The 72,089-nt window shown below is 36.8% G+C and overlaps 1 long non-coding RNA gene across 1 annotated transcript; it reads left to right on the top strand.

Annotated features, from left to right (window-relative positions):
• The first annotated feature begins 31,677 nt into the window (after window positions 1-31,677).
• Window positions 31,678-60,863, top strand: LOC124378925. Its single transcript, XR_006924325.1, has 4 exons — window positions 31,678-31,815; window positions 32,067-32,254; window positions 32,452-32,516; window positions 57,207-60,863. It is a non-coding gene; the product is annotated as an uncharacterized LOC124378925 (long non-coding RNA).
• The last annotated feature ends 11,226 nt before the right edge of the window (window positions 60,864-72,089 follow it).

Below are 72,089 nucleotides of genomic sequence, written 5' to 3'. Positions count from 1 at the left end.
GCCACTGAAGGTTCCACGGCTGGGGGTCAGGCCAACCCCAGCTCCTCCATCCCTTGAATCTCCAGCTTGAGCACCCTTTTGCGGGAAGCTTGCTTTTGAAGGGGCTAGACCAGTAGCGAGACATTTCCTTCATGCAAGCTGGCACGGCAGGCAGGAGCTGTCTAGTGGCGGGTTGAGCAGGCGGCAGCTAGTCCTAGCTTCACCGCGGCTCGTTTGCATACCTCGTGCAGGTTACCTTCGGCCTGTGAGGTTGCATCGCCCGCGCTCTGGGGTCTCGACTGTTGGGCCGGGAAGGGACCACTGTCGTCCTCATCCTCATCCAAGTCGAGGAGGTCTGAGTTCGCGTCTGCGTCCTCGTCGCACGGTCGCTCCTCATCCTCCGCGAGGAGGTTATCAAACAGAGGCGGCATGACCGGCGATTCGGCCTCCATCAGGTCCGCCCAGCTCGTGGAAGCTGATGTTCGACGACCGTAGACCTCGCGGCGGCGCCGGACAGGCACGGGTCCTTTTGGTTAGCCACCGCTACTCTCAGCTGTCTCTCCAGATGTTTCACCGGCAGCGACGCGCAGTGAGCGCATGCTTAAGGGTCCGCGAGCGACGTTTGAGCGTGCTTCGGGCCCATGCACGTGATGCACATCGGGTGAGGGTCCCTGCCCGAGATGGTCGCTCCACATGATGATGGACACGGGCGGGATACAACCTCCCTGATCTTCCACTCATTCCCTTTGGTGGGGGGGATGATCGTAGACATGGCTGAGTACGGGGTTAATAATAGACTCGTCACAACACGTTAGTCCGCCGATGTTCGCAGGGTAGTTAGCCCTCTGAAGGCTTCGCCTTGACGCGCTAAGCCTGCAATAGATTGACGCTACTACGTCCCTACCGTGTAATTTAATACACAGCAGGTTGGGATAGGAATAGCTCGCCTCGACGCGGACCCTATTCCGTGATGTCGCTCAGCACGATTCCGTACGACTGACCTCGCGTTCGGTAGCTGAATCCAATGACGGCCCGCACGATGAACAGTTAAGCGAAACCAGCCGAGAACTGGAAGTGCTGAGAGAGCTAAGTGTAGTCCTCACGGAAGAAAGCGCGAATGATGTTAGAAGGGGTCGACCTGAGGGATAAAGGTGGGGCGGAGCCTGATCTCAGGTCGACCTGTCTGTCAAGACAGACGTGGTGTCATTAGAGCTTCCGTGCTTGGTGACACTGAACATTTTCCCTTAAGCCTCGAACTCGAGGAAAAACTAGAGAGGAAGCCCTTACGGATCTTAGAAGCTCATTCATTACAGCACATACACGGCTTGGCCAAACATGTGGTGTTGCTATGTGTTTGATGAATAATGACTTTCTACAACTGATATATTCACTCATTACAGTTTTTCTTCAAATTATGATTACGAATATGAAAATGCATTTTTTCTAATAACTATCATATTTTTACTAAAAGTGCTATTTTTGTCCTTTCACATCATAAAGAAAATGCACCAAAATGCATCATCAAGAAAATGCATTTATTTCTAATAACTATCATATTTTTACTAAAAGTGCTATTTATGTCATATCTCATCATAAACGTAAAACATTGTGGTCAAGTGCATGCGATATGTGTAAATATAACATGGTTCGAAAACTGGTTTCCTTTCGTCCTGCGAGGCTGAGACTTGCGGAAACGCATTTTCAGCTCATTCATTACAGCACATACGTTTGATGAATTATGACTTTCTACAACTGATATATTCACTCATTACAGTTTTTCTTCAAATTATGATTACTATTTTGAAAATGCATTTTTTCTAATAACTATCATATTTTTACTAAAAGTGCTATTTTTGTCCTTTCACATCATAAAGAAAATGCACCAAAATGCATCATCAAGAAAATGCATTTATTTCTAATAACTATCATATTTTTACTAAAAGTGCTATTTTTGTCCTTTCACATCATAAAGAAAATGCACCAAAATGCATCATCAAGAAAATGCATTTATTTCTAATAACTATCATATTTTTACTAAAAGTGCTATTTATGTCATATCTCATCATAAACGTAAAACATTGTGGTCAAGTGCATGCGATATGTGTAAATATAACATCTTATAAACCTTTAACCTGCAGTAGTTGCCCAATCATCCGGCACCTCTTCACCACCACCACCAAGCCCCAGTCTGACCTCTTCCCTGACCTCTTTCACACTACACTCTTCCTCCTTCAGTTTCCACCATCTTATTCTTCTTTCAATCCTTACTTTCCTCCTCTTCTTCGTCGCCTCCAAAACCATCCTACAGACCACCATCCGATGCTGTCTAGCTACACTGTCCCCCGCCAACACCTTACAGTCTCCAATCTCCTTCAGGTTGCATCTCCTGCATAGCACATAGTCCACCTGTGTGCAACTTTCTCCACTCTTATACGTCACCCTATGATCCTCGTTCTTCTTAAAATACGTGTTCACCACTGCCATCCTTTTAGCAAAATCTACCACCATCTGCCCTTCCACATTCCTCTCCTTAAAACCATACCTTCCCATCACCTCTGTTCCCTTCACCTACATGCCCATCATAGTCTGCCCCAATCACCAATCGTTCTTTCCTAGGTACACCATCTACCACTTCATCTAATTCACTCCAGAATCATTCCTTCTCCCTCACCTTGTCACCAAAACATGTGCTGTCCCTCTAATAAACTAATTTTAATCTTGTCCATCCTCGTCACTCCCAACGAAAACCTTAACATCTTCAGCTCTGCTACCTTCAGCTCCACCTCCTGTCTTTTACTCAATGCCACTGTCTCTAATCCATACAACATCGCAGGTCTCACCACAGTCCTATAAACTTTCCTTTCATTCTTGCAGATACCCTACTATCACAAATTACTCCTGTCACTCTTCTCCACCCACTCCATCAACATCCTCAAAGCAAATAAGGCATCTGTGGTGCTCTTCCTCGGCATGAAACCACAGATGGTCACATCTTCTCTCAGCCTGGCTTCCACTACTCTTTCCCATAACTTTATGGTGTGACTGATCAACTTAATTGATGACTTTCTACAACTGATATATTCACTCATTACAGTTTTCTTCAAATTATGATTATGAATATGAAAATGTATATTTTCTTAATACCTATCGTATTTTTACGAAAAAGTGCTATTTTTTGTCTAAACATGATTTATTAAGTCGCATCTCATCATAAACATCTAAAGCATTGTGGTAAAGTCCATGCGCTAAGTGTAAATATAACGTGGTTCTAAAAACCGTTTTCCTTTCGTCCTGCGAGGCTGAGACTAGCGGTATCGCTTTTGCAACTCTTAGGAAGCTCATTCATTACAGCACATATACGGATTGGCCAACCAAGCGGCGTTGATGTTTTTAATGAATTCTGACTTTCTGACTTTCTGACTTATTGTTCACTTTTCACAGTTTTTCTTCAAATTATGATTATGAATATAAAATTCAAATTTATATTGATATAATTTATAAAATTATATCGTCGATTTACATTTGTTTCATGAACATGTTCATATTTTCACAACTATATCTTGTAAAAATAAAACGTAATTTATCTCAAAAGAAATTTGGTGCTACCATCATCATTCACATTTTGCAATTTTAACTGGTTTTGATTACTTTTTTTTTTGCAAATGAATATGAAAATTCAAATTTTCATAACTATCAGTTATTTACGAAAAAAAGGCAATTTTTGTCAATACATTATTTTCTATGTCCTATCTGATCATAAACATTGCGGTGAATAGCATGCGCTAAGTGTAAATATAACATGGTTCTAAAAACCGTTTTCCTTTCGTCCTGCGAGGCTGAGACTAGCGGTATCGCTTTTGCAACTCTTAGGAAGCTCATTCATTACAGCACATATACAGATTGGCCAACCAATTGGCGTTAATGTTTTTGATGAATTATGACATTCCACAATTGTATTGTTCACTTTTTACAGTTTTTCTTCAAATTATGATTATGAATATGAATATTAATATTTTCGTAATAACTACATTATTTTTACGAAAAGTGCTATTTTGTCAAAACATGATTTATTAAGTCCTATCTCATCATAAACATGTAAAACTTTATGGTGAAGAGCATGCGCTACGTGTAAATATAACATGGTTCGAAAAACAGATTTCCTGTCGTCCTGCGCATCTGAGACTTGCGGAAACGCATTTTCAGCTCTTAGGAAGCTCATTCATTACAGCACATACGTTTGATGAATTATGACATTCCACAATTGTATTGTTCACTTTTTACAGTTTTTCTTCAAATTATGATTATGAATATGAATATTAATATTTTCGTAATAACTACATTATTTTTACGAAAAGTGCTATTTTGTCAAAACATGATTTATTAAGCCCTATCTCATCATAAACATGTAAAACTTTATGGTGAAGAGCATGCGCTACGTGTAAATATAACATGGTTCGAAAAACAGATTTCCTGTCGTCCTGCGAATCTGAGACTTGCGGAAACGCATTTTCAGCTCTTAGGAAGCTCATTCATTACAGCACATACGTTTGATGAATTATGACTTGCTACAACTGATATATTCACTCATTACAGTTTTTCTTTAAATTATGATTATGAATATCTTCTTCTCCTTCTCCTTTCGGCTGCTCCCTTTAGGTGTCGCCACAGCGGATCATCCGTCTCCATACCACGCTGTCCTCTACATCTGCCTCTTTCACACCAACTACATGCATGTCTTCCATCACCACATCCAAGAACCTCCTCCTTGGCCTTCCACTTTTCCTCCAACCTGGTGGCTCCATCTTCAGCATTCTTCTACCAATATAATTCATGTCCCTTCTCTGCACATGTCCAAACCATCTCAATCTCGCCTCCCTCACCTTGTCACCAAAACATCCTACATGTGCTGTCCCTCTAATAAACTAATTTTTAATCTTGCCCATCCTCGTCACTCCCAACGAAAACCTTAACATCTTCAGCTCTGCTACCTTCAGCTCCACCTCCTGTCACCTCCTCGCATATCTCCACCGCTCCATTCTCTTCTTAACCTGCTCTCTACTCTCACCACAAATCACAATATCATCTGCAAACATCATAGTCCAAAGAGACTCCTGTCTAAACTCGTCCATCAACCTGTCCATCACCACTGCAAACAGGAAAGGGCTCAGGGCCGATCCTTGATGCAGTCCAACCTTCACCCTGAACCAGTCTGTCGTACCTACTGCACACTTCACTGCCGTCGCACTGTCCTCATACATGTAACTTAATTCCCCTGTAGTTACTGCAGGTCTGCACATCTCCCTTATGCTTAAAGATCGGTACCAGCACACTCTTTCTCCATTCCTCAGGTATCCTCTCCCCTTCCAGAATTCTGTTAAACAATCTGGTTAAAAACTCCACTGCCATCGCTCCTAAACAACTCCACGCTTCTACCGGTATGTCATCTGGTCCAACCGACTTTCCATTCTTCATCGCTGCTCTCACTTCCTCCTTACTAATCCTATCTACATCCTGCTTCACCAACTACACATCCTCCAACCTTCTCTCTCTGTGATTTTCCTCATTCATCGGCTGCTCAAAAAACTCCCTCCACCTTCTCAACACACTCTCCTCACTAGTCAACACATTTCCCTCTCCATTCCTTTATTGCTCTAACTTGCAGTACATCCTTCCCAGCTCGGTCCCTCTGCCTGGCCAAGTCGGTATAAATCCTTTTCTCCTTCCTTAGTGTCCAACCTCTTATACAGCTCATCATATGCCTTTTCCTTGGCTTTCGCTACATCCCTTTTTACCTGCTGCCGCATCTCCTTGTACTCCTGCCTGCTTTTCTCATCACTCTGTCGATCCCACTTCTGTTTTGCCAACCCTTTTCCCCTAATGCTCTCCTGCACTTCCTCATTCCACCACCACGTCTCCTTGTCTTGTTTCCATTTCCAGATGTCACACCAAGTACTTTTCTAGCTGCCTCGCTCATCACTCCTGCAGTAGTTGCCCAATCATCCGGCACCTCTTCACCACCACCACCAATTCCCAGTCTGACCTCTTCCCTGAACCTCACACTACACTCTTCCTCCTTCAGTTTCCACCATCTTATTCTTCTTTCAATCCTTACTTTCCTCCTCTTCTTCGTCGCCTCCAAAACCATCCTACAGACCACCATCCGATGCTGTCTAGCTACACTGTCCCCCGCCAACACCTTACAGTCTCCAATCTCCTTCAGGTTGCATCTCCTGCATAGCACATAGTCCACCTGTGTGCAACTTCCTCCACTCTTATACGTCACCCTATGATCCTCGTTCTTCTTAAAATACGTGTTCACCACTGCCATCCTTTTAGCAAAATCTACCACCATCTGCCCTTCCACATTCCTCTCCTTAAAACCATACCTTCCCATCACCTCTGTTCCCTTCACCTACATGCCCATCATAGGCTGCCCCAATCACCAATCGTTCTTTCCTAGGTACACCATCTACCACTTCATCTAATTCACTCCAGAATCATTCCTTCTCCCTCACCTTGTCACCAAAACACCCTACATGTGCTGTCCCTCTAATAAACTAATTTTTAATCTTGTCCATCCTCGTCACTCCCAACGAAAACCTTAACATCTTCAGCTCTGCTACCTTCAGCTCCACCTCCTGTCTTTTACTCAATGCCACTGTCTCTAATCCATACAACATCGCAGGTCTCACCACAGTCCTATAAACTTTCCCTTTCATTCTTGCAGATACCCTACTATCACAAATCACTCCTGTCACTCTTCTCCACCCACTCCATTAACATCCTCAAAGCAAATAAGGAATCTGTGGTGCTCTTCCTCGGCATGAAACCACAGATGGTCACCTCTTCTCTCAGCCTGGCTTCCACTACTCTTGCCCATAACTTTATGGTGTGACTGATCAACTTAATTGATGACTTTCTACAACTGATATATTCACCCATTACAGTTTTTCTTCAAATTATGATTATGAATATGAAAATTTATATTTTCTTAATACCTATCGTATTTTTACGAAAAAGTGCTATTTTTTGTCAAAACATGATTTATTAAGTCGCATCTCATCATAAACATCTAAAGCATTGTGGTAAAGTCCATGCGCTAAGTGTAAATATAACGTGGTTCTAACAACCGTTTTCCTTTCGTCCTGCGAGGCTGAGACTAGCGGTATCGCTTTTGCAACTCTTAGGAAGCTCATTCATTACAGCACATATACGGATTGGCCAACCAAGTGGCGTTGATGTTTTTTAATGAATTATGACTTTCTACAATTGTATTGTTCACTTTTTACAGTTTTTCTTCAAATGATGATTATGAATATAAAAATTCAAATTTATATTGATATAATTTATAAAATTATATCGTCGATTTACATTTGTTTCATGAACATGTTCATATTTTCACAACTATATCTTGTAAAAATAAAACGTAATTTATCTCAAAAGAAATTTGTTGCTACCATCATCATTCACATTTTGCAATTTTAACTGGTTTTGATTACTTTTTTTACTTTTTTTGCAAATTATGAATATGAAAATTCAAATTTTCATAACTATCAGTTATTTACGAAAAAAAGGCTAATTGTTGTCAATACATTATTTTCTATGTCCTATCTGATCATAAACATTGTGGTGAAGTGCATGCGCTAAGTGTAAATATAACATGGTTTGGAAAACAGTTTTCCTGTCGTCCTGCGAGTCTGAGACTTGCGGAAACGCATTTTGAGCTCTAAGGAAGCTTATTCTTTACAGCACATACACGACCAGCCAAACAAGTGGTTTTCATGTGGTTTTGATGAATTATCACATCTCCATGTGATTTATTCACTTAACACTTTTTCTTCAAATTAGGAATATGAAAATACGAAAAAGTACTATTTTTGTCAAAACATGATTTATTAAGTCCTATCTCATCATAAACAGGTAAAGCATTGTGGTGAAGTGCATGCGATATGTGTAAATATAACGTGGTTTTGAAAAACTGGTTTTCTTTCGTCCTGCGAGGCTGAGACTTGCGGAAACTCATTTTCACGCATTTTCAGCTCATTCATTACAGCACATACACGGCTTGGCAAAGCATGTGGTGTTGTGTTTAATTAATTATGACGTTCTACAACTGATATATTAACATTACATTTTTTAACACTTTTTCATCAAATTATGATTACGAATATGAAAATGCATTTTTCTATTAACTATCATATTTTTACTAAAAAGTGCTATTTTTGTCCAAACATGGTTTATGTCCTATCTCATCATAAACATGTAAAACATTGTGGTCAAGTGCATGCGATATGTGTAAATATAACATGGTTCGAAAAACTGGTTTCCTTTCGTCCTGCGAGGCTGAGACTTGCGGAAACGCATTTTCTGCTCTTACGAAGCTTATTCATTACAACACATTACACGGCTTGGCCAAACATGTGGTGTTGCTATGTGTTTGATGAATAATTACTTTCTACAACTGATATATTCACCTATTACAGTTTTTAACACTTTTTCATCAAATTATGATTACTATTATGAAAATGCATTTTTTTCTAATAACTATCATATTTTTACTAAAAGTGCTATTTTTGTCCTTTCACATCATAAAGAAAATGCAACAAAATGCATCATCAAGAAAATGCATTTATTTCTAATAACTATCATTTTTTTTTACTAAAAAGTGCTATTTATGTCATATCTCATCATAAACGTAAAACATTGTGGTCAAGTGCATGCGATATGTGTAAATATAACATGGTTCGAAAAACTGGTTTCCTTTCGTCCTGCGAGGCTGAGACTTGCGGAAACGCATTTTCAGCTTTTAGGAAGCTCATTCTTTACAGCACATACACGGCTTGGCCAAACATGTGGTGTTGATATGTGTTTGATGAATTATGACTTTCTACAACTGACATATTCACGAATTACAGTTTTTAACACTTTTACATCAAATTATGATTTTAAATATGAAAATTCATATTTTTATAATAACTATCATGTTTTTAGGAAAAAAATGCTATTTTTGTCAAAACTTGATTTATTATGTCATCATAAACATGTAAAACATTATGGTGAAGTGCATGCGTAAGGTGTAAATATAACGTGGTTCGAAAAACCGTTTTCCTGTCGTCCTGTGAATCTGAGACTTTCGGAAACGCATTTTCAGCTCTTATGAAGCTTATTCTTTACAGCACATATTCGGATTGGCCAACCAAGTGGCGTTGATGTTTTTTAATGAATTCTGACTTTCTACAATTGTATTGTTCACTTTTTACAGTTTTTCTTCAAATTATGATTATGAATATGAAAATTAATATTTTCGTAATAAATACATTATTTTTACGAAAAAGTGCTATTTTTGTCAAAACATGATTTATTAAGTCCTATCTCATCATAAACATGTAAAACTTTGTGGTGAAGAGCATGCGCTAAGTGTAAATATAACATGGTTCTAAAAAACGATTTTCCTTTCGTCCTGCGAGGCTGAGACTTGCGGAATCGCTTTTTCAACTCTTAGGAAGCTCTTTCATTACAGCACATATACGGATTGGCCAACCAAGTGGCGTTAATGTTTTTGATGAATTATGACATTCCACAATTGTATTGTTCACTTTTTACAGTTTTTCTTCAAATTATGATTATGAATAAGAAAAGTAATATTTTCGTAATAACTACATTATTTTTACGAAAAAGTGCTATTTTTGTCAAAACATGATTTATTAAGTCCTATCTCATCATAAACATGTAAAACATTGTGGTAAAGAGCATGCGCTAAGTGTAAATATAACATGGTTCGAAAAACTGCGACTCTGAGACTTGCGGAAACGCATTTTCAGCTCTCAGGAAGCTCATTCATTACAGCACATACGTTTGATGAATTATGACTTGCTACAACTGATATATTCACTCATTACAGTTTTTCTTTAAATTACGATTATGAATATCTTCTTCTTCTTCTCCTTTCGGCTGCTCCCTTTAGGTGTCGCCACAGCGGATCATCCGTCTCCATACCACCCTGTCCTCTACATCTGCCTCTTTCACACCAACTACATGCATGTCTTCCCACACCACATCCATGAACCTCCTCCTTGGCCTTCCGCTTTTCCTCCAACCTGGTGGCTCCATCTTCAGCATTCTTCTACCAATATAATTCATGTCCCTTCTCTGCACATGTCCAAACCATCTCAATCTCGCCTCCCTCACCTTGTCACCAAAACATCCTACATGTGCTGTCCCTCTAATAAACTAATTTTAAATCTTGCCCATCCTCGTCACTCCCAACGAAAACCTTAACATCTTCAGCTCTGCTACCTTCAGCTCCACCTCCTGTCTTTTACTCAATGCCACTGTCTCTAATCCATACAACATCGCAGGTCTCACCACAGTCCTATAAACTATCCCTTTCATTCTTGCAGATACCCTACTATCACAAATCACTCCTGTCACTCTTCTCCACCCACTCCACCCTGCCTGCACTCTTTTCTTTACTTCTCTAACACACTCTCCATTACTTTGCACTGTTGACCCCAGGTACCTGAACTCCTCCACCTTCTCCACCTCTTCTCCCTGCAAACGCACCACTCTACTGCCCTCCTTCTCATTCACACATGTACTTTGTCTGACTTTCATTCCCCTTCTCTCCAGCGCATATCTCCACCGCTCCAGGCTCTTCTTAACCTGCTCTCTACTCTCACCACAAATCACAATATCATCTGCAAACATCATAGTCCAGGGAGACTCCTGTCTGACCTCGTCCATCAACCTGTCCAACACCACTGCAAACAGGAAAGGGCTCAGGGCCGATCCTTGATGCAGTCCAACCTTCACCCTGAACCAGTCTGTTGTACCTACTGCACACTTCACTGCCGTCACACTGTCCTCATACATGTCCGGCACCACCCTCACATACTTCTCTGACACACCTGACTTCCTCATACAATTCCACACCTCCTCTCTTGGCACTCACAAATACACAATGCAATTCCTTCTGTCCTTCTCTATACTTCTCTATCAACATCCTCAAAGCAAATAAGGCATCTGTGGTGCTCTTCCTTGGCATGAAACCACAGATGGTCACCACTTATCTCAGCCTGGCTTCCACTACTTTTTCCCATAACTTTATGGTGTGACTGATCAACTTAATTCCCTGTAGTTACTGCAGGTCTGCACATCTCCCTTATGCTTAAAGATCGGTACCAGCACACTCCTTCTCCATTCCTCAGGCATCTTCTCCCCTTCCAGAATTCTGTTAAACAATCTGGTTAAAAACTCCACTGCCATCGCTCCTAAACATCTCCACGCTTCTACCGGTATGTCATCTGGTCCAACCGACTTTCCATTCTTTATCCTTTTAATCACTGCTCTTACTTCCTCCTTACTATTACTATCCACATCCTCCAACCTTCTCTCTCTGTTATTTTCCTCATTCATCAGCTGCTCAAAATACTCCCTCCACCTTCTCAACACACTCTCCTCACTAGTCAACACATTTCCCTCTCCATCCTTTATTGCTCTAACTTGCAGTACATCCTTCACAGCTCGGTCCCTCTGCCTGGCCAATCAGTAAAAATCATTTTCTCGTTCCTTAGCATCCCTTTTTACCTGCTGCCGCATCTCCTTGTACTCCTGCCTACTTTTCTCATCACTCTGTAGATCCCATTCTGTTTTGCCAACCTCTTTCCCCTAATGCTCTCCTGCACTTCCTCATTCTACCACCACGGCTCCTTGTCTTGCTTTCTATTTCCAGATGTCGCACCAAGTACTTTTCTAGCTGCCTCCCTCATCACTCCTGCAGTAGTTGCCCAATTCAATTCAATTCAATTCAATTCAATTCAATTCAATTCAATTCAATTCATTTTTATTTGTATAGCGCTTTTAACAATGAACATTGTCTCAAAGCAGCTTTACACAGATAATGTGGTGATTAAATGTAAATATGTTCTTTGTAAGTATGTTTGTCCCTGATGAGCAACTGTGGCAAGGAAAAACTCCCCGAGATGGCATAAGGAAGAAAACTTGAGAGGAACTGTCAATTTGAAGCATATATACAAAGTTGCGGGGTACAGTGATGATGATCAGAAGCAAACTGCACTCCTGAGTCAGTGCAGCAGACCGCCAAAACCAACTACAGTCCAATCCGTCCTCAAAAGCACCCGTTCTACTCCGGAATTATATGGAACCACCCAAGGTGTTGATGAGAGACCGTCCCAAGCTGCACAGAAGTGTGAAGATCCACGGAGGGGAGAGGGGCAGGAACAGTGGTCACTGGAGCCTCAGGAGCATGTTTAACTCGACCGAGAGAGAGAGAGAGAGAGAGAGAGAGAGAGAGAGAGAGAGAGAGAGAGAGAGGGAGAAAGAGAGGGTGACGGGAAGAGAAGGATATGGATTATTAAGTGTAACTATTGGTGTATGAAAGTTAATGTCACTGTGCAGTTTGGACTCCGGCAAGACTCACTATGGCAGCATAACTAAAAGGGAGAACCAGAAGGTAACACAGACATTAGGGATCCTTGGGATAAGAGACGACCCACCACACCACCGTCAACAAACCTGAGTGAACGTGTGAATGTGAGGGGACGACAGCATACAAATATACCAGTTCACCAAACACTCTATATCCATGCTCCCTCCGGATCTGTGCCTTTACCTAAGAAAAAAATCTACTGATAAAAGGCTTGACTAAATAAATAAGTTTTCAACCTCGACTTGAACACTGAGACTGTGTCCGAGTCCCGAACACTGATTGGAAGGCTGTTCCATAACTGTGGGGCTTTATAAGAGAAAGATCTGCCCCCTGCTGTAGTCTTCATTATTTGAGGAACCAACAGATAACCAGCACCTTTTGATCTAAGTAGGCATGGAGGATCATACTGGTACAGAAGTTTACTCAGATACTGCGGTACGAGACCGTTAAGTGCTTTATACGTCAGTAGTAATATTTTATAATCAATGCGAGATTTGATTGGGAGCCAGTGTAGACTAATTAAAACAGGGGTGATGTGGTCGTATTTCCTAGATCTAGTGAGGACCCTTGCTGCTGCATTCTGGACTAACTGAAGTTTATTTATGCACTTACTCGCACACCCAGACAGTAAAGCGTTACAGTAGTCTAATCTAGAAGTAACAAAAGCATGAACTAGTTGTTCTGCATCCTGCAACGACATCATATTTCTACTTTTAGCAATAATCCAATCATCCGGCACCTCTTCACCACCACCAAGCCCCAGTCTGACCTCTTCCCTGAACCTCACACTACACTCTTCCTCCTTCAGTTTCCACCATCTTATTCTTCTTTCAATCCTTACTTTCCTCCTCTTCTTTGTCACCTTCAAAACCATCCTACAGACCACCACCCGATGCTGTCTAGCTACACTGTCCCCCGCCAACACCTTACAGTCTCCAATCTCCTTCAGGTTGCATCTCCTGCATAGCACATAGTCCACCTGTGTGCACCTTCCTCCACTCTTATACGTCACCCTATGATCCTCCTTCTTTTTAAAATAAGTGTTCACCACTGCCATTTCCATCCTTTTAGCAAAATCTACCACCATCTGCCCTTCCACATTCCTCTCCTTAACACCATACCTACCCATCACCTCCTTATCACCTCTGTTCCCTTCACCTACATGCCCATTAAAGTCTGCCCCAATCACCAATCGGTCTTTCCTAGCTACACCATCTACCACTTCATCTAATTCACTCCAGAATCTTTCCTTCTCCTCCATCTCACAGCCATCTTGTGGAGCATAGGCACTGATGACATTTATTATCATCCCTTCAACTTCCACCTTCACGATCATCACCCTATCAGAAACTCTCTTCACCTCCACTACACTCTTACTGTACTCTTTCCTTCAGAATCACCCCTACACCATTTCTCTTCCCATCAACACCATGATAAAACAGTTTAAACCCACCTCCAATGTTCCTGGCCTTACTCCCTTTCCACTTGGTCTCCTGAACACACAGCATATCTACCTTTCTCCTCTCCATCATATCAGCTACCTCTCTCCCTTTACCCGTCATAGTACCAACATTTAAAGTACCAACCCGAACCTCTACTCTCCTACACTGCTCCTTTTCCTGCCGTCTCTGTAGACGTCTTCCTCCTCTCCTTCTCCTCCTTCGGCCAACAGTAGCCCAATTTCCAACAGTACCCTGTCGGCTAACGATACCTGTGAGCTCGTTGTTAACCCGGGCCTCGACCGATCCGGTATGAAATTCTCATTTGTGATCCGCATATTTGATTTGGCACGTTTTACGCTGGATGCCCTTCCCAACGCAACCCTCCCCATTTACACAGGGTTGGGACCGGCACTAAGAGTGCACTGGCTTGTGCCCCCCTAATGGCTGGGTTCAATTATGATTATGAATATGAAAATGTATATTTTTGTAATAACTCATATTTTTACGAAAAAGTGCTATTTTTGTCAAAACATGATTTATTAAGTCATATCTCATCATAAACAGGTAATCCATTGTTGTAACGTCCACAAATTAAAATTTTCATAATAACTACGAAAAAATGTACGAAAAAAAGGATTTTTTTGTCAAAACATGATTTTCTATGTCCTATCTGATCATACACATTGTGGTGAAGTGCATGCGATATGTGTAAATATAAAATCGAATTCGAAAAACTGGTTCCTTTCGTCCTGCGAGGCTGAGACTTGCGGATTCGCATTTTCATCTCTTACGAAGCTCATTCATTAGAACACATACACGGCTTGGCCAAACATGTGGTGTTGATATGTGTTTGATGAATTAAGACTTTTTTCTACAACTGACTTTTTTCTACAACTTTTTTCCACAACTGATTTCTACAACTGATATATTCTGATGTAATAACTATCTGATATAATAACTATCATATTTTAACTAAAAAGTGCTATTTTTGTCCTATCTCATCATAAAGAAAATGCAACAAAATGCATCATAAAGAAAATGAATTTTTTTCTAATAACTATCATATTTTTACTAAAAAGTGCTATTTATGTTGTATCGCATCATAAACATGTAAAACATTGTGGTGAAGTGCATGCACTAAGTGTAAATATAACGTGGTTCTAAAAACCGTTTTCCTTTCGTCCTGCAAAGCTGAGACTTGCGGAATCGCTTTTTCAACTCTTAGGAAGCTCATATACCAACCAAGTGGCGTTAATGTTTTTCAATGAACTATGACTTTCTACAATTGTATTGTTCACTTTTTACACTTTTTCTTCAAATTATGATTATGAATATAAAAATTTAAATTTTTATTGATATACTTTATAAAATTATATTTTATTATATATATATATATATATATATATATATATATATATAATATATTGTCGTTTTTGTTGCACCATGAATATGTCCATATTTTCACAACTATATCTTGTATAAATATAGCGTAATTTATCTCGAAACAAATTTGTTGTTACCATCATCATTCACATTTTACAATTTTAACTGGTTTTTAATGAAATTATGCTCAAAAATACATATTTTTATTATTATTATATTTTTATGAAAAAACTTTTTTGTTCCATTGTTTTCCATGTGAAACATTGTGGTGAATTGCATGCGCGAAGTTTATATATAACGTGGTTCTAAGAACTGTTTTCCTTTCGTCCTGCGATTCTGAGACTTGCGGAATAGCATTTTCAGCTCTTAGGAAGCTCATTCCTTACAGCACATATACGGATTGGCCAACCAAGTGGCGTTAATACGTTTTTGATGACTTATGACTTTCTACAATTGTATTGTTCACTTTTTACACTTTTTCTTCAAATTATGATTATGGACATGAAAATTCAAATTTATATTGATATAATTTATAAAATTATATCATGTCAGTATTTTCGTTTTTGTTGCACCATTTTACATTTTTTTCATGAATATGTACATATTTTCACAACTATATCTTGTATAAATAAAACGTAATTTATCTCGAAACAAATTTGTTGTAATCATCATCATTCACATTTTACAATTTTAACTGGTTTTTAATGAAATTATGCTCAAAAATACATATATTTTTTATGAAAAAACGTTTTTGTTCCATTGTTCCACTTTTCATGTAATGCATTTTGCTTATGAGCCTGAAAATTCATACTATCCTACTTTTTCCGGAAAAAAGTAAACTTTTAGTCAAACAATGACCTCAATTTGTATTTTTTTTTCCTTCACGTAGTTACTTTTGTAATGGTTATTCATGAAATTATGCTAACCGATATACAAATTAATATGTTCACAATAACGAATTTTTGTATAAACAAGTCAATGTCAAAACATGATTTATGAACAGTCATGTTTTTGACAAAACTTGATTGTTTACTGTCATGTTTTTTCCCTTAGTCCACTTTTTAACGGTTTCTAATGAGATTATGCTTATGAATATGAAAATTAATATTTCCCCAATAGATGAAGAAAAGATGAAGATTTATGAAATGTGATATTTCTGTCAAAACATTGGGATTTAACATTTGTAGTTTTTTTTCACATATTGCGTTTTGTTAAGGTTATTCATTGAATTATAATACTTAATATAAAAAAAAAAAATCATATTTTCATATATGTTTATATTTTTATAATTAAAAAGTCATGTTTTTCACAAAACTTGATTTTTAATGTTCAGTTTTTTTCAACTTATTCCACTTTTTAACGTTTTTTAATGAAATTATGCTTATGAATATGAGAAATCATATTTTCCCAAAACATGAATAAAAGATGAAATAATTATGAATTAGAAAATGTAAACGTTATCAGATTTTCATGAAAAAAGTTAATTTTGCAAAACATGATATTTCAAGTCAGATATTTCTTTCACATACTGCACCCTTTTACGTTTTTTCATGAAATTATGATTCTGAATATGAAAACATATTTTCACTATTTATGAAATTATGCTTAATAATTCATATTAACTATTATATTTTTACGAAAACCTTTCTTGTCAAAACCTGATTTTTGTCAGCTTTTTTGATCCCTTATTCTTTTTTTTTATAGATTTTTAATAACATTTTGCTTAGGTGTATAAACATTTAGATTTTCATAGTAACTGTTCTACTTTTTCTGAGACAAAAACGTTATTTGTCATGTCATGTTGACTTTAACATTTTTTTTTCTGAAATGTTGCTTCAGAATGAAATTCTTAATGAAATTATGCTTAAAAACGTATATTTTCATATTAACTTTATTTTTATGAAAAAAAATAAATTTTTAAAAACAAATTTGGCGTCTTTTTTGTTCCCTTATTCCTTGCCAAATGTGCATAAAAACTTGTACTATCATACTTTTTCTGGAAAAAACATCAACAGCAACCTGACCCTCAATGCCACAAAGACTAAACAGCTCAATGTGGACTTTCGGAAATCCAACAGGAAAGGAGACATCTACCAGTCAACATCAATGGAATTGAGGTAGAGCGAGTCTCCAGCTTCAAGATCCTGAGAGTTCACATCTCTGAGGATCTGTCAGCAGCAGAAAACTTCAGCCCTGGTTAAAAAAGCACAACAACGCCTGTACTTCTTGAGAAGTCTCAATAAAGCTCATCTGTCCCCAGGGATTTTAACGTGTTTCTACCGATGCATCATTGAGAGCATCCTGGCCAACTGGTACAGAGGCTCCACTGTGTGTGAACATAAAGCCCTACAAAGGGTGCTCAAAACCGCCCAACGTGTCACTGGCACCCAACTATTTGCCATTGAACACCTTCACCACATGTCTGCACAGAGCTCACAACATTATCAAGGACTCACAAACTGTTAAACATCCTTCCATCAAGAAGGAGATACAGGAACTTACGCACCAGAACCAGCAGGTCAGGGAAAGATTTTTTTTCCATCCACCATCACACTACTGAACGCTACACTACACCGCTAGATCACCACAAAACAAACGCAAAACAAAACACTGTATATAACCTCTGTACTATACATGTACATATTACACAGTATATATATATATATATATATATATATATATATATATATATATATATATATATATATATATATATATATATATATATTCTCCAGTCTTAAACAATGAAGTGGCTAATATATGGATTTTTCCTGGGTTTTTCCCGGTTTCACAAGCTTAAAGCCAAAAAACTGAGCCCAATAACATTAGATCAATAAAACAGCCGAACGAGTTCAGGTAAACCAATGAAATTCTTTATATTAAATCGCGCTCCCACTGAATCGGGTCGCACCACATCATAAATATGGATGAGGTTTCTCTGACGTTTGACCTGCCACTCTCAACAGGAAATGCGAATTATTCCTCGCGCTGAAAACAACCGGGCATGAAAAAAACGCACTTCACCTGTGTCCTGAGCCGCACGTCATCGGGAGAAAAGCTTCACCGATAGTGATTTTTATTGACATTGAACAATGACTTTCTTGTTAGGCTACTTTTTAGATACAAGCCGTGTAACAGACACTGTCTTTCGTTAAAGCCTGTGTAAAGTTAATTAGTTTTAATGTGAACAATGTAAACCAGCAGCTTATCTATGTTCAAAATAAAAATCTTCGTGAAATTCAGTGGGTGCGGCTTATATTTGGGTGCGCTTAACAGCCGGGAAATTACAGTGTAATTTATATATATATATATATATATATATATATATATATATATATATATAAATATAGAATGTAAAAGTAGAATGTAAGTAGTGTAAGTAGTATGTAAAAGAATGTAAAAGTATATAGAATGTAAAAGTTAATATTTGGTACAGTAGCCTTTGGTTGCAATTACAGAGGTCAAACGTTTCCTGTAGTGTTTCACCAGGTTTTTGGCCCACTCCTCCACACAGATCTTCTCTAGAGCAGTAAGGTTTCTGACCTGTCGCTGAGAAACACGGAGTTTGAGCTCTCTCCAAAGATTCTCTATTGGGTTTAGGTCTGGAGACTGGCTAGGCCATGCCAGAACCTTGATATGCTTCTTACAGAGCCACTCCTTGGTTATCCTGTCTGTGTGCTTTGGGTCATTGTCATGTTGGAAGACCCAGCCTCGACCCATCTTCAATGCTCTAACTGAGGGAAGGACGTTGTTCCCCAAAAATTTCGCAATACGTCATCCTCTCCTTAATACAGTGCAGTCGCCCTGTCCCATGTGCAGAAAAACACCCCCAAAGCATGATGCTACCACCCGCATGCTTCACAGTAGGGCTGGTGTTCTTGGGATGGTACTTATCATTCTTCTTCCTCCAAACACGTTCAGTGTAATTATGACCCAAAAGTAAAATTTTGGTCTCATCTGACCACATGACTTTCTCCCATGACTCCTCTGGATCATCCAAATGGTCAAATGGCTTCCGTGCCATGCATGATTTCAAACCATTATGTCTTAATGTATTACCAACAGTAACCTTGGAAACGGTGTTCCCAGCTCTTTTCAGGTCATTGACCAGCTCCTCCCGTGTAGTTCTGAGCTGATTTCTCACCTTCCTTAGGATCATTGAGAGCCCACGAGGTAAGATCTTGCATGGAGCCACAGTCCGAGGGAGATGGACAGTCATGTTTAGCTTTTTCCATTTTCTAATGATTGCTCCAATAGTGGACCTTTTAACAACAAGCTGCTTGGCAATTTCCCCGAATCCCTTTCCAGCCTTGTGGAAGCGTACAATTTTGTGTCTAGTGTCTTTGGACAGCTCTTTGGTCTTGGCCATGTTAGTCATTGGATTCTTACTGATTGTATGGTGTGGACAGGTGTCTTTATGTGGCTAACAACCTCAAACAGGTGCATCTAATTTAGGATAATAAATGTGGTGGAGGTGGACATTTTAAAGGCAGACTAACAGGTCTTTGAGGGTCAGAATTCTAGCTGATAGACAGGTGTTCAAATACTTATTTGCAGCTGTATCATACAAATAAATAGTTTAAAAATCACATATTGTGATTTCTGGATTATTTTTTTTTGATTATGTCTCTCACAGTGGACATGCACCTACGATGACAATTTCAGACCCCTCCATGATTTCTAAGCGGGAGAAATTGCAAAAAAGCAGGGTGTTCAAATACTTATTTTCCTCACTGTATATATAAATTCTTTAGTTTTGCTATTGGCTAGGATCCGTGTTACTACTGGTAACATGAGATGATGCCTAGACCCTTCAGTGGTTGCACAGCCAGTCCAACTACTTCAAGATTGCATCCATATGTGCCAGGTGTTCTTTGTCTCCCAGCAATCTCAAAAGCATGGAGAAGATTCCAGGAAACAGGCAGTTACTCTAGGAAAGCTGGACAGGGCCGTAGAAGGTTCTTAACTCATTAGCAGGACTGGTATCTGCTCCTTTGTGCAAGGAGGAACAGGATGAGCACTGCCAGAACTGTTCTGGCGTGTACTGGTGTGACTGTTTGTTCACAGATGATCAGAAACCGACTTCATGAGGGTCACCTGAGTACCCAACAGCTTTGTGCTTAATGTCAGGCACTGTAGCCTGTAGGAATTTGCCAAACAGCACCAGAATTGGCAGGTTCACCACTGTGCACTCTGTGCTTTTCACAGATGAGAACAGGTTAACCAATATGTAAAAGGGCACATATGTAAAAGGGTCTGGAGGAACTGTGGAGAACTTTGTTGCCTGAAACATTTTTCAGCATGACTTGTTTGGTTAGTGATGGTTTGGGAAAGCATATCAGTGTAGGGATGCACAGCCCTCTACAGGCTAGACCAGGGGTGGGCAAACTTTTTGACTCACGGGCCACAATGGGTTCTAAAATTTGAAAGAGGGTCCAGGCCAGGATATATATTTTATTTATATATTTATAAAACCGCGGCTCGAGTACATTCATCAGCTGACGAAATCCTTTACACTCGATGCATGGTTGCATATATTTTGCTATAAACATCCCCAATGCTTTAGTTATGGCTTTGCCCTGTCCGACTTATCGCTGAGAGGTTGCTTAAATGCTGCGGACAGTAGAAGTTGTTTCCTAACCGGCTCTCTCATGTTTGTGCTGTTTGTGCTTATCGACACATCGGCGTGATGTCTTCTCAAATAAACTGTCATATTAGAAGTGTTGTCATTAGCATATTGAATGCATTTTGCACAATCCTTGCACACAGTCGCAGTTCTATCTACTGTTTTTATTTCCGTTGTCATCGTAAGTAACATTAAAAATGTTCCCACACACCGATTTTGAACGACGCGGGCGCATCCGCCAACTCCGGGCAGCCTTCATTATCTCCCCCACTTGCCATGTACAGTATATATAAAATTACATGAGATTTGGCCTGTAACATGTAGCAAAGCATGAATATGCATGGCTCATTGTACAAATTGTTTTCGAAAATGCATTAATTAAAGCAGAAAAACACAAATTCAGTTTCATCAAGTGCCAAAACATCAACAACTTATTGATTCTTTTTTTTTTTGCCAGTGCATCAATAAACACAGCATAAAAACTCAAGTTCAGTTTCAGTGGGAACAGTGTTGTTGAACTCCTTGTATTGTTAGTTCATCAAAGTCTGGAGAAAGTTTTGTTGTGGCAATTCTCAGGATAGATCTGAGGTGTTGGTCAGTTAACCTGGATCTGTAAGGGGCTTTAAACGGACCTCAGTGAAAAAATATTATTAAACACTTGGCGCTCACTATCCACTTTTCTTTTCTTTGATGAGATCATTTTTGCAGAAGGGCTCATAAGAGAAGAAGAGAGTAATACACGCGAACAAGGTCAATGTAGCTGATGTGCGCTATCTTTTGGGGAAACGTGGGCATTACAGGGGAAAGGTAAATTAAACAAGGTTTAACTTGTTACCTATTTTAATATAATTTGGTCACGTTCGGCGGGCCGGATAAAAAACCCAACGTGTGTGGCCCGCGGGCCGTAGTTTGCCCATGTCTGGGCAAGACAATGGCACCATGACTGCATTAAGTATTGTGATGAATTCCATTTTCCGATAGTCTCACCCTACGCTGGTGTAGTGGATCCTGGGTTCTTCTCGTGTGGCGAGAGTATGCAGGCAGTTCCTGGAAGATGAAGGACTTGATACCATTGACTGGCCCCCATGCTCACCTGAACTTAATCAAACACCTTTTGGACATCATGTTTTGGTCCGCCCACAGGTTGCATCTCTCCAGGAGCTCACCGATGCCCTGGTCCAGATCTGGGAGCAGATGCCATAGGACACCATCCGCTGTCTCATTAGGAGCATGCATTCAGTCATGTGGAGGCTATACAAACTACTAAGTACCATTTTGAGTTGCTGCAGTGAACTAGCTTGCTGTATCATTTATTCACGATGTTTTTTTTTGGGGTATTTTTTTCCATCAAATGATGTGATATACGTCCATACAAATAAAGCTAGCTGGCATGTTTTTTTTTTCCATATTGAGATACGATGTTTTCAAAGTGTTTTCTCTCTCTCTCTCTCTCACTCTCTCTCTCTCTCTCTCTCTCTCTCTCTCTCTCTCTCTATATATATATATATATATATATATATATATATATATATATATATATATATATATACACACACACACACACACACACACACACGTGTTGGTATGAGAGCGAGAGAAAGAATCTAGTATACCCCTGTTTGCAATCTGCTGATATTTTAAGCAGTTTAGATTGTTTAGATTTAATTCATTGTAAGCGTTCCTTTTCCCCCTCAGGAAAAATGAAGCTGAGAACTCCAGAGGTATCTAATCATTTGAGTACATTAAATTTAATTCCAAAAAAAAGTATTATACTGTGTGTGTAATGTGTATGTTTGTATCTACATTTCTATTTATTGATTTGATTGCAGAGGCCAAATCAAGAAGAGCTGTGAAAAGGTGCCCAAATGAAGTGAATGCTGTCATGATACATTTCAAAACCCACATTGCAAAGGGACACCTCGCAACAAAGGCAGAGTGTGAGCAGTGCAAAACTGCAGAGGACCCTGTTCTAGGAGAAAGAACAGTAAAAAAATATAAGGCATTTTGTTAGGAACCCTGAGGTTTGCAGTTTAAAAATAATTATTAGTTTAGGATCCGTTTTGCCTTGCCCTTGCATACAGCTTTCTAGGAAGTTTTTCCTATCCGGCTCGAAGGGACGAATGTTAGGAAATTTTCCTCTCTAGCTCGAGAGACCATATAATGATTTTCACTATCAGGTGTGCGCTGACCAGGGGATTGTACTCGCGTGTCAGTAAAAACACGGTACAGGATTCAGAACACTCAACTTTACTGGGTGTAGAATAGATCGTATATGAGGTGAGTCTTGCTGTCTTCTGCTAGCTGCTGTTCGGTAGGTTGCGTGTTGCAGAATGCATGCTGAAAGGCCACTGCTAAATGGTCAGTGCTGAGTGACAGGTTACACGCTGTCGAATGGCCACTGGTCAAAGACGACTGCTTTGTTGTTGTTGTTGTTGTGGTGTTTTATGGCAGTTTGGCAGACCAACGAAAACGTGCATTACCGCCACCTACATCTGCTCCAGGAAACGTCCTTAACACTTTCTCGATCAACCAAAGGGCTCGTAGTAACTGGGGATCAACAGTCATAACAACAGACCCAACTGCAAGGGTTTTAGTCTCTGCATGCCATTTATGTCGTAGTTGGAGATTGGGTAAGTAGTGTCTCACGAAGCTTGACCAGAAATGATCAGTGAGAACTTGACTTTGTCTCCATCTACGTCGTCCTAGGGATTCATCAGCAGGGTATATTACTTGTGGCTAAGGAACTGCCTGGCCGACCCATGAGCAGGAGATTTGGGGTAACTGGGTCTAAATCTGCTACATTGGAGGAGACATCCTAGAGGTTTGCTATTAAGGATTCCCTCTATCTCGATAAGTACTGTTTGAAGAACTTCTTCTGTTACTGTTTGTGCACCTACTACTGTACAGAGGACATTTTTAAGAGATCGGATCTCTCTTTCCCAGCTGCCACCAAAGTGAGCATAAGTTGGGCATAACAGAGTTCTTAGAGGCACAGAGTTGTGGCATATTAGCTTTCCTCAAAGGGGGAGTTGCGTAGTGATTCACTCCATCTACCATCACCCTAGTTTTGTTTAAGTTTTAAATTTACTATTGTTAATATAAAGTTTAATTGTTTATAGATCTTAGCAAATAAATATTTATGTAGACAGAATAAAAATTTGCCTTTATTTAATCTGGTACTGTGTTACATCTTTAATGCAAACATTCTAATACATCTTATTCCATAAAAGTCAGGCTTATTGTTTTTGTATTTTATTTAGTTTGTTTTGTTGGTCCGTCAACCTGTCCATCACCACTGCAAACAGGAAAGGGCTCAGGGCCAATCCTTGATGCAGTCCAACCTTCACCCTGAACCAGTCTGTCCCTGAACAGTGGTGTGTATTTAGGTAGCATGAACAAAGAGAGGAGATCAAATTGACCCAAGTGGGAAAGTGGAATGGCCATGTATGCCCCAGGTATGTTTGTGTACACCTGGTCCAGTGTTTTGTTCCCTCTGGTAGAGCCGGAGTCATTGCGGTGAAATTTTGAAAAAACAGATCTCAGGTTGGAGTGGTTGAAATCTCCAGCAAAAACGATTGTGGCTGATGTCTAATAAAGCTTGTCGGCTGTATGAGATGTGTGCAAGCCTGTTCTGAGTGAATAAACTTGCTGTTGATGGAGAAATTGCTACTAAATCGCAAAATCTGGAGAGACGCTGGGCCTCGCGTTTTGCACGCGCCGCCATTTTGGTCGCCGATCCGGCAATAAAGAGGAATGATGTATCTTGTTATTAAAATTCCTAATTTGAAGATATTTAAAAAAAAAAATGTGTTTTAGGTAGATCAAACTTTTATTTAGTAATGAAACTATGCTTCATTTTCAGGAATTAAAACAAATCTCCCACCTTACACAAACCTTTTGTTGCCCAAATTTTTAATCTATCATCGTTTGTCCCAGGTGTAAAGTTAGTATTACCCCAAATAGTGGTAAATTGTGATAGTTGAGGAAACCTCCCCAAGATGTTTCAGGAATTCATACTATACCACAATAGTATTTTTAACAAATAGACTGGAAGTAGCTTTTTTCAATTTAGCTAAGGGTGCCGAGTACAAATATAGATTCAAGGGCAGTTGTCCGGATGTACAGGCCTTAATCCGTAGCCAAGGGATATAATTTTTATATTTTGATATATTGATATATTTTCATATTTCTGTTTCAAATCATGATTTGGCATGTAACAAATGTAGCTTTTCCGTTTATGTATTACACTTTGTAGCTTTTTTTTTTTATTAAATTTTGCTTATGAAATTAAAATTCATATATTCGTAACGTTTTTATGAAAGACTTATTTTTAATGAAATAATGCTTATGAGAATGAAAATTCAAAATTTCATAATAACTGTCATGTCATGTTTTATTGACTTTTTACACATTTTAATATTTTTATAAATATATTAATTTAAATTTTCATATTTTTATTATGTTATGAAAATAGTCATTTTTGTCAAAACCTGTTTTATAGAATTATTTTTGTTAACCTATTGCACCATTTTACACTTTTTTTTAATGAAATTTTGATTCTTATGAAAGACATTTTTTTCTTGAGTATGAAAATTCATATTTTAATAATAACTGTGATAGTAACTTTTTGTAAAACAAAGCAATGTTTTTGTAAAAAGATTTCCAATTTCCTTTTGTTTTTTTTCATTCACTTATTGCTTTTTTTAATGGTTATTAATGAAATTATGACAATTGATATAGAAATTCATATTTTGATAATTATCATTTTTGTTTAAAAAGTTTCAAACCATGATTTATGAAAAGTAATGGTTTTAACAAAACTTAATTTTTAATGGCATTTTTTCCATGACTTTTTAATGGTTTTTCATAAAATTATGCTTATGCAAATAAAAATTCATATATTTTTATATTTAAAAAACGTATATTTTTGTCAAAACTTTATCATCTCATGTTTCTAAAATGTTGCTTCTGAATATGACAATTTATATATATTCTGAACTTTTGATTCTGAACATGAAAACCTATATATATATATATATATATATATATATATATATATATATATATATATATATATATATATATATATAAAATGATTATTATTATAAACGTGTGAAATTCTTGTTAAAACCTGATTTGTTTTTTAAAGGTTTTTAATAACATTTTGCTTATAAATATTCCTTTTTTTCCCAATAACTATGCTACTTTTTCTGAGAAAAAAGACCTATTGTTTAAAACATTATTTCTCGTGTAAATTTTTCTTTTTTTTATTCACTTTGTAACAATTATTATAAATATAAAAATTAATATTTTCCCAATAGATGAAAAAGAGAAAATTATGAAAACAGTCATTTTTCTGTCAAAACATGATTTGGCATGTACCATTTTTAGTTTTTTTATTCAAGCATTGTACTTTGTAATTTTTTACATGAAACTTTGCTTATGAAAAAAAAAAATATTTTTATATGTTTATGAACAAACTCATATTGTTGTCAAACCTTTTATTTGCCATGTCACTTGTTTGTCACCTGAAGTTTTGCACTTTTTAAAGGTTTATCCTGAAATATACCTTTGAAATACAAAAAAATTATATTTTCATAACAATAATCATTTTTTTTCAAAACGTGATATACCATGCTTATGAGTATAAATTTATATTTTCATAAAAACTATCCTACGTTTTATGAGAATAAAGCCATCTGTTTTTCAAGACATGATGTCAATTTTTCTTTTTTTCCCTTGTTGTTCATCAATCAACCTGACTTTTACTGTCATGTTTTTTTTCCTTATTCCACATTTTAATGGTTTTTTAAGAAATTATCCTCATGAATATGAAAAATCATATTTTATAGATTTTGTTTTTTTGTGTAATTATTGTACTATGTAATTGTTTTTCATAAAATTTTGCTAATGGAATTAAAATTTTAAATAAATGTTTTTATCTAGAAAACTAATATTTTTGTCAAAACGTTATCATGTCATGTAATTTTTTTTTCTGAAATGTTGCTTCTGAATATGAAAATCATATTTTCATAACAATGGACATTTTTGTCAAAACGTGATATTTCATGTCAGTATTTTGGATAATTTATTGTACCATTTAGCATTTTTTTTTCATGAAATTATACCTCTGAATATAAACATTCATCTTTTCACAATAACTCTAACATAAAAAAAACTAAATTTTTTGCTCATAACAAATATAAACAAATTTTAACAGTTCTTTAATGAAATTAAGCTTAAAAATGCATATTTTCATATTAACTATATTTTTATGAAAAAAAAACATTTTCACATTTTCATTCAAAACATTATTTTTGAAAAATCATGTTTTTGACAAAACTTGATTTTTTTAATGTCATGTTATTTCCTCTCATTCCATTTTTCAACGGTTTCTAATTGAATTATGCTTATGAATATGAAAATTCATATTTCCTAACAGATTAAAAAGCTGTATAAAATTATGAAAAAGCTCATATTTCTGTCAAAACATTAGATGGCATGTAAAAAATTTTTTTGTTTATGCATTGTATATTGTAACAATTTTTATTGAATTTTTTTAATGAAAATGCAAATTCATATATTTATAATAACTTTTTTTAAATCTTTTTTTTTTCAAAACTTTATTTGTCATGTCATGTGTTTCACTGACTTCTAGCACTTAATTTTTTTTACCTGAAATATACCTTCGGAATATGAAAATGTATATTTTCATAACAATAATCATTTTTGTCAAAATGTGATGTCAGTATTTTCGTTCACTTACTGCACTCATTAGCGGTTTTTTTATGACATTATGATTCTGAATATGAAAATTTATATTTTCACCATAACTATCATACCTTTTCTGAAAAACGCAATTTTTTTCAAAACAAATCATCATTCACGTTCTGCCACTGTTAACGTTTTTTATGAAATTATGCTGAAAAAAATCGTTTTTTTAAAAAATAGTAAAATTCTTGTCAAATCTTGATTTGTCCTCACCTTTTTCATTACTGAATTCCTTTTTTAAACATTTTTTTTATTAAAATTTTGCTTATGAGTATGAAAATGTATATTTTCATAATAACTATCCTACTTTTTATGAGAATAAAGCCATCTATTTTTCAAAACATGATTTCTCATGTCAATTTTTCATAATTACTTGGATTTTCGAATGGGAAAAAAATCCATGTTTTTGACAAAACTTGATTTTCACTGTCATGTTTTTTCTCCTATTCCACTTTTTAACGGTTTTTATTGAAATTATGCTTATGAATATGAGAATTCATATTTTCCCAAGAACTAAATATGTAAAAAGTATGAAAAACTCATATTTCTGTAAAAACACGATTTAGCAGGTGACATATTTTAGTTTTTTGAGTTACTTTGTAACGGATATTATTAATATAAAAAAAAATAATAAATAAATGAATAATTTATAAAAATGTATATTTATATTTTTATATATTTCTATTAGCAATACATGTGAGTTTTTCCAAAGCCAAACAATGAGACTGTTCTTGTAACCATTGTTTAAAATTAGGGCCTTCTGTATTTTTTAAATGACGACCTAATACAAGTTTTGATGTACTCAACCTTATATCAAAATCATCTTATCAAAGCTAGTAAAGGTGCACATTGCAGGGAAAATAATTAGTATAAAGAGTTAAGGACACTTGGGAACATTTTGTTTCAACACCAGGGATAAAAAATCTAAAGCTTTTTCCCAAAAACATTCAACTTGGTGGCATTTCCATAAACAGTAATATAAAGTTCCATTCTCTACATTACATTTTATACATTGATTGGGAATGTTGGGATTAAATTTGTGTAGCAATTTAAAAGTGATGTATACTCTCATAATCCATTCATATTGCAGAAGCTTGAATCTCGTATTAATTGTCTGTTTGGGCCTTTAGACAGATAGGCCTTTCATTGCACTTAGTGGAGATTAGTCTATAAAGCATAGACATTTGCCTACCCCCATTGAAGTGGTCTAAAGTAACTTTTTCTAAAGGGGATGGATGGATGGATGGATGGATGGATGGATGGATCTTTATTGTCATTGCATTGTACAGGTACACAGCAATAAAATGCAGTTTGGCATCTACCAGGAGTGCAAAATTTAGCAATCATGCAAAAGTGCAGATATATATGTTGCATATTTACAGCAAGTGATATTTGTAAGCATATGTACAGTAAAAAATATAAAGGCTATAACAGTGCAGAGATGCTTGGACATTATTAAGAAGTACAGAAATGGTTCTAAGGCTATGGCATTGAAGAGCAAATGTGCAGAAGTGAAAGGTTACAGGATTATGGCATTCATGTGAAATAGTAACGTGCGCGTGTGTGCGTGTGTGTGCGCGCGCGCGTTGGTACGACCGGATTATAAGGACAAAACACCTGACTGCATACCGACAATATGAGGGCACACCGTAACTTTGAGGGCAGTGCTGATGTCTTCATTATTCGAGCAGTGTAGAGCAAATCTCGATAGTGTCCCGAAAATCCTCCCGCTTTTTATCGAAAAGTCCTAATAATTCCGTTGTGACCTTTTTTTGTGTATCCAGGGTGTGCTCAGTGTGTTTAATCTCCCACTATCAGCACTTTTGCGCTACTGCGCCCTCATACACATTTCTGACGGTCCCTGTCCATTTCATTGGTCGAGCCTCGGACTCCTCGTCAGCGATTGGCTGGCTTTTATGTCTGTCAAACTCAGCGCGCGCTATTGAGCTCACCTGCCGACGAGAAGTGCTGCCAATTATCTTAATTAGCCGAATTATCTTCATTTCAGCGGAGTTTTGAAGTGTTCACAACAGAAGTTCATTAACTCAAGCTGAAGGTAAGTTTATTTGTTTATTTGTTATATTGTGTATATATATTTTTATGGCGCTGTGTGTCCAGACTCAGATGGAGCTTTAAATCAGTTAAACTCCCGTGCCTGACGGCTAATCGGGCTAATGAGATGTTAGTTGAGCCGGCATCTGCCATTTCATTTAGTTTTAAGTGCTATGTGCGAGTAAAGTAAGATTATTTGTTTTATTTAGATGTTTTTTTGTATAAATAAAATTCACGAGTGGTCCATAGACATGTAATGTCTTTACATAAAGTCTTATTTTAATGTACTGTTTTTTTTAATTCATAAATAATTCGAATGCATACTGTATTCTAATTTACTATTTTATCATGATGGCTTGTGAGAGTTGAGAGGATGGATTTACAGCATTAATTAATTAATTATAATTACACTAAAATCAGTGACATTTATATTAACAACTACCATTTATGTGCAAAATTATGTATTTAGACACATACTTTCCTACAGTTTGACCATAATGTACAGATACATAATTTATAAAGTCCACATGCTCATTGTATCTGGAATTTTTTTTTTTTTTTAGAAAAGAGCATAAACTGAGCAGGGTGTAAAAATACATATTGTCAGGCAAAGACAAAGCCTTCAGTAAAGGGATGAGAAATCAACACATTTAAAGTTAAGTTGTGCATCACAAATAGCACTTTGGTTTGTACTGCTGCATTCCTCTCACTGTCAAACACATTTTGTTGGACTGTCCTGCTTATAATGACCACAGAAGGTTGTTTTATGAAGTCAATTCATTTAATGAGCTGTTTACCAAAGTTTCATCAGAAAACGTTTTAGAATTTTTATCATGTATTAATGTAAACATATTTTTATTTAAACTGTCTTGTGCTGTATTTGTGATTTTATGGTATTTTGTTCTTATAAACCGTTCTTGCCATGAAGATGGCATGGCATTAAATAAAAGTATATGATATGATACAAATAGCACTTTGACCTTTACAAACTGTATCTTACCCTGGGGTAAACAACATATTCACATACAAGTTGAAGAGTTGAACAATTTACAAATATCAAAATATTTTCTCAAATTTAACGTATACCGTATTTTTCGGACTATAAGCTGCTACTTTTTTCCCCACGTTTTGAACCCCGCGGCTTAAACAACGAAGCGGCTTATTTTTTCCCGGTTTCACAAACATCAAGCCAAAAACTGAGCCCCATAACATTGGACCAATGAAATTTCCGAACTCCGCACCTCACCTGTGTTCTGAGCTGCACGGCATCGGCAGAAATTGTTTTTTTTTTTAAACGCATGACGATGCCAATAGATAAACTCTTGAGAGAAATAGTCGTGAAAGGAAGGAGGAAGACAGTGAACAATGACTTTCTTGGTAGGCTACTGTTTAGATACAAGCCATTGTAACGCGTTGAGTCTGGGTCATGGGATTGCTCGCTAACTCCAGTTGCAACAGAAATCATATAAGCACAGACAGGTTTCCAAAACTTGTGCTTTTATATTTTTTTTGGCAACAGCGTTACGGTTTAGTCAAAGAAACTATGAAATGAGCATCAGAAAATAATATGGACATATTCCTCGGTTTTGCACACATGCAGTAATACTGGAAAAATGCGGCGGCAGGCTCTTAAAGGAGCCACAACATATTTCACCCGTGTAACAGACACTGTCGTTTAAGGCTGTGTAAAGTTCATTAATTTCAGTGTGGACACTTATGGCTTATAGACAGGTGCGGCTTATTTATGGTTAAAATAAAAAACGTTGTCAAATTCAGTGGGTACGGCTTATATATGGGTGCGCTTTATAGTCCGGAAATCACGGTAGTTTACTGAAAACACTGTAGTATTTCAATTCTTGTTTTTTCTGTTACTGCACCTCATTTTATCATCCACAATTTCACATAATTTAACTTTGAATAAATAAGTTGGTTAATTTGTATAACCAATAGGTGGACTTTTTTTCCCTGGTAGGGAGAGGTATGTTTGCACTTGAACATATTAAAACTTCCATCTTTGTTGTTGAATACCATGGGATTCTCTCCCAAAGTAAACATGTTGAAGATATTCAAAACAACTACTTGTTTGACTTTACATGGAATGGAACACGTTACTGGTAAGTTGCTGGTTCGTTCCTAAATAGTATTTTATTTATTTTTCTCAACTTGAGTGGTTCATCCCACATGGATTTACTTAACAAAACTAATTGGTTATTTGGAAGAGAAATAATTTGTCACATCTATTTGACAGTATATTAAATAAGGCATGGTTCAGCCCCAGAACATATGATTCAGTTAGTAGCTTATGTTTCAGTCAGGAATGTTTTAAGGTTTTTTTGTTTTGTTTTCTGCACAATGTTTTCTACAGCATAGATGCTTAAAAAGAGGATGGTGGCTTGGACGACTGGTGAATGACAATCACAGAAATCCAGACTGCAGAGTGAAGACAATAATTGTTGAAGGAAGGCCACACCTCTGCCTTTTTATCATGAGGGATATTCAGATGAGGAGATTACATACAGCTATGGGGATTCCTCTTGGCCATGGCGTTTAATGGTGAGTATGTGCTCTTTAAAAAGGTTTTTTGTTACAAAATGTCAACCATGTTATAGATTTGATGATGCAAAGTGACAGTAAGATTTGGTTTAACACTGGTGATAAGACTGGTTGTTATTGTATATTCCATCATTGTTGCACCCCCCCTCTCTCTTGCGCTCTCTCTCTCTCTCTCTCTCTCTCTCTCTCATTTTTAGGAATTATAGGAAGAGACCTCGGTGGCTGTGCCTGAATGCAGTGTGAATACTTCACATCAGAGGAAGTAAGTGAACATTTTTCTTTCCTGACACTGTTCTATGTAGAGGGTTGAGATAGTTGGAAGTTAGTGCCTTGGTCAGATATCAGTTCTGAGGGGGTATCTCTACGTGCTATAAATCTCCTCATGAGGAAGGAATCGGTATCTATAGCTGTGAGAAGCTCAATGTGTACACATCGAGTTGTAAGACACTTAAAGATTATTTCCCATCTTTTCTCTAAACGTAGCATAGATTTAAAGATTATACTAAGGCAAACAATATGGCCAATGCAAAAGGTACATTCCCCAGTTCACAGAGTACAGTCACCCCCTCTAAAATGACACCCACATCCTCTGGGGGGATCAGTAAGCTCATCACCTTCATGTCGAACAACATAGATGCCAAAGAGCATCTCTTACATGGCTGTGTGTCTGCTTACATCATCTGCCTATAAAAAAAAAAAAATAATCAGTGCTTTTAAACCCTGATGTTAATTACATCCCACCTCATCCCTTAATTAAATCCCTTTTCATAACATGTTATAAACATAATGTACAACAGCTAACAGTTAAATTATCACAAAATATAACCAGATCTTTGAAATGCCTCTCTTATACATATTTAAAACTGATGTGACCCACAAGGAACACCCTTAAATTATCACAGAGACTATTCCCTTACTGAAGCTAAAAGGTATAACAACATACCATGTATTCCTTCACCAGCTTCTCCGGATCTTCATTCAAGTACACACAAAGTCCCTTTAGGATGCATGCACGTCCAATATCAATGCTATTGTTTTGCAAATCAGAGAATAAACACGTGAATTTCTACATGGAAGTGCAAAATTAAATAATAAAATTATATAACTAGTTATAATATAACAGGAAGAAATATGGCCTATCAAGGATACAATTTCTGGAAAAAGAACCATGCCGCTTGTTTCTTCCCTATAGAAATTGAATTAAGATTTCACAATATGTTTAGACATACATGTTTTTTGGACCCCCTTTTAAAATATTCTCATTTATTATTTCTTCTTAAAATGTTTTGGACAACAATTAAATGAACCCAAATATGTTTAATAGTTTGAGAGAGTCCACAAGACCTAAGATTCAATATCTATTACACTAGTATATGAAACATTAAGATCTGGCTTGTGCTAGATGCTAAGACTTGATAGCACAAGCTGGCTTGCTAATCCAGCTAATCTGACTACTGCCCTGTTATTGGCAAAACAACGGAGAGCTTCATTTAAACAAATATGTGGAAATTGAACAGGGATGGTTAATTAAATGAGTGTATTTGTTTAACGAGTAAACGCATTATGTTATAAAATTGAACTGCTCAAGCCATTACCTGTAGTAAAGTCCACCATGCTAATCGTGAACTGTACAGTAATTAACTAGCTTCCTCTTAACCTAAATGAACGTTTCATCTTGTCGATTGACAACGAAAAACGTTGCATTCGGTGGATCATCAACAAAAAAAGACTAACACGTATAGTTAAAAGTGATTTAGTTTACATTTTAATTCATTTTAAAAGTGTATAACAAGATTTGCTCTTACCTTTTCACAAGAGCGCGAAAAACAGGTGAAATCCTGAAGCCAGGCGTTGCTTAAATCTCGTGATATCGGCGGTGAAGTTCCCGGAAGCGTGTGAGAGTTTGATTGTGTTAGGTTATTTTGACATGAGTGAATCTATTAAAAGCTAAGTAATTGACCTTATAGAAAATCCTACATGATTTATTCGCGTATATTTAATAAACATAACATTATATTGTACGGAATGTATGTTACATTTAAGTAAATTAAACATGCAGCAGAATTAATTTTTTTGAGTGTAGCTTACTATCATAGTCTTGAATGAGTAATTTGGTGGCTTGATGATGAGGGTCTAGGACAATGGGGTAAACTGTTTGGAGTTCTAGGCCTTCAGCACGACGTAGGCGTCCTCCTACCCGTATAAGCTGACTGGCTTTATCGAATTCTGGGGCTAAAGTGAGTAATCTACTTGTAGGGGATACGGGCTTACCAGAGCTTAGTTGCTCGTATTCTTCTGGGAAACTATCTTGTTGAATATTGCGGAAGAGATGTTCTGCTGTCACATAGTCCTTAGCTGTAGGTATACTAGATTGATCTAAGTCACTTGGATGTAGTTGAACTATGGCTTCAACAAGGTCTTTCCAAGAGTGGTACACTCAAAAACCAATATGTTGGACTTACTTAACTTTCTTTTGTCAACAGGTTCCACATAACTGTTAGGTTGCATTTAATTAACAATATTAATTTCAGTAAACTTAAGTTAATTACTTAAAGTTAATGTAATGTTGTTTAGTTAAATCAACTTAACATTCTTAATTTAGTTTTAATATATTAAGTTAATTAAGTTCAATTATTCTTAAATTTATATTGTTGCCTTCAACCAAAACAAATAATCCAGTTTTATTGATTAGTTTATTTAATAAATCTACAGGTATTTACTTTTTTTTTTTTCAACAAGAATGTGTAGAGTACAAAATGTATTTTTTACTTATTACAAAAATACTAATAAAGCATATAAGCATTTACAAAATAATAATACAAAACAAATAATACAAAAGCCTTATTTTTTAATATTTCCTTTTTCTTTGAAACTGAAAAAAAGCTAACAATGCATCAGTTATTCAATGCAAGACCAACATGAAGGAATGAACATGATCAGTACTGAAACAAATGTACCGCTACAGCAAACAGCACAACTTTATGGAGAAAACATACAGTATGTTCTGCCTTAGTTTATTTTTTAGGACCTGGACCTTGTTTGAATGCTTGTTTGCATTTAGTTCCATAAATAACTTTTGAAATAATTCAAAGTGTGGGTAAGCCAAGTTCAATGCAAAAATTAGACCAAGTATCACAGAACATGCATTTGCCACATTGTTCAGGTTTTCAAATATTTGGATGCCTTTAATGATGATTCCAACATCTTCATATCGGTCTGTAGCATCTGCACCTTCATGTACGAGGTCATAGATTCCCAGAGTGGTGTTGTGCATCGAGGTTGCAAAGACACCATGTTTAACATCCTAAAAATATTAAGTATAAACAGAGAATTACCAACAGATCAAGGGTGAGAGGAGGGGTTTGTTGCACAGACCCATACAATACGTTTTAGAAAAATGTAAATGACTTACCATATACTCCTTCACAAGGTTTGATGGTCTTCATTCAGGTAGACAGTAAGGGCTTTCAGGATGCATTCATGTTTTTTTTTTTTTCTCGAGGGAGACAATCTGAACAATGAAAAATGTGCATAAGTTAGCGCTTTACTGTACATCTAAAACTTTAAGGAGCATCATACAGATTATCCCACTGTGATGTTTTTACAAAAGTCAAGTTTGTCAATCCTAGCGACCAGTACAAGACATCCAAAAAATGGTCCTAAATCAGGAGAATTTTTCAATTTCTGCCATGGAAAAGATGCACAATAATCTTTGAGGTCAGAGTTGTTCCAATTGTTGCAGGTGCAAAAACACAACTCTGGTGCATACTGTTTCATTAAAACAGCCTGGTTCCAAATGGAAAAGTCCCAGATTCGGTAACACCCTGAAATTGAGTTACGGCACAGAGGTTTTCCAAGACGGGTTCTACTTGGAATAGGCCTCGTCCATCAAAGAAGTCGAGTCCTTGCACTGTGCGTCAGGTGCAGCAAAATGTCACAGTACATGTTGGAATCCACGTTTCTCGCAATGAACCACAGCTCATGATGCTGCTACCACCACCATGCTTGACTGTACGCAAATGTGTGACTGGACACAATTTTCTCCACACGCTGGACTCTGAGCCAGACAAGTTTATCTTAGTCTCATCACAGGACATGGTTCCAGAAATTCATGCTCTTGGACAGGTCGTCTTCAGCAAACTGTTTGTAGGTTTTCTTATGAGCAGCTTTAGAAGAGGCTCCTTCTGGGACGATGGCCTGCAAACCGACGTTGCAGTGTGCAGCGTCTGGTCTGAGCACTGACAAGTGAAGCTTCCACTTTTGAAACCTCTAAAGCAATGCTGCAGCCATTCTGCACCTGACGCACAGTGCGAGGACGTGACGACTTTGATGGAACCTTACGAGGCCTATTTCAAGTAGAACCCCTCTTGGAAAACCTCTGTACTGTAACTTAATTTCAGGGTGTTAACGAATCTTCAGCCTCGGCAACTTTGTGGAGAGCAACAATTCTAGATCTTAAATCCTCAGAGTTTTCTTTATCATGAGGTGCCATGTGGAACATCCAGTAGTCAGTGTAAGAGAATTGCACTCATTTGTATACACACACACACACACACACACACACACACACACACACACACATATATATATATATATATATATATATATATATATATATATATATATATAAAATCAAACCGTGAACTTTGTTTAAATTGATTCCCATCAAATGGTGCCGATCAAAAACAGAGCAGAAAAGTTCGCGTTGAAGCTGCTTTCATCTGCGCATGTGCGCAGAAAGACCATTAGGCGCCGCCCAAGTGGCAGCCTGTTGCAGCAGCTCCCGTAAAGTTTGTGCTTTTTTTATTTATTTTATAGTGTTCCGGCACTTTGTGTTTTTTTCTTTTTAAGTGTATGCGCGTAATTTTGGAAACTGCACAATGGACATAAACAAAGCCACCGAGTTTGCTCTACTTTTCCTGCTTCTTTGGACTTTGTTCACAGTCGCGTCTGGAAACTCTGTTCATAGCCACGGTCCTATTGTTTACACCAGTGATCAGCTGTTAGCATTCCGCAACATGCCGATGCTACTAGGAGAAAAACCGGATATTCCCCGCGAGCTAAGAAGGAGAAGACGGGGGAACCGTGCTGGAGCTGTGTGTCGGAATAAAAGGAGACGTTACAGACCAACTCTCCCGTCCATCGTTATGGGAAATGTAAGATCTTTACCCAACAAGATGGACGAGCTAGCGGCTCTTACCCGGCATCAGAGGGAATTCCGGGAGTGTAGCATCATGCTGTTCACGGAGTCATGGCTAACCAAGCTAACACCGGACACGACCGTGGCTCTGGATGGATTTGATTTACTGCACGCAGACAGAACGATGGAGAGCGGTAAGAGAAAGGGAGGAGGACTGGCAGTGTTTGTGAATAATAGATGGTGTAAATCTGGACACATCACTATTAAAGAACAGATCTGCTGTAAGGACATTGAGCTGTTAGCCGCTAGCATGAGGCCGTACTATCTGCCGAGGGAATTCTCGCATGTTATTGCGATAGCTGCGTATATTCCCCCCTCTGCTGACGGTGAATCGGCATGCAAAGTCCTGCATTCTGTTGTTAACAGACTGTTAACACAGAGCCCAAATGCCCTTCTCATTATCTCTGGAGATTTTAATCATGCCCCTCCATCCTCCACTCTCACCCAGTATGTTTCATGCCACACCAGAGACAATAAAACACTGGACTTATTTTATGCAAACTCAAAGGAGGCCTATGCTTCATCACCTCTCCCCCCCTTGGGAAGATCGGATCACAACCTGGTTCATCTCCTACCTGTGTACAAACCTTGTATGCAGGCAACCAGCTACCTCCCGCACAGTGACGACATGGTCTGATGAGACCGATGAGGCTCTGAAAGACTGTTTTGAAACAACTATGTGGGAGGAATTGTGCAGTCCACATGGGGAGGATATTGACAGTCTAACAGATTGTATTACGGACTACATTAACTTCTGTGTGGAGAATACTGTACCCACCAGGACTGTACGGTGTTTTCCCAACAACAAACCATGGATAAACCCTGATATAAAGACTCTCCTTAAAGAGAAGAAGAGGGTGTTTAAATCAGGAAACAAGGAAGAGCTGAAAACTGTCCAGAGAGAACTGAGGAAGAAGATCAGGGAAGGAAAAGCATGCTACAGGAGGAAGATGGAGGATCAGCTGCAGCAGAACAATGTCAGCGGTGTATGGAAGGGGCTCAAAACCATCACTGGTCACAAGGAGCCAAGCTCTCAGGCTGTGGGTGACCAGAAGTGGGTGAATGATCTCAATCTATTCTTTAACAGATTTGATCAGCTACCCTCTCCTGCCCCCATCCAGTCCCCCCTGCTGCAATCCCCCCTCTCTGCTTCCACAGCAAGCAGCTCCAGCCCCACCTCTCTCTGCACTGCTATCAGCTCACAGACAATACACAACACACCTAACTTCCCACCCCTGCCGATTCCTCCAGTCAACACTCCAGCCAATACACACTGCCCCTTACAGAAGCCCAGGTGAGAATGGAGCTCAGGAAGATCAAAGCGAGGAAGGCTGCAGGCCCAGACGGCATCAGCTCCAGGCTACTTAAGACCTGTGCTGACCAGCTGTGCGGCATACTGCTGTACATGTTTGACCTGAGCCTGAAGCTGGGAAAGGTGCCACAGATATGGAAAACATCCTGCGTGGTGCCTGTACCAAAGACGCCACCAAAAGACTTCGGAGACTATCGACCAGTAGCGCTGACCTCGCATCTGATGAAGACATTGGAGAGGCTAGTGCTCACTCATCTCCGACCTCTGGTGAGCCCATCAATGGATCCACTTCAGTTTGCCTACCAACCTGGCATTGGAGTGGAAGACGCAGTCATCTTCCTCCTAAATCGGGCTATTTCACACCTGGAAAAGGCTGGGAGCACTGTGAGAGTCATGTTTTTTGACTTCTCTAGTGCTTTCAACACCATCCAACCTGCGCTCCTGAGGGATAAGATGGTGTACATGGGAGTAGACCATCATCTGTCTGCCTGGACACTGGACTATCTCACAGACCGACCACAGTATGTGAGGACTCGTGACTGTGAGTCTGACATGATTGTCTGCAATACTGGAGCCCCGCAGGAACGGTTCTTGCCCGTTTCTCTTCACCATCTACACTGCAGACTTCATGTTCAGCTCAGAAACCTGTCACTTACAGAAGTTCTCTGATGACTCTGCCATCGTCGGTCTGATCACGAATGATGATGACAGAGAGTACAGAGGACTTATAAAGAACTTTGTGGACTGGTGCCAACGGAGCTGCCTCCAGATAAATGCGGGGAAAACGAAAGAACTGGTGGTGGATTTCCGTAGGAACAAACAAATTCTATCACCAGTGAACATTCAGGGAAAGGACATTGTGAGAGTGGACTCTTACAAATACCTGGGTGTTCACCTAAACAACAAACTGGACTGGACAGACAACACTGAGGCAATCTACAAGAAAGGGCAGAGCAGACTCTTTCTGCTGAGGAGACTAACGTCTTTTGGAGTACAGGGAGAGCTACTGAAGACCTTTTTTGACTCTGTGGTGGCCTCAGCCATATTCTATGGAGTCAAGTCAAGTCAAGTTTATTTGTATAGCGCTTTTCACAACAGACATTGTCTCAAAGCAGCTTTACACAAATCAACAGTGGAGTGGTCTGCTGGGGCAGCAGCATATCTACTGCAGACAGGAAGAGACTAGACAAGCTGATCAGGAAGGCCAGCTCTGTCCTGGGGATTCCCCTGGACACTGTACAGGAGGTGGGAGAAAGGAGGATGGTAACAAAACTATCATCATTGCTGGAGAACGCCTCCCACCCCCTGTATGAAACCGTTACATCGCTGAGCAGCTCTTTTAGTAACAGACTAATACATCCCAAGTGTCTGAAGGAGCGATACAGAAGGTCTTTTCTCCCTGCTGCTATTAGACTATACAACCAAAGCTGTTCCCAGTAAAACCAGTCACCAACATACAACACTGCTATTACTTTTTAAGATGTGCAATAACTTTATCTGTGTGAAATATTATTAAACAAATCAGGTACAATATTATGTGCAATTTACGTGCAATACTACCTCAAAACGACTTAAAAAGCGTACTTTTGTTTTTTTTCTCCTATTCGTATTATTACATTGTACTGTATATATACTGGTATTGTAGTATATGTATATTATTTTTAGATATTTGCATTTATTTTTATTTCTTTGTTATTATTATTATTATTATTATTATTATTTATTTTTATTTCTGTTTTTTATTTTTTTGTATATTCTTCTTTTTTATATATATTTGCATCTATTTTTATTTCTTTGTCTTGCTGCTGTAACATAGAAATTTCCCCACTGTGGGACGAATAAAGGTTTATCTTATCTTATCTTACTCCACCTGTTGACCAAAGCGCGGTACTGCAGAAGCAACACAACTGTTTCATACGTTTTACTTAAATTAGTTGTGTTAAACTAAAATTTTACTATTTTAAATTTTGTCAACACGACTTTTTTAATTTCAATACACAAACGTAAGTACATTATTTAATTTCAACATAGTTATATTCTTTGGACCAACAGCAGCCACATTTCATTTTTTTGAGTGTACTCACTAGGGTCTAAGGGCTTTGATGTTTGTGTGACACCACAGAATATACTAGTTTTTCTTTCCACTTTATCTTCAGGGGTCTTAAGAGATGGCAGGGTTGGCCACTCTGATTCTGCTTTAAGTAAAAAGGGTGGACCTAAACTCCACCTGTTTGGTGTAACAAGTTCTACTAAGCTACGCCCCTTTGTTAGATCATTGGCTGGGTTTCTGGCTGTATCTACATATCGCCAATCATGTGACTCAGTTAGGTCTTGGATTTCTGCTATTTTAGTGCCTACAAAGACTTTAAAACTGCAAGATTTAGATCTTAGCCATGAAAGAACTGTAGTTGAATCAGACCATAAGATCACTCGGCTGATCTTAAAAGTGAGTTCATTTTCGAGCAGCTTCAATAGTTGGGCATCAAGAAGGGCTGCACATAGCTCTAGTCTAGGAATGGTTTGTTTACGTTTAGGGGCAATTTTGGATCTGCCAATCAGGAAAGCAAGCTGTATTCTACCTTCTTGATCTTCAGTTCTTAAGTATGCTACGGCACCATATGCTTGCTCTGAAGCGTCACAGAAGATATGGATTTGTTTTGTGGTATTGGACTTATCCATATCTGGCATAACATAACATTGGGGAAGTGTGACCTGAAAAAGAATGGGTAGTTTATTCTCCCATTCACACCAGGCTTTCACCAAATCTGTGGGTAACATGGGATCATTCCACAACAGCTTCATCTGCGGTCATTAAGCTTTTAAGACAATTGTCTACGTAAAAATTCCTTTCTACTGTCGATCTGAGAATATTGTTAGGTTGTGTGTTATTGAGAACATGGCGTTGCAAGGCATAGATGGCACAACAGGGGCTACAAGTTGTGCCAAAGGGTAGTACTTGCTACAAAGCGAAGGAGTGATTTGTCTTCAGGCAGTAAGCGGACCTGATGAAACATACCCTTAATATCTCCACTTATTGCTACAGAATGTTCCCTAAAGTGCAACAGCACTCCTAAGAGGGAAGTGCTAAGTGTAGGTCCAGCAAGGAGGTAATTATTCAGATTCTGGCCTACGTATTCGAAAGAACATTTGAACACTACTCTATTCTTCCCATTATGTTGTACCATATGATGTGGAATGAACCATGAGTCTTCTTCGGTGTTTACAGAGTCAGTGGTGAGTTTGACTACATAGCTGCACTTCTCAAGTTTCTTAATCTCTTTGTTATATGCTACTGCCCTTTCAGGATCCTTTGCCAACCGCCGCTCTATACTTAAGTTGGGCATAACGGAGTCCTTAGTGGTACAGAGTTGTGGCATATTAGCTTTCCTTAAAAGGGGGGTTGCATAACGATTCACTCCCTCTACCATTACTCTAATTGCTCTGGTTTGTAATAAACCTATTGCCACCTGATCCTGCTTTGATCGCGTGACTAATTTCTCATTCCTGTGTGGAATGGTATCGCTTTGCCAGAGTCTTTCTACGTTTCGGGAAAGTTCTTCCATTTGGGAAGTGAAAGAGATATGTAAGCATTGTTGAGGCTGTATCTGCTGCTGCAGAAGGCGCGTTGGACCTTGTCCAGCCTAATCTAGTTCTAATAGCTGCTGGGCCTCCTGGGGGCCCTAGGCATACAGGCTCAACGGGGATGGTCTGCTCCTATCAAAAGGAGGGGTTGTACTTTATCTATGGGCTGTAAAGGAATGTCCTTTAGATGTTGGTATCCCTGCTGGAGTGTTGCAATGGGATACGAGTGTTCAGTTAACCTAAGTGCTCAGAGGTAAAGGCATTCTGTATCCAGTAACTCTGTTGGGGCTGTGAAGGAAACTGTGACCCCATTTAGTTTCTTGATATCTTGTCGAATAGTTCTTAATGTTAAATCTTCCTTTTGTCCTTGTAAGGCAAGTTTCTTAACTGCAGCTGGGAGTAACATAGTCCTTTCGGATCCGTCATCGAGTACTGCATAAGGGCTCGATTGTTGTGTTGTAATACAACGGGAATCACTTTCAGCAGGACACGCTTGGAACCTTCTGGCCTGTCTAGATACAGAGTTTTGTTCGTGGAACTCACTAAACAAGTACTCTCCTTTTGAGGTTGGCTATTAACCTCATGAAGGATTTGAAGATGTTTTGACAGGGCTTCTTTAGAGTACAGTCTTTGGCTAAGTGTGATCGCCCACATTTCCAACAACGCTTGTTGTCTTTGATCCATTTGATCATCTGCTCTGTACTAAACGACTGGAAAGTGGTACACTGGCTTAAATAATGTTTGTGTACTGTGACACTATGGGCACAGATGTACTGTGACATTTATCTGTTCAGATCCCCGTGCTGGCTTGGACTGATGCCAGGGCTTCGGCACTCGAGTGATCGTTTCTGGGGGTCAGTCAGCTCCATGCAGGACAGAAGCGAGTTTATGCTTCACCACCGGGCCTGGTTATCCTACTTATCTGATCTTTCCCCTGATTCGATTGCTCAGAGTCTTGACACCGGGATTTAATCCTGAGCCACTCTGCCAGATCCGGTAGAGTGTAGGAATCTTGATGGGGCAGGTGTCGTTTGAATGCGGCACGCAAATCCGGGGGTAACTTAGTGAGTAAGTGGGCTACATGTGAGGCGCAACTTAGTTCGCTTTCTCCCTTTGAACCTAATGAGTTCAGGAGACCCACGAGGGCCTGAATTTCGAGTGCGAACAGTTTGAAACTAGTTGTATCTCCTGTCTGTACATTGAGGCATCCATGACTTCCTCTAGCTTAGCTAGGGCTAACTGGAAAGGTAGTCCGTATTGGCCATTAAGCATAGTCATAGTGTCTGTGTATGGCTGAGGGGAATTCAGAAATGTGTCTGCTATTAGGCGAGCCTCTCTAAATTTGAGGTGTCCTAAGAGAATCTGATATTTAAAGAGTTCATTTGCATCGGGAGGGAGAATATTATCAAGGGCTAGCTTTAAATGAGTGAAATCTCTGGGGTCTGGACTGGTGAAATCTGGAATTGTTGAATGCAGGCCCCTATAAAACATGTCCGGAGATGAGGCACTCTGAAGCCGCCCCATCAAGGGAGGATATTGTGAATTAAGTAGATGGGCATATGTATCTACTTCTGACTTTAAGGGACTCTTACTAGGGGGCACTTGTGGTGTATGAGGCACTGGCTCTGGCACTGCTGCCTCAGGTGGTTTATATATAGTTGGGGGCAAGTTCTCGGAGTTCCTCCTGACAGGCCATTTGATTTTCATACAGTTGCTTAACTATCTTCTCCAGGTCTTGAAGCTTTGGATTATGCCTGATGGATGTGGGTGCAGCCTTGTCTGGTTGTAACACAGGCTTCTCCTTATCACTTTCAAAAGGCTGTGTGTTAACATCGGAATGCGGAGCGCTCATAGCTCCCGTAATTGCGTCGATGTCACCAGTATGTGAACTTAAAGGAAGCCAAATACTGTAATCGAGGGGTAACATACTAGATTCATCTCTCATTGTGCTTAACTGTGTTTCCTCTTCTTGTTCATGCGAACGCTGTGTAGAGTGTTGCACCTCATAGTCTTGGGATTGGGGGCTGAGTTCTGCGTCGTGGACGCGAAAACTCGCTGGGGGGTTGTTCTGATATCCTTCTTCTGTGGTAAGCACTTATCCGGCTCGAAGGACCTAATGTTAGGAAGTTTTCCTATCTAGCTTGAAGGACCATATAAGGATTCTCACTATCTGGTATACGCTGATCGGTGGATTGTACTGCACCAGCGCGTCAGTAAAAACACGATACAGGATTCAGCACACTCTACTTTACTGGGTATAGAATTGATTGTATATGAGGTGATTCTTGCTGTCTTCTGCTTGCTGCTGTTCAGTGGGTTGCGTGATGCAGAATGCCCGCATACTCTTGGTGGAGGACGGTGTACTGTGATGTCAAGGGTAGTTTGTTATTGCTTGGTAAACTGTATATCTGCCTCTAGTGCTGAAACATGGAATTACAACTAAATAGTTTCTTACACTTCCACATCGGAGAAAATAAGTGAACATGTTTCCTTCCTGACAGCGTTCTGTGTAGAGGGTTGAGCATCACACTAGACTGTTTTATTTGAACTGTTTGTGACGACTTGCACTTTGAGTGAAATTTGTTTTAAAAAAGTTTCTCTCCATGAGGACCATCCTATTTTACACACTTGATAACCATGCTGGTTTGGTTTTGTCTGCCTTTTATTTTGGGTGAGGTATAGACCCTTGTATGCACTCTTTTCCACCTGGACATGCAATAATGACTACAGTGCCTTCAGACTGTCAAAGAGGTATACAGATAATTGTTAAAAAATTAGTTATTTCCCCAGCTAGTGGTGAGGGTTTTGCACTTGTAAGATTTTAATTTATTATATTAAGTTTAAAAGTTCTAATAAATATTGAAAAAACTGCATTTATCATAATTGTTTTAGTGACAATATGTCTGTGTGATTCTGACCTGAAATCTAAGGACTGTGTATCACCCTATGAGGACCATCGTATTTTACACACTTCATTAAAACGTGTTGGTTTGGTCATGTGTCAGGGGATGGGCATGATGCTGACCTGAAATATAATGACTGTGTATCGCCTTATGAGGACCGTCGTATTTAACACACTTGATCAAAACGTGTTGGTTTGGTTATTTGACTTAGCATTATAAGTGCCGAAGGAGGAGAAGGAAGACATCTACAGAGACAGCAGAAAAAGAAGTGTAGGAGAGCTGAGGTTAGGGTTGGTACTATGACTGGTAAAGGGAGAGAGGGAGCTGATATGATGGAGAGGAGAAAGGTAGATATGTTGTGTGTTCAGAATACCAAGTGGAAAGAGAGTAAGGCCAGGAAAATTGGAGGTGGGTTTAAACTGTTCCATCATGGTGTGGATAAAAAGAGAAATGATGTAGGGGTGATTCTGAAGGAAGAGTACAGTAACAGTGTAGTGGAGGTGAAGAGAGTTTCTGATACTGTGATGAAGCTGGAAGTTGAAGGGGTGATGATAAATGTCATCAGTGCTTATGCTCCACAAGTGGGTTGTGAGATGGAGGAGAAGGAACAATTCTGGAGTTAGTTGGATGAAGTGGTAGAAGGTGAACCTAGGAATGAAATATTGGTGATTGGGGCAGACTTTAATGGGCATGTAGATGAAGGGAACAGAGGTGATGAGGTGATGGTAGGTATGGCTTTAAGGAGAGGAATGTGAAAGGGCAGATGGTGGTAGATTTTGCTAAAAGGATGGAAATGGCAGTGGTGAACACTTATTTTAGGAAGAAGGAGGAGCATAGGGTGACGTATAAGAGTGGAGGAAGGTGCACACAGGTGGACTATGTTCTATGTAGGAGATGCCTCCTGAAGGAGATTGAAGGGCGTATGGTGTTGGCAGGGGACAGTGTAGCTAGACAGCATCGGATGGTGGTCTGTAGGATGGTTTTGGAGGTGAAGACGAAGAGGAGGAGAGCGAGGACTGTAAGAAGAATAAGATGGTGGAAACTGAAGGAGGAAGACTGTAGTATGAGGTTCAGGGAGGAGGTCAGACAGGGGCTCGGTGGTGGTGAAGAGGTGCTGGATGATTGGGGATCTACTGCAGAAGTGATAAGGGAGACTGATAGAAAGGTACTTGGTGTAACATCTGGAAATAGAAAGGAAGACGAAGAGACGTGGTGGTGGAAGGAGGAAGTGCAGGAGAGCATAAGGAGAAAGAGGCGAAACAGAATTGGGATCAACAGAGTGATGAGAAAACTAGGCAGGAGTACAAGGAGAAGTGGCAGCAGGTAAAGAGGGATGTGGCAAAAGCCAAGGAAAAGGCATATTAGGAGCTGTAGGAGAAGTTGGACACTAAGGAAGGAGAAAAGGATTTGTAGTGAATGGCCAGGCAGAGGAACCGAGCTGGGAAGGATGTGCTGCAAGTTAGAGCAATAAAGCTGATTGCTGATGAATGAGGAAAATGAGAGAGAGAGAGAGAGAGAGAGAGAGAGAGAGAGAGAGAGAAAGAAGGTTGGATGGTGTGGAGATAGTGAAGCATGAAGTGGATAGGATTAGTAAGGAGGAAGTGAGAGCACACCCAAATATAAGCCGCACCCACTGAATTTGACAAAGATTTTTATTTGAACATAAATAAGCCACAGGTGTCTACATTGAAACTAATTAACTTTACACAGGCTTTAACAAAAGACAGTGTCTGTTACACGGCTTGTATCTTAACCAGACATGGGCAAACTATGGCCCGCGGGCCACACACGGCTTATTTGGTTTATTAATCCGGCCCGCCAAAAGTGACCAAATTCTATTAAAATAGGTACGGGTAAACCTTGTTCAATTTACCTTTCCCCTGTAATGCCCACGTTTCCCCTAAAGATGTCGCACTTCAGTGCAATTGACCTTATTCGTGTGCACTACGCTCTTCTTCTCTTAAGAGAGCTTAATCTGATACTCTTTTAAAAACTGCAACAGTTTCTGACAAGACAAACACCTCGGATCTATCCTGAGAATTGCCACAACAAAACTTACTCCAGATATTAATGAACTGGCAAAATAAGGAGTTCAACCACACTGTTTCTACTGAAACTGAACTTGAGTTTTTCTGCTGTGTTTATTGATGCACTGGCAAAAAAAAAGATTAACATTTTTTAGCACTTGATGAAACTGAATTTACCAAATCTCTAATGTTATGTGTATGTATGTATATGTATCACACTCTGTCAAATTTTAGAACCCATTGTGGCCCGTTAGTCAAAAAGTTTGCCTAACCCTGATCTAAACAGTAGCCCAACAAGAAAGTCATTGATTACTGTCTTCCTCCTTCCTTTCACAACAATTTCTCTCGAGAGTTTTTCTTTTGGCACCGTCGTGCGTTTAAGAATCACCATCAGTGAAGCTTTTCTCCTGATGCCGTGCAGCTCAGAACATAGGTGAAGTGCGTTTTTTTTCATGCCTGGTTGTTTTCAGCGTGACGAATGATTCGCATTTCCTGTTGACAGTCCGAGTGAGTGGCGGGTCAAACGTCAGAGGAACCTCATCCATATTTATGATGTGGTGCAGCCAGATTCGGTGGGAACGCCATTTAATATAAAGAATTGAATTTGTTTTCCTGAACCAGTTCGGCTATTTCATTGATCTAATGTTATGGGGCTCAGTTTTTTGGCTTGAAGCTTGTGAAATGGGGGAAAACCCAGAAAAAATCCATATATTAGCCAATTCATTGTTTGAGCCGCAGGGTTCAAAGAGTGGAAAAAAGTAGCGGCTTATAATCCAGAAAATATGGTATACAGTGGAACCCCGTTGTACGAGCATAATTCGTTCTTAAAAATTGCTCGTGTCCATTTGCTCGTATGTTCGAACTGATTTTCCCCATAGGAATAAATGTAAAAGTGATTTAATCCGTTCCGAGATCTCATCCGATCGCTTATTCCTGCACTTAAAAAGTAATTGTAGCCTATTTTTAAAAACAAATACACAGCAAATGACCATGATATAAACATAATCTAACACTTACTCATGTGATAGTGGTTGATTGCGAGTGTAAGATGCACAAAATGCTCATAACCTCCTCGGTTTCCATGTAATTCTATTTACTTTCATTTTCACAGCACCATCACTGATTTTCTTGGGAGACATTTTTCAAGATTTCTAGTGAAATAAAAATATTAAACTAAAAAAAGGTACTGTGGGAGAGCGTTTGAATATAGGAATAAGGAACGCCACAACAGGTCAGATGCAAAGGCTTCACATCCACTTTTGGTTTTTTTGTGTCGGTCTGCTTAGTGCCCCACGCAGCACACACACGCACAGTCTCCTCCTTAAATGCACCCTCCGATCACTTGAAAAGAGAGAACACTCATTAGGTCACATTAACTTCAGGTGAGGCAATCCCCTGCCTATCTGCTCCCAGACCCACCCTCCATTCACAAACCGCTGCTCGGCCACGCCCCTGCTGCCACAGTTACGTTTTTGCTGCACTGAACAGCGAGAGCGACTGAGTGATACGACATCAACTAAGCGACTGATGCGATCCTCCGCGAAAACGGGGAACCGGCAGTGTGAGTTTGCTCGTGCCTTCAAAATTTGCTCGTGAAACAGGGTAAAATTTTGCGAGTGAGATTTTTATCTCCGTTTGCTCGTACAATAGGTTGCTCGTACAACGGGGTTCCACTGTGTATATGTGTATATATGTGTGTGTGTGTGTGTGTGTGTGTGTGTGTGCGTGCGTGCGTGCGTGCGCGCACGCCTGTACTTCTTGAGAAGTCTCAAGAAATCTCATCTGTCCCCGGGGATTTTAACGAGCTTCTACCGCTGCATCATTGAGAGCATCCTGACCAACTCCATCACTGTATGGTACGGAGGCTCCACTGTGTGTGAACGTAAAGCACTGCAAAGGGTGGTTAAAACCGCCCAACGCATCACTGGCACCCAACTACCTGCCATTGAACACCTTCACCACAGCAGATGTCTGCGCAGAGCTCACAGCATCATCAAGGACTCTTCACATCCCAGTCATAAACTGTTTAACCTCCTTCCATCACGAAGGAGATACAGGAACTTACGCACCAGAACCAGCAGGTTCAGGGACAGCTTTTTTCCATCCACCATCACACTACTGAACTCAACACTACACCGCTAAATCACTACAAAACAAACACAAACAAAAGTCTGTATATAACCTCTGTACAATACATGTACATACTACATATTATATCTTTTTCACTCCTCAGTACATCTGCACTTTTTATATCTGTATGTATATTTATCATTACTGTACATTCTGCCCAACATTTCACATTCATCTGTGTATAACAACCGCACTACTCCACTGCCCTTCCTCTCATTCACACACATGTACTCTCTTACTCCTACTGACTTTCATTCCCCCTCTCTCCAGCACATACCTCCATTTCTCCAGGCTCTTTGCAACCTGCTCACTACTCTCACCACAAATCACACTATCATCCGCAAACATCATAGTCCAGGGAGACTCCTGTCTGACCTCGTCCGTCAACCTGTCCATCACCACTGCAAACAGGATGGGCTCAGGGCCGATCCTTGATGCAGTCCGACTTTCACCTTGAACCAGTCTGTCGTTTCTACTGCACACTTCACTGCTGTCACACTGTCCTCATACATGTCTTGCACCACACTCACATACTTCTGACACACCTGACTTCCTCATACAATACCACAACTCCTCTCTTGGCACTCTGTCGTACACTTTCTCTAAATCCACAAATACGCAATGCAATTCCTTCTGTCCTTCTCTATACTTCTCCATCAACATTCTCAAAGCAAATAAGGCATCTGTGGTGCTCTTCCTCGGCATGAAACCATACTGCTGCTCACAAATGGTCACCTCTTCTCTCAGCCTGGCTTCCACTACTCTTTCCCATAACTTCATGGTGTGACTGATACTTAATTGAACTTAATTCCCCTGTAGTTACTGCAGGTCTGCACATCTCCCTTATTCTGGTAAATTGTGATAATTGAGGTAACCTCCCCAAGATGTTTCAAGAATTCATAGGGAAATATATACTCTTGTTAGAGTTTTTAATGCCAGTATAAAGCACAATTGTGTGTTTTAAATCAATGGATCCCTACAAATGTCTTTTATTTAATGGGTTCAATATCTTTTGTCGTATATCGCTGTCGCGTTCGGCATAGATAATAGTATAAGACCCGGTGTAATGCGATTAAAACTCTTTTTTTTTTTTTACAATGGGCATGATACAAATTGCAAACAATTTTTGCCCATCACCCATGATGCAACAACAGGCCATCCAGTTAGATATTTAAAATTTAAGATTACTGTCAAGAGCTGCTGCTGTTACACAGAATGGCCTGACCGTGGTGACGAAGCACAGAAAACGAATTTTACTCTAGCATTAAACACAAGTCTTAAGTCATAAACAGCACTAAGGAATGGGTCAAAATGCAATACTGGTCTAGGCCTTTTGGTAACATGAACAATAAATCTTGATCACAAGAACACCAGTATTTTTATGCAAGTTAAACTTTTATTATTTTTTAAGAATTTACAGGATGGATTTTAAAAAAGAAAAAAAATACTAGTGTTTGTGATGCTGATTAATTTTCCATGTTACCAACAGACCTAGACCAGTGTAGTGTTTTGACCCATATACTGGTAATATTTTATAGATATTTCTCTATAGGTATTTTTGTAGATATGTTTTGATTTTGTTGTACATCATATTTGCCTGTACACCATAGCATAACATACATTGGTCAGCAATAAGCACAAACACATACAGCTTATTTACTGGGGTTTCTGGTTTCAGAGCTCAGCATGCAATGTAAAATTTGAAAATTTGAAAACTAAGCTCTTCCTTTGAACGTTGTTGAACTGTGAATTGTTGAACTATGTTTGAAAATGTTTTAAGGCTGTTTTAAAAATGTTAGTTTTTTGGTGTTATGAAAAAGGTACAGTCCGTGAAAAGTAAACTCTTACTGGGAATGTTGACATTTTGGTGTGAGCATCTTTTGAATTGAACAAATATTAGCATCTTAATGTTAAAATGTTAATTAATAAAAGAATTGTTAAACTGGGTTGTTGAAATGTGAATATAATGTCTTAAAAATGTTTTATTTAATTTGTTTTTTTGAGTGTGCGTTCATTTTTCAACTTTTTAGATTCTTTATTGTGCCATTTTATTTGAATTTTATTTATATTTGTACTAATTTATTTAATTGTTTGTCTGAAAATTTTAATTGATTGCAGTGTATTTTGTAAGGTACTGTACGTGTTGTCATTGACAGTTTTACATTGTTAAAAGGTCGGCAGACCATCCAGTGTTGAACTTTTATGTTTTAATGTTTTATTTTTCGTTTATTGGTGTTTTAATGTTTTAAACATCTAAGAAATAGAGTCAAAGCCTTTACACGAGGGAGTTCAAAGTTTGTTGATTGCCCGTATCTGTAGTTGTGGCTGATGTCTAATAATGCTTGTCGGCTGTGTGCAAGCCTGTTCTGAGTGAATAAACTTGCTATTGATGGAGAAATTGCTACTAAATCGCAAAATCTGGATAGACTCTGGGCCTTGCGTTGTGCATGTGCCGCCATCTTGGTTGCCGATCTGGCAATAAAGAGGAATGATGTATCTTGTTAATAAAATTCCTAATTTGAAGATGTTATAAAAAAAAAAAAAATTTTAGGTAGATCAAATTTTTATTTAGTAATAAAACTATGCTTAATTTCCAGGAATTAAAACAAATCTCCCACCTTATATTAACTTTTTGTTGCCCAAATTTTGAATCCATCATCGTGTGTCCCAGGTGTAAAGTTAGTTCCCCTTTGGGAACTCGAGTTGCGCCGTAACGCTATGGGAACGCCCCTGCGTGACCGCGCTCTGAACCACGTGTGTAATATGACCAATAGGCGTTTGGGACGTGACGTCATCAGCGGGCGACTTCGTGCAAACAGGAAGCTACAAGTGGCTGCGAGATGGACAAGACGCTAGCTTCTGCTTGTTCAAGTAAGCGCTGTTTCGCGGTGTTTTTCTGATCGAGTGATGGCTGGCAGACAGAATTACTGTAAGTATGTTCATCCGTGTCCACGTTTTATTACCGGTAAGGATTCGCATGATCGGTGTGTTGTTTGCCTGGGAGTTGAGCATGTACAATCGGCTCTCAAGGGAGGCAATTGCTCGCATGGCTATGCGCACGCTTCGCTCCCGGAGAGTGCTCTTTAAGAAGAGCTCTCTCCCACTCTTGCTGAGGCAAAGCGGCTCGTGGGGCTCGCAGGTCGATGTAGCAGCGGGCTTGGAGTCGGATGAGTCCCCTCCAGCCTTGTCTGCTGAATCGAGCTCCTGCTCTCTCAGGGAAGTAGGCCCAATGGCTGCTTCTTCTCCCAGTGTGAACAGCGCATCATTACATGTCTCTCTTTCTGAGGAAAGAGAGCTGATCAATGCTAGCGAGCCCGTGGATTCCTCACAGCCTGTGCTGTACGAGGAACTCCTCGAGTGTGTGACACGAGCCGTAGCTAAGGTGTCCAGATCCTGGGAAACCCCGTAATCAGCGCTTCTTCTCATCACTCTTCTTCTTCTCATCACTCCTTGCTCTATGCGAACGTGGTTGGGGCTAAGGCGTGTGGCTATGGGGCGGTGACGCTAGCCAGCTATCTCTCTCCTAGCGTAGCATCATCACTGAAGGCTCTGATGTTCCCTACTAAACCGCTACGTGCTACATCGGCCTTAGTAGGGTGTTGATGTTTAGCAATAGATTAAATAAATAGGGAGAAGAGTAACCATGACTAACAATACATAATTCTAAAGCTCTAAGTCTCAAGCAACAATTTCAGATCACTGTTTTTCAATGGAAAACGTAATAAATGTATTTGCTGAATTTGAGCAGTACACAACATGCATAAAAAAACACATTAATATTGTAATAACGAGTCACAAACACATCCACTGCTGCTAATCCCGGTTTATTAGAAAAGATAAGGGTCCAGTGAACAACATGCCGTAAAGCATTTCTGCTCCTAACAAACAATAGTGTTGTAATTTAGATGTTTATTCCTTTGTTTAATTCGGTTTGTCACAGAACTTCGGCTGGTGTTTGTGTTTATATATTTCCGAATAACTTTCACATAAAAACGACATCTTGGTGACAAAAAACAAATATGGCTGGTAGAATATAGTGTTACAAAACGGTTGAGATCACAAAAAAGTAAAGAAAATTATAATAAAAAAGTAAGAGTATAAATCTTGGGTGGAGTCTCCTCTTAAAAAACCTTTTATTTCCAGCCAGTAGCTTTATGGAAAGAAAATGAATGATTGACAATGTAGCTAATAAGTGCAGGATTCTAACGATATATGGGAGGATTTTATTCTCCATATGTGTAAGGCTTGGTTTTACTATTACTGGCTGAAGCAGTGACGAACCAGGAAGCAATGCAGCTCTCAGGTCAACATAAACAGCTGTTTATACAGTAGCTCGTGCTAACTGGACTTTGTTTACAAAAAAAAAGTATACAATAAAAACAAATGGACAATCAAATAAGTTGTTTTATCTGAGATTTGCACAAAAAGCAGCGATGTGGAAAATATTTTTTGGGAGCGAAGTAACAACAGACACGAAGAGCTCCATCTGTAAGTTACAATATATCTCCCCTTATAGCTTTATATGATTTTATTGGTTTTATTGCCTGCTTGTTTTTATAGGAGAAATGCTTGAAAAGTAAGTTTGTGTGTGTGTGTGTGTGTGTGTGTGTGTGTATTGTTGAGATTGGAATGGCCAGACATCAATATGAATGGTCATGGCTGTAGAACAATAGCTTGTCTGGCTACCTGGCCATCAATATTATAGCCCCAAACATTAACATTAGCCCAGATATTAATGAATGGCTGACCATTAAAGGCTTTTGTTATACATATAACAAAAGCCTTTAAAGCCTTGAACATCAGAGCCTACAGTTCGTAGCAGCTGGTCTCTCTACCGAGTTAGTAGAGACCCTTCTCTACACCAGAGCTCCCTCCACGAGGAGGTCGTACGCCGCACGATGGCGACTGTTCACATCTTGGTGAGAGCACTATGGCCTGGAACCTGTTAACTGCCCGATCAGTTCGGTTCTGGAGTTCTCACAGGAACAGTTTGCCGCAGGGTTAAGCCCTTCGACCCTGAAGGTTTACGTGCCCGCCACCGTGGCATATAGCACCCCGCCAGCCAGCCTCGGCAGTCGCTGGGTAGGCACCCACTGGTGACACGTTTCCTCCGCGGCACCCGGAGGCTGAGGCCCGGGACTAGACCCAGAGTGCCTGTCTGGGATGTGGCAGTTGTGCTGGCGGCTCTATCTGAGCCCCCCTTCGAGCCATTGGCCGATGTGGCCCTTAGGTTTTTGTCTATTAAGACCACCTTCCTCTTGGCGATTTTCTCCCTGAATAGGATCGGGGATCTGCAGGCTCTGTCTGTGGCCCTGTCTCGCCTGGAGTTTTCCCCTGGCATGGCCAGAGTGTTTATTAATCCGAAACCTGGGTACGTACCTAAGGTGCCTTCGGCTCCCTCACGACCTGTCGTGTTGCAGGCATTCTGCCCTCCTCCATTTACAGCCCTCGAACAGGAGCGACAGTACCGAGCACTGGACACTTACCTCCGCAGGACGAGTCCGTGGAGGAAGTCGGAGCAGCCGCTTGTCTGCTACGGCCCTAACAGGAAAGGTTTCCCGGCCAATAGGCAGACTTTGAGCAGATGGGTAGAGGATGCAATTGTGTCGGCTCACGAGTCCTCTGGCCTCCCCGCACCGCTCGGGGTCCGAGCTCACTCCACCCAGAGTGTGGCGGCCTCTATGGTCTGGTCTGCTGGAGTGTCACTCCAAGACATCTGTGATGCTGCGGGTTGGTCCACTCTGCTGAACTTTGTCAGGTTCTATGACCTTGACTTCAGAGCCACCCCGGGCTCCTCTCTCCTACGTGCAGGTGCCGAGGCCCTCACTCTCTAGGCAGGGTCTAGTTAGTGTGGCGTGATTGGACACTCGTTCCCATAGCGTTGGGACGCTCGAGTTCCCGAAAGGGGGACGTCTCTAGGTTATGACTGTAACCCTAGTTCCCCAAGGATACGAGACGCTAATTTTTATTCATAAAAACCGTTAAGTACAAAAAAGTTTAGTATTACAATTGTCTTGAAATTCTGACAATTGATAGTCATTAAGAAAATGTTAATTTTTATCATTTTTGTTTAAGAAAAAAATCAATTTCAAACCACTATTTATGAACATTTTTATAGCAGATTTTTATGAAACAATGTTGACTTTTTAGCATTTTTTTTTTCTGAAATGTTGCTTCTGAATTTCAAAATGTAAACGTTATATCAGATTTTCATGAAAAAAGTTCATTTTGTTAAAACGTGATATTTCAAGTCAGAAATTTTGTTTACTTAGACCCTTTTACGTTTTGTCATGAAATTATGATTCTGAATATAAAAACATATTTTCACTATTCATGAAATTATGCTTAATAATTCATATTAACTATTATATTTTTATGAAAATTGTACCTTTCTTGTCAAAACCTGATTTGTCGTCAGCTTTTTCGATCCATTTTTCTTTTGTTTATTGATTTTTAATTACATTTTGCTTAGGAGTATGAACATTTATACACTGTAAAAAATTATTTTGTTGGGCAGTAAATATTACCCTTGCCAATAGTGAACCATTTATTTAATATGTAAGTCAGCACGTTTAATTATATAATAATGAGTAAAATTAACCCACACTACCTAATTATTTATAGTAATAACTGCAAACTAAAAAAACTTTGTAATATATACCCAAAAACGTTGGCCTGTCCATTAGAGCAAGAGCTATCTGGGGCACACGTCATTGGGCGAGCTGGATTTTGGAAGTTGACTACATTGTCATGCTTTAGTGCTGACGGTAAAATAACTTTTTAGCCTGCATATTTATCATGTAATAAAAGAAAACGGGCACTTAGTTTTATCTCTCATAAGATTGTGGTCATTGTTCTATGTTAGACAATTAGTCTATGTTAGAGGAGTTCACGTATAGCTTTGGACATCGGTCATAACGAGCTAGCTAAAAACACATCTCTTGTACTAATGTTAAAAAATGTGCTTTTTCCGCATTATTAAAGCACTAATGGTACTGCAAGAACGTGATTTCGAAACATTTACCCGTGCTATTATATTCTAATTTAAGTTTTATTAATTAAGTTACCGAAAGGTAGATAGTAACATAGCTAACTCATATAGCTAGCTGTGTGTGACTCCATTAGCCAATGTTTAGGCTAACTGAAAGTTTACCAGAAAGCACGTTTAAATGTTAAAATGTAAGTGTTGTGGGTAAGACAAAACGTTTGGTGTTAAGCTTTAGCTACAGCATTTAAAATATAATTTTAAAGTTGTGCTTTGGAAATGCCGTTTGTCACGACAACAAATGTTATTTTAATGTTAAAATAGACATATGGTTGTGAATGTCAGTTATTTAATGTCATAGCAGTTTAATTTTAAATTCAGCAATTGTGCTTAAATTAAGCCTACAATTGTCCACTCCATTATACAAAAATCCTGAGTAAGCTTAATTTATGCACAATTGCTGAATACACTAATCTAAAACATTGTATTGTTTTTTAATTATGTCCATAGCTCCTTGTTGAAAAGCACTAATTTATATTAGTACAAACTACCTACCTAATTGTAGGTAGTTTGTAATAATATAAATTAGTGCTTTTCAACAAGGGGCTATGGACACATTTGCACACATTTTTCTGTTGTGACATGAATATGACTGACTTTAAGATGTGCAGCCATTATGATTAGTTCAATGCCATATATGTGTCAATAATTAAGAATTGTTATAATGTTATGTTGAAATGTTAAATGGAATGTTGCAAATGTAAATGTTTATACCAGTCTGCATATGTCTGTCTATACTTTTTCAATTTGAAGAGAGGAGGTGGTGACTCTCTGCCCAGCTATCAGTGTCTTCAAAAAGAGGTGGCCAGCTTTATTCACTGAGACTCAAGTAAGAATAAAATGCTGGTCATTAAAATGCATCTCTTTACAGTCTCAGAGTATTGAGAATAAAAGGGATGCGGTGCTCTCCTGCTTCATTGAGTACCTAGGGAAGCCGCAAGAAGAGATCTTCGAAGACTCCCAGGTAAGTTACAAAATGACCAATATACACAAGATGTTGACAGCCTCATAAACGAACAATTTTCTCATTTACAGCATGTGGTTAGATTGATAAATGTTATTGGGTTCAAGCATTAAAATTTTCTCTTAACTTATTGCTTGCAATAAAGTTTATTGTTGTTTATTTCTGCCAATTAAACATGAAAAATGACCAGGAGGACCAAACAGAACAAACTATGAAAGTGCTTTTGATCCATAATCCCATGGCTGAGGACATGTAGACGTATCTATTGTGATAGAGGGCATCCAAGTGATCAGTGGGTGTGGATACAAAACCAAGTTGTTGATAGGATTAATCTATGCCCTCAACCTTGAATATACCAAAAAGCTCAAGAATACGTTTACATTTACATTTGCGGCATTTAGCAGACACCCTTATCCAGAGTGACGTACAAAAGTGCTTTAAATCTCTAGTAATGAATAAATCTACACTGGTACGCAAGAATACAAACTTAATATAAATATAACTCGAATTCTACAAACTTGGAAAGTGCTAATTTAGGTATTTCAGGAAGAGGTAGTTCTTCAGTTGTCGCTTGAAGATAATCAGGGAATGATTAAGAATACTTTTTGAAGTATTTCAAAAACTTATTTTGGAGCTAAATGGAGGCAAGTGTCTCAAGAAGGTTCACAGCCTTTAAAATTAAACCCATGGAATAGACTGCTTCTTGCCTTTGTTGTTGTTGTTGTTGTTGTTGTTAATGTCAAAATGTTTTGAAATGTATCTCATTGTATACATAAAAAATACATCTATTCAAGTATTAGTGTCTCAGGATACAGTAATTGGTAAATTTCAAATAGATGTTTGTTATTTGAACAAATAGGCATCCTAAGTTTAATTAATGAACAAGTAGACACACTATTTGAGCAATGTTAGCCTAATTTTTTTATTTTTTTATTTTATAATGCTGTTTGAAGGAAAAAAATAAATTCCTTGTTATCAAGATTTGAATATGTTCTTGTTGAATATGCAAAGAATCATTTTGTTTGATTTTTGGTTGTTTATTAAAAAATTCATGAACTACTGTGTCTAACTTTTTAATGTTATTAGTAAGTTTACCTTCCTGATTCAATAATGGTTAGTCATATTGGTTAATTAATAAAAGAAATTATTAAATAAATTGAAAAAATATTTAATAAACAAAATACAATGGTGTTAATAATACTCACAATAAGTAATTCATTGTCTAATATTATGAATAGATTTGACCTAATTTCAATTGCCACGTTATAGCTGATTTATTTAGGTACTCTTTACGAACAGTATAGGGTGAAATTTACCCAAACAGACTGAATGCAAATTGTTACCTCACATTTTTTGGGTAGTTCTATAGGTAATTTTTTACAGTAAATATTAGCCATTAGCTCCTTTGGTGCCCGATGTAGCTACCATTGTTAACTCTATACCAGCAACTAACAGATTTTTGATAATGATAATATATATTCATATATTTAAAATATTTTTATGAAAAAAAATTATTTGTCAAAACCCTGTTTGTCATGTCATGTTGACTTTTTGCAAAATGTTGCTACTGAATATCATTCTCTCTGTATTTCCTAAAACATGATTTGTCATGTAAATTTTTTGTTTTTCATTAACTTTGTAACGGTTATTATTGATATAAAAATTATTTTCATAATTATCATTGTTTTATACAAAAATGTCATGTATTTGACAAAACTTGATTTTTTTCATGTCATGTTTTTTCCCCTTATTCCATTTTGTAACAGTTTTTAATGAAATTATGCTTATGAATATGAAAATTTATATTTTTTCAATAGATGAAAAAATTATGAAAAGTAATAATTCTGTCGAAACATGATTTGGCATGTATAATTTTTTAGTTTTTCGTGTCACGTTTCATTGACTTAAACACTTTTTTTCCTGAAATGTACCTTCGAAATAAGAAAATTCATATTTAACAACAAAAAATGTTGTCAATAGGTGATTATATCATGTCTGAATCATGCCACAAAAGATGAAAAATTATGAAAAAAGTTATATTTCTGTCAAAACATTATTTGGCATTATAGATTAAAAAAAAAATTTCATGAATTGTTTCTTCTAAATATGAAAATTTATATTTTCATCATATATTGTATTTTCATAACAATAGACATTTTTGTCAAAAATCGATATTTCATGTCATTATTTTTGTCAATTTATTGAACTATTGTACGTTTATGGTTCCTGGTGGTCTAGTGGTTAGGATGCGGCGCTCACCGGCGCTCTCACCGGGTTCGATCCGCAGTCAGGGAACCAACCCCGGCCACTCTTAGTGCCGGTCCCAAGCCCGGAAAAATGGAGAGGGTTGCGTTAGGAAGGGTATCCAGCGTAAAAACATGTGCCAAATCAAACATGTGGATGATCCGCTGTGGTGACCCCTGGAGGGAGAAACCGAAAGTTTTTATTGTACCATTGTACGTTTATTTTTTTCATGAACTTATGCCTTTCAACATTTCATATTTTCACAGTAACTCCAACCTTTAAAAAAAATGTTTTTTCTCAAAACAAATCTGGTGTCACCATCATTCACTTTTTGCAATTTTAACAGTTCTTTAATTAAATTATGCTTAAAAAGTACATATTTTTATTTTACATATATTTTTTTATGGAAAAATAAAACTTTTGTCATGTACATTTTTTTTTTGATCGCTTATTTCACTTTTACTAATACATTTTCACTTGAGCATAAAAATTCGTAACATCATACTTTTTCTGTTAAATGTCAACTTTTTGTCAAAACATGGTCAATTTGTAGTTTTGTTTTGTTCACAATGCCTTTTTAATTGTTATTCATAAAATTATGCTAATTTATATACAAAAATAAAATTTTCATAATAACTATTTTTATATGAGAAAAATCTGTCAAAACATTGTCATGATTTTTAAGTGACGTGTTATTTCCCCCTTATTCCACTTTTTAATGGTTTCTAATTAAATTATGCTTATGAATATGAAAATTCATATATTTATAATGACATTTTTGAAAAACCTCATTTTTGTTAAAACTTTCATGTGTTTCACTGACTTCTTGCACTTTTAAATTTTTTTCCTGAAATGTACCATCGGAATACGAAAATCTATATTTTTATACCAAATAATCATTTTTGTCAAAGGTCTTATATGTCAGTATTTTTGTTCACTTACTGCACCCATTTGTTTTTTTCATGACATTATGATTCTAAATATGAAAACATATTTTCACCATAACTATCATACCTTTTATGAAAAACGTAATTTTTTTTCAAAAAAATTTGTCATGTCATCATTATCGCTCACTTTCTGCCATTGTTAACTGTTTTTTAATAAATTAAGCTGAAAAATTCATATGAACTATTATATTTTTATAAAAATAGTAAAATTTCTGAAAAAAGTTCTTTTTGTCAAAATGTCATATTTCATGTCATTATTTCCGTTCACTGACTGCACCCTTTTATGTTTTGTCATGAAATTATGATTCTGATTATAAAAACATATTTTCACTATAACTATCATACCTTTTATGAAAAACTTTTTTTTTAAACAAATTTGTCATGTCATGCTCATCGTACACTTTCTGCCATTTTTTTTCTGCCTTTTTTTTTTTTTTTTTTTTTTTACAAAATTATGCTTAAAAATTCATATTAACTATTATATTTTTATGAAGAGTAAAATTCTTGTCAACTTGATTTGTTCTTACCCTTTTTACCTATTTATAAGTAATGGTTATTCATAAAATAATTATTTTGGCAAAACATTATTTATGTAACCTTTGCATTTGTCATTTACTTTTTAGCATGAAACTATGCTAATTAACATAAAAATTTAGGTTTTCCTAATACTGTCCTATTTTTTTATGAAAAGCAAAATTTTTGCCAAAACTTGACCTGTCATATAACATTTGTCGTTCTTTTATTCGATGTTTTAACGCTTAGTTATATTCATTAGCACAATTGTATTACAATCTCTTTTTATCAAAGTCATCATTTTGTCAAAACATTTTTACTACAGTGTCACTTTTTTTGTTTTTTGTTCACTTATTGCCATTTAAATGGTTGTTCATCAAATTTTTATTATGAATATTAACATGAATATTTTCATCACAACTATTAAATTTTTATAACAAGTCATATATTTGCAAATATGAATTAATATGAAAATTCATATTTTCACTATAACATCTTACCTTTTATTAAAAAAGTAATAAAAAAAAATAAAAAATTTATCACCATCATTGTTCAATGTTTGCCATTTTTAACTGTTTCTTATGAAATTATGCTTAAAAATGTATATCTATATTATATATATATATATTTATTATTATTATTATTATTATTATTATTATTATTATTATTATAAGAGTAAAATTCTTGTTAAATCCTGATTTTTCTAAATAAAACTCCATAAAAAATATTTCATACAAGTTTTTTGGTCTATCATGCTATCAGTGAGAGACCGGGAAATCAGCTAAACAAATTAGTTATGTGGCAAATGCAATACCACTACAAAAATGAGATTTTACATAAAATATTATAATTATGAAATTATGTATTGTTAAAAGGTGCAATAAGTGTACGATAAAAACAAAATTGTGACATGACAAATAATGTTTTAATAAAAAGTATATTCTGTTTAAAAAATTTCACAAATAACCAGTAATAAAGTGCAAGAACTGCACAATCAACAAAAAAGTATCATGACAGTGTTTTGACAAAAAAAAAAAAAAATGTAAACATAACATGAAAATTCGTTAAAAGGTGTAATAAGTGTACATTACATTACAAACCATTAGACAATGCAATATATGACAAAAAATGAAAAAGTGACATTGGCAAATCATGGTTTGACAAAAAGATAACTTTCTCATAAAAATATGATAGATATTATAAAAATATAAATGTTCATTTTTCTAAGCATATCATTAAGATCCGTTAAAAGTTGCAATAAATAAATGGAAAATCTAAAGGTGACATGATAAATCATGTTTTGACAAAAAATATATATTTTTTCATAATATAAAATCATCATAGTTATTATAAAAATATGAGTCTTTGTATTGCGCTTAAATTCATTAATAAAATGTAAATAACAACAATAAAAGTGTTTTGTGTTAATAAAACTTTAATATTATCAAGCATAATTTTATGAAAACCCATAAAGACAATGAAAAGGTTACAACACAAAACGTTTTAACAAAAAAAATGACTCAAATAAAATGATTTCATATTCATGATCTTGATTTCATGAAAAACTGTTAAAAAGTGTAAAAAGTCAAATATGAATTTTCATGTTCTTGAAAATAAGTTTGTGACAAACCATTAAAACACAATACATTACGAAATATTAAAAGGTGACATTGCAAATTGTGGTTTGACAAAAAGATAACTTATTTAAAAAATATTTCTAAGCTTAATTTAAAACCATTGAGTTGCATTCATTTAATGGAAAACACAAAGGTGACAAATAATGTTTTGATAAAAATATGATCTGTTTCCATAAAATAAAATCATTATAGTTATTATACAAATATGAATTTTCATTTTTTTAAGCTTAATTTCTTGAATGACCGAGTAATAACAGACCAAAAAATTAAAAAGTGTAATGATTTTTTTTTAATGATCTTAAGCATAATTTCATAATGAAAACGTTAGATAGCAATAATTGAAAAAAAAAAAAACAGGAAAATTTTGACATGGCAAATTATGTTTTGACAAAATATCACTTATCAAACATTATACTTATGAAATGATGAATTTTCATGTTTTTAAACATATAACTAATAAATAACTAATATAAAGGGAATAAGTGAACAAACAACAAAAAGTATGATGACAAATGTTTTAACAACAATATGATTTTTTTTAATAAAAAATATGAATGTAATTATGAAAATTTAGATTTTCAAATTATCAAGCATAATTTAATGAAAACCTGTTAAAAACGTAAGACACTAAGACACCAGAAAGGTGACATGACAAAACGTTTTTACAAAAAAAAAAAAAAAAAAGGGTTTTGGTCTATCGTGCTATCCGCAAGAACCTAGGAAAATCAGCAAAACAAATTAGTTATGTGGCAAATGCAATTCCACACTAAACTGGGCACGGGATTCAAACCACAGAAAAGCGAGGGATTAATGAATTATAAAAATATGAATTTTTTTATAATCTAATAATAATTAGTTAATGACAAACCATTAAATGATGCAATACATGAAAAAATATAAAAAGGTGGCATGGCAAATCATGGTTTGACAAAATGACAACTTTCTCATAAAAATATGATAGATATTATGAAAATATATATTTTTATATTATTAAGCATATTTTCATTAAAAAAACGTTACAGTTGCAATAATTAAATAGAAAACGAAAAGGTGACATGAAAAATTGTTTTGACAAAAATGACATTTTACATAAAAAAATATATTTATGAAAATATTAATTTTTATATTCTTAAAGAGTTTTGACAAACTTTTAAAAGAGGACAAATGATTGAATAATTATAAAAAAAATCATTTGTTATGAAAATACGAATTTTCATATTCTTAAAAGTAAGAAAATTAAAAACCGTTAGAAAGTGCAATATGTGGAAAAACAAAAGGAAAAACAATAATTGTGACATTAAATTATGTAACTGAAATCTTTTTAATAAAAAATATGATAATTAAAATATTACTTTTTATATGCTTAAGCATATTTCATAACAAATGAATAACTATTATAAAGGCATCATTATAGTTTTTATGCAAATATGAATTTTCTTAAGCTTAATTTAATGAATAAATGGTAAAAAAATAGCAATAACTGAACAAACAATAAAAAAGTGACATGACAAATTGTTTTGACAAAAATGTCAAAAATATTCTATGAATTTTTTATTATCTTAAGCATAATTTCATTAAAAAAAGGTTAAATAGTGCAATAAGTGTATGAAAAACAAAAATTGACAATCAAAATAATACAAAAAAATATGACTTTCTCATAAAAATATGATAGATATTATGAAAATAAGAATTTTCATATTATTAAGCATAATTTCTTTCAAATCTGTTAAAATGTGTAATAAGTCAACAAAAACGAAAGTGGCATGCTAATTCATGTTTTGACAAAAATTACTTTTTTAATAAAAAAAAATTTCATAAGTGATGAATAACTAATATAAATGCAATACTTGAATGAACAACAAAAAGCTGTACACCAAATCATGTTTTGACAAAAATGACATTTTTCATAAAAAAATGAATGTAATTATGAAAATTTGCATTTTACAAATATGAATTTTTATTTTCTTAAGCTTAATTTCATGAATAACCAGTAAAAATAGCAATAACTGAATGTCAGGGATCCCCTCAACACGCCCCTCTTGGTAGCTGTCAGGGATTCACCGTCACGCCCCTCTCGGTAGCAGTTACGCTGCCTCTTTATCCCATGCCTGCCTTGATTATGGACAGATGTGGCTCATTAAGGATTAGACTATATAAACTCACATTCTCGAATCACAGGCTGTCGGTTCTTGAATGTCTTGCTGATCATTCGGTGGTTCCACGACCGGCAGCCTTCCCGGTGGTTCTGTCACCAGACTTTGTTCTTGTATGGATTACTCTTTGCCGTTGGAGTTACTTTCATTTCAGGTTTTGCTTTCTGTTGGACATTTGCTCGCGTTGTGAGTTACTCGTCCCGAACAGATATTCTTTGTTTGCTTTTTGTCACGGCTTAAGAGAGTGTGTTTTGGGTGAACTGCTTAATAAAGACAATGATTGAGTTATTTCCGCTTCCACGTCATCAGCCTGACACTGAACAAACACTTAAAAACTGACATGACAATTCTTTTGACAAAAATGTAAAAAAAAAAAAATATTCATGAGAAAAAAACATTAAATTGTGAATTTTTTCTTAAGCATAATTTCATAAAAAAAAATACAATGTTAAAAAAAAACCTGTTATATACTTGAACAAAACATGAAAATTTGACATGACATCATGTTTTGACATAAATGACTTTTATCATGAAAAATTATACTAATGTTTTTAAGCATAATAACATGAAAATCCGTTAGAGGTGCAATAAGTGAACAGAAAATGAAAATTGTGACGTCAAATCAATAAAAAAAAAAACCATGATTTGACGTCACAATTTTCGTTTTCTGTTGAAATGTGCAATAAGGGAACGAAAATTCATGTTTTGACATAAATCTGACTTTTTTTTTTATAAAAAAAAGTTATTAAAAGAATTCTCATATGAATTAAATATTATTTTAATAACTAATCAATAACTCATAAAGAAGACAATAAATAAAAGAAGAGAAAGTGACATGACAAATGTTGTGACAAAAATTTGACATCATGAAAAAATATTATTGTAATTATGAAAATATGAATTTTCATGTTCTTAAGCATAATTTTAAAAAATCCGTTTTAATATGTGAACAAAAAAACAAAAAATGTGATGACCATGTTTTCGAAAAATATGACTCACAAAAACATATTTTGAAAATATGATTTTTCATATTTATAAAAATAACTTAATGACAAACAATTAAAACCTGAAATAGGTGACTATATATAAAAGGTGACAAACCCAGCCATTAGGGAGGCACAAACCAGTAACTGCAGTAACTACAGGGGAATAAAGTTGATCAGTTACGCCATGAAGTTAAGGGAAAGAGTAGTGGAAGCCAGGCTGATAGAAGAGGTGACCATCTGTGAGCAACACTATGGTTTCATGCCGAGGAAGAGCACCACAGATGCCCTATTTGCTTTGAGAATGTTGATGGAGAAGTATAAAGAAAGACAGAAGAAATTGCATTGTGTATTTGTGGATTTAGAGAAAGTGTATGACAGAGTGCCAAGAGAGGAGTTGTGGTATTGTATGAGGAAGTCAGGTGTGTCAGAGAAGTATGTGAGGGTGGTGCAGGACACGTATGAGGACAGTGTGACAGCAGTGATGTGTGCAGTAGGAACGACAGACTGGTTCAAGGTGAAGGTTGGACTGCATCAAGGATCAGCCCTGAGCCCTTTCCTGTTTGCAATAGTGATGGACAGGTCGACTGACGAGGTCAGACAGGAGTTTTCCTGGACTATGATGTTTGCAGATGATATTGTGATTTGTGCTGAGAGTTGTGAGCAGGTTGAGAAGAGCCTGGAGAGGTGGAGGTATGTGCTGGAGAGAAGTGGAATGAAAGTCAGTAGGAGTAAGACAGAAGTACATGTGCGTAAATGAGAGGGAGGGCAGTGGAGTGGTGCGGTTGCAGGGAGAAGATATGGAGAAGGTGGAGGAGGTCAGGTACCTGGGGTCAACAGTGCAAAGTAATGGAGAGTGTGTTAGGAAAGTAAAGAAAAGAGTGCAGGCAGGGTGGAGTTGGTGGAGAAGAGTGACAGGAGTGGTTTGTGATATTAGGGTCTCTGCAAGAATGAAAGGGAAAGTTTATAGGACTGTGGTGAGACCTGCGATGTTGTATGGATTAGAGACAGTGGCATTGAGTAAAAGACAGGAGGTGGAGCTGGAGGTAGCAGGGCTAAAGTTGTTAAGGTTTTCGTTGGAAGTGACGAGGATGGACAAGATTAGAAATGAGTTTATTAGAGGGACAGCGCATGTAAGACGTTTTGGTGACAAGGTGAGGCGAGATTGAGATGGTTTGGACATGTGCATAGGAGGGACATGAGTTATATTTGTAGAAGAATGCTGAGGATGGAGCCACCAGGAAGGATGTAAAGAGGAAGGTCAAGAAGCCCGAGTCTGCTGCACTGACTTGGGAGTGCAGTTTGCTTCTGATCGTCATCACTGTACCCCGCAGCATTGTATATCTGCTTCAAATGGACATTTGGTGCAACCCAAATGAGGATGGGTTCCCTCTTGGGTCTGGTTCCTCTCAAGGTCCTTCCTTTGCCATCTCGGGGAGTTTTTCCTTGCCACAGTTGCTTATCAGGGACAAACATACTTACAAAAACATATTTACGTTTAATCACCACATTATCTGTGTAAAGCTGCTTTGAGACGATGTTCATTGTTAAAAGCGCTATACAAATAAAAAATGAATTGAATTGAATTGAAGAAGGAGGTTCATGGATGTGGTAAGGGGAAGACATGCAGGTAGTTGGAAAACAAAATTTGTGACGTCAAATGATGTTTTGACAAAAATCTGACTTTTTAATAAAATAATGATAGTTATTATGAAAATATAAATTTTCATATGCTTAAGCATTTTTCATAACTAATTAATAACTAATATAAAGGCAATAAGTGAACAGACATCAAGAAGTGATACGAGACACTATTTTTCCTGCCCCTTTCCCCTTTGTGGACCTTCAAAATCACCACATTATCTGTGTAAAGCTGCTTTAGAAAATGTTCATTGTTTAAAGCGCTATACAAATAAAAATGAATTGAATTTTTTTACAAAAATATAACCTTTTTCATAAAAAAAAAAAAGTTATTATGGAAATATGAATCTTTATATTATTAAGCATAATTTCATTAAAAAGCTCTCATCTGCTTATTGCATTATTCATCGAATATCCATCATCATCTTAAGCAGGGGTTTTCAACTGGTTCTGTGCCAGGGACCACCATTCTGACTAACAAGTAATCCGCGGCCCACTATTGTATGTGTGTGTGGGGGGGTACTCCTTACCTGTTAGTGGGATTTCTGGGCGTGGTGACTTCCACACAGTCTGTCTATTCGTGGTGATATAGTGATACATAGTGACAGCCTCATATAATTCTCTGGTTCTAGCCTTGTCCTGTACTTGTTCTTTAGATATGCCAGTGTGGAAAAACCGCTCTCACAAAGGTATATAGTTGGAAAGTGTAAAAGACACCTCAATGCTTTTACTGTAAGCTCTGGAAATTCTGTCTGGCAACTTATCCAGAACTTCATAAGGGGTTGTGTATCATACATATGCCTACTGACAGAGTCTGTAGACATCTCTATGAAATTTCAATTCACCAAAACTATTAGGTGTTTATTCAATAAAACCTGAATAATGTGTTTTATTAACTCCGAGATGCCGGTCTATTTCGAGTGCAAGATGAATGTGTACGTATATGACGCAAAACACAACGTTAGCAAAGCATAGGCCTGATAGGTGCAAAGCTAGCCTATCCTGTGTCAGTTTTAATATTTTAGATATTTACATTAAATTCAGTTTTACCACTAATGTGCAAATATGGAGAAAAAAAAGTGATTTTAATAGTGAAATTATGTAGGCTGTCACGGCCCACATGCAATGCCGCCGCGGACCACCAGGCGGCCGCCGAACACCGGTTGAAAACCCCTGATCTTAAGTTTGGCAAAGCTGTGCATGTGCTGTGAAGAATGAGCTTCTTAGGTGGTGAAAATGCGATTCCATAAGTCTCAGCCTTCTAAAACATAGCGGTTTTCAGAACTAAGTATATTTGTTCATACTGCATGCACTTGACCACATTTTTAAAAAAATGTTTACATAAAATGCAACATACATTTATATAAAAACATTTATACAATAATATGACTTTTTTCACACATATTTTCAAACTTCATTATAAAAAATATTAATCATCATAATTTCATCAACAATGAATAATTTCATCAATAATTTCATCAATAATTTCATCAACAATTGTTAAAAGTGAACAAATCAAGAACAATGAGCTTCTTAGGCGCTGAAAATGCAATGTGAGGCAAACACATTAAAACCGTTAAAAGGTGCAATATGTTTACGAAAAAAAACAAAAATTGTGACATGACAAATCATGTTTTGATAAGAATATGATCTGTTTAAAAAATTGTAATCATTCTATAATGATTAAAATTTTAGGCAAATATTAATTTTCATTGTGTTAAGCTAAATTTCACAAATAACCAGTAAGCAAAAGCAATAACTACACGAACAATAAAAAAAATAAACAATGAAAAAAATCATTATAAAATTATGATTTTTTTTTATGTTAAGCATGATTTCATAAAAAAAAAAAAAAAATGTTAGAGTGCAATAATTGAACGAAACAAGCATTTTCATGTTCTTTTAATTTTAACATGAAAATCCATTGAAAGGTGCAATATGAGACATGACAAACCAATAAAACATGGAATACATGACAGAAGATGAAAAGTTGACATGGCAAATCATGGATTGACAAAAATCTAACTTTCTCATAAAAATATGATATATAATATAAAAATAGAATTTTTCACATTCTTAAACATATTTTTATTAAGAACCGTTACATGTTGCAATAATTAAATGAAAAACGGAAAAGTGTCGTGACAAATTAATTTTCATAATCTCATGACTTTTGCATAAGGAATATGATAGATATTATGAAAATATGAATTTTCATATTCCTGAACATTTCTTTATTATTAAAACGTTAAAAGTTGCAATAAATGAATGGAAAACAAAAACGTGACATCACAAAGTTTTGACAAATATATGACATTTTACTTAAAAAATTATAACGAAATATGAATGTTCATATTCTTAAAAATAAATTCTTGAAAAACAAAAAAAATGGCAATACGTAATAAAAAATAAAAAGGTGACATGGTAAATGATTTCACATACATATCACTTTCATTTAAAAAAAAAATGGTAATTTTTAAAATAATTAATTTTCATATTTTTAAGCATAATTTCATTAAAAACGATTGAGTCCATTAATTTAATGGAAAACACAAAGGTGATATAACAAGTCATGTTTTGATAAAAATATGATCTGTTTTCATAAAATAAAATCATTATAGTTATTATGCAAATATGAATTTTCTTAAGCTTAATTTCATGAATAACTAGTTAAAAAAAAGAGCAATACAATAAAAAATTGACACGACAAATTATGTTTTAACAAAAAATATGACTTGCTCATAAAAATAAATTATGAAAATATAAATGTTTATTTTTAAATATAAGTTCATGACTGTAAGGAATTATCTCATCATCTGCCCCCTAATAGATAGGTATTATGAAAATATGATAATTAATTAAATATGATTTTCATATGCTCAAGCATATTTCACAACTAATGAATAACTAATATAATAGCAATAACTAAACAAACAACAAAAAGTAATACAAAAAATGTTTTGACAAAAATATGACTTTTTCATAAAAAAATATGAATGTAATTATGAAAATTTTTATTTTCATATTATCAAGCATAATTTAATGAAAACCCGTTAAAAGGTGCAATAAGACAAAGGAAATGACAACTTGTTTTTAATTTTTTTTTTCTTTTTTATAAATAAAATGGTAATTATAAAATTATAAATGTATCTGTTCTGAATTATAATAACATGAAAATCCGTAAAATTATATATATTTTTTTATCAACAAAGTTAAATATTTTAACATAAAACTCAAAAAACAATTCTATGTAAGTTCATTGGTCGATCATGCTATCAGTGAGAAACCTGGAAAATCAAAGAAACAAATTAGTAATGTGGCAAATGCAATTCCACAACAAAAATGACATATTAAATAAAATAATTATGCAATAAATGAATGGAAAATTAAAAGGTCTCATAAATCATGTTTTGACAAAAATTGTATCTTTTCTCATAATATAAAATCATTATAGTCATTATGAAAATGATTTTTTTATTAAGCTTAAATTCATGAATAACCGATAAAAAAACCCAACAAACAATAAAAAAGTGACGACCATGTTTTTACAAAAAATTAAAAAATAGTTATGAAAATATAAATGTTCATATTATTAAGCATGATTTCTATGAAATATATTAAATGTGTGATGAGTGAATTAAAAACAAAAACAGTGACATGTCAAATTATGTTTTGATAAAAAAATTACTTTTGTCATGAAAAAATATTATTGTAATTATAAAATTTACATTTTCATATTATCAAGCCATGGGCGTAAATCCCGGGGGTGACGGAAGGGACATGCAAAAAAATTATTACAAAAATATTGCTCTCTCTATTGTGAAAAATATACTGTATGTGTACGTAAATAATTGTGTAAGTAGAAAAAAAACGCAAAAAATGCCTTTAGAAACAGTTGAGAGAGTCCCTTTCTTCACAGTGATTTGACCCACTGCCTGCTTTCCCAGTTCATCTCACCTACTCTGCACACACAAGTCAGGTGTGTGTCTGCGGCTCAATTAATGTTCAACTCCATTAACTAGGGTATTTTATTCACTTTAAATAAAGCGATTCTCTTTAATCTAGTAGATGCAGACTCGTTCATAAATTAGTTGCGGCAAAAATGTTGATTACCCAAGTCATTTTCCATGAATCTGCTATATTAGCGATTAAAATGACTTATCTGGTGAACGTTAGCTTGTTTACAATAGCTTGTAGCATAGTGCACTGACACTAACACGCCAAAGCCGTTTCCCATGCAGTGTTTTATTTGGGACGACTTGGCATAAGGTTAATTTAACATTTACGGCCATAATTAGCATGTTGTTTAGCTGTGCATTTACTAAATGAGCACTGTGCTATGTCCGAATTGACCCCACTGTATATGTTTGTATGTTCTTAAGTGTCTTAATTAATTAAAAAAAAAATGTAAACTTTTTTTAATTCCTTGTTTTGCTTTGTCTTTGAATCTAAGAAAAACTTTGAAAATAACAATAATAATGCAGTCTCCATGCTAAAATAATAATGATAAAAGCAAAGTTTTTCACTGTGGGGACACTGTGTCTTTATAAGTAC

The sequence above is a fragment of the Silurus meridionalis genome, chromosome 25, assembly GCF_014805685.1.
Source record: "Silurus meridionalis isolate SWU-2019-XX chromosome 25, ASM1480568v1, whole genome shotgun sequence".
Lineage (NCBI taxonomy): Eukaryota > Metazoa > Chordata > Actinopteri > Siluriformes > Siluridae > Silurus > Silurus meridionalis.
Note: the sequence above shows the minus strand (reverse complement) of the source record. Positions and strands in the feature narration are given on the sequence as shown.